This window comes from Perca flavescens, chromosome 21, assembly GCF_004354835.1.
Source record: "Perca flavescens isolate YP-PL-M2 chromosome 21, PFLA_1.0, whole genome shotgun sequence".
Classification (NCBI taxonomy): Eukaryota; Metazoa; Chordata; class Actinopteri; order Perciformes; family Percidae; genus Perca; species Perca flavescens.
Window position 1 is genome coordinate 11,817,115 of NC_041351.1, and position 72,089 is coordinate 11,889,203.

Genomic DNA, 72,089 nt, shown 5'->3' on the forward strand with positions numbered 1-72,089 from the left:
ACTATGTTTTGCAAATTGGATTTTCTAAATTAGCTCTGCAATAAATGGGCTAGTGAAATATGATAGTGACACCTGTAATTGGTCCTTCACGCGCTGGGGAGATAGGTCTGGCAATGCAAGAGAGACGCACGCACGCACACACACACACACACACACACACACACACACACACACACACACAGACAGAGAGCTGCAGCTGCAGCAGCGTAGTTCAGCTGGTGGATGGAGGAGGCAGCGTACCATTTGGACGGACTTGTGGGTTAAAGAGAAGCTTTCAGCTCCGAACTGTTCAAGATTTTTTATTCTGCCTGAAAGCAAGTGGTCTCGGGTTTGAGGACGCGTGTCAGGATGGCAGCAGTTTCTACAGATTATTCAGGGCAAGGGTCCACCAAGATAACTCCTGAAGTGTTCCAGGAGATGCTCCAGTACTACAACCTGAGCCGCCAGGACTTCATCAACACTTACAAAATCCGGCCGCTCGTTTACATCCCTGAGTTACCGTACAGCGCCAAGACCACCTTCGTAATCATGTACATTCTTATTTTCGTCCTGGCTCTGGCTGGAAATAGTTTGGTCATCTACATAGTTGTGAAGAAGCGGGCGACACAGACGGCGACAGATATTTTTATTTGCTATTTGGCGGTCAGCGACCTGCTCATCACTTTCTTCTGCATACCTTTCACTTTGCTGCAGAACATCTCGTCTGAATGGTTCGGCGGTGAGTTTTTAAACGTAGGCTCTAGACTTATTTAGAAGACTTTTCTAGACCGTGTCACGAATAAGAAGCACTATCTCTAATTTGATTATTATTATTATTTATTTATTTTTTTAAATGAAGGCAATTAAGGCTAATTCAAACCTTTATCTTTTTATTTGCTCTTGGAAATCCGACTTCAACTTCATTAAAAGTGGAAAATAGAACATGAAATAGGATTTAAAAATGTAGAAGCCTTGTTGCATTACACAATATTAAAAATGCATTAACTGCCAAATGCATCAGGATTTTCAAGCTATACATACCAATAATGCACGCTATAAAACAGAAAGAAGTCCGTCATTTACTCAAACTAAGCTATGAAGCACACTATATCGTGTAACTGCGACTTAAAGTCGCTAAATATTGAAAGGAACCAAACACAGCAGCGGACTCGCTCTAACAAAGGTTGTCAGATCAGCTGATTAGGTTAGCCAGCAAACACACAAAACATTGATCCCTTCAAGGAATGAAGCTGCAGCAGGAGGCTATCTCGAAGTTACAGGTTGAGCCTTGTGTATCTTTTTAGGATTTTGTAGGCTATATCTAAAAACAGACAATGTATGTGTTTGAGTCACACAACTGTGCTATTACTAGAAGAGTTTGAGGTGATGTGAGGAAGTGATGTGGGAGATATATTCCAAGAAATGGCACATAATAGAGGACTTCTACACAGATTAATACATGCATTGATGAGTGCAACATGTAACTTTTAGGCATTGGAATATTAAAGGCTGTTTAGTTTAGTTTTTGCAAGATCCACTTTCCAGCTTTGCATCAAGCCAAGAGAAACTTTGCAACACATGAATGAAGAAGTGTTGCCGTCGCTGAGTTTGTGATGCTCATACTTTGCAGAAGGTGGACACTCATACATTCATAAAATAAACACTTCATTCAAGGCTATGCAATACTCCTGCAAAACACACACACACACACACACACACACACACACACACACACACACACACACACACACACACAGAGGTGTTGATTCAACTTTCTGATGCTCTAAGTTGTTGTCACATTACAGTCAAATGCATCGTAAATTACTGCATTGCATGACATTTAGAGGCTTTTATTACTATATACACAACAACTCTTCTTCAGCCTCTAAAAGAGCTATATAGAAACATATTTTGCCTCAGTGGCAGTAGAAACTTAGCAGTATCAGCTTTACAGATAGAATATTATTGCAAGTAGATTTTCATCATATCTAACAGCATTATGACCAAGATGCCGACAAGTAGACTTTATTGAAATGTGTATCATAGCAATAGAAGGCAAGCTCAAAGCATGTGCTCCTATTAAAATGTGGTCACAATTAGTTCACGGTGAATCCGTTACAGTGCTAATTTACTCCTGGGTTTCAGCTCTGTGCTTTATTAGCTGTGAAATATGTGTTCAAGAGTAATCAGAGGTGGACGTTTTGTAATTGAAATGAGAAAAAAAACAAGATGAAAGATGTAGCAAGATGAAAAGGGTGAGGGCTATTGCCTCCGTTTAATAGAAATGCATGTTTTCTGCTGTTTCTCAGTACCTCATTGTTTCACCCCTCTGTTCTTCTTGCAGGGGTTCTGGTTTGCAAAACAGTTCCCTTTGTGCAGACCACAGCCATAGTGACAGGCATCCTCACAATGACCTGCATTGCCATCGAGAGATACCAGGGCATTGTCTTCCCCCTGAAAATGAGGAGGCAGTACTCGTCCAAGAGAGCACATAAAATGCTAGGTATTTTGTTTGCAAGAGTGGCTCATTATTCTTTTTAGTGGATGTGTTTGTGTGTCAAAGGAAACATATATTCTGTAGTCAACAACAGCACTGATATATAAAAATTAAATAACCATTGGGTAAAGCCTCTGGTATAATTGCTTTGAGCAAGTTGTGCATGATAGCTGCCTCACGTAGCGTTATGCAGATCAAATTAATGGTTTGTTTCTGTGAAATCTAACTAAAGCAATAATTATACTTGTGTGTAGATTCACACAATCATATTTTCGGACCTACACAAAGAAGGGTAGTAGTTGTATTTATTTATTTCGGTTTCTCCAGGCTCCATGTAGATGAACACGAATTGGAGGTTTATTTTCTACTTGTATGGATTTTTTTCTTCTTTTTGGTTTCAAAATTTGCATACCAAATAGAGTGGAATTAACCAATCAACTTGCACAACACATTTTTGAGATTTGGGGCACGTTCAGCCCCAACAAAACGTTGCAACACGTTTATTTAAACTAAAACAGGAGTGCATTGAACACTCTGTATCGTGTGCAAGTGCTCTGCCTTTTTATTACCATGAGTTTACATACACGTCTCTGCTGATTGGATATAATGTGTGACAGAGCCACTAAGTGAGAGACACACCCACCAAACAATAGAAAACATACCTCAAAGCATGTTGCACACCGTTTGACACCGTTCCGAGGTAACATGTTGATTAACCCGGAAACCGCAGCAAAACATTGCACACTGTTTTGAAATTGAACGTACGTAGATGATTGGTTAATCCAATTTCCTGTTCCAGTCTTAATCTCTTGTACATTTTTACAGAACAAATCTTGTAAAAATGTGTTCAGCTTAAAAATAAGGAATACCTAATGACTGCACTGGTGGAGCTGTCTATGTGTCTGTCCTTTGAGAAAAAGCAAATATATCACGAGCCTTAAAGGTAGAGCCCGACTAATATATCAGCAAATTAATATTAATAGCTGATATTGGCTTATCATACAGAAGCTATATCATGTACTTTGACAAATATGCAAAGAGAAATATAGGTTTCACTTTATTATCATTTTGGATAGTAAAGAAAGAAGTGCAAATTTGTCACAACTCAATAATGTGTCTCGGATATGTGTCAGGCTCAAGTTAAAAGAACAATATCAAATTGTCCTTATGAAACTCCACAACACTCAGTGTTTCTTCATCTGAAATAGTGAGTCAAAACCTCTTTATGTATGATTATTCAGTAAGCAACAAGGTTAGTAAGTGCTGATATTTCAGGTAAATAATGACCAAAAGAACTGAAATTAAGTCCAATCATGTGAATACATTCTAAGTCAGTAGCATGCTGTGCGTTCTCATGCTGTTTGAGTTGAAAACAAAGAAATGCGAAGGAACCTTGCAGACACTCAACATGATTGGCAGCTTGTGAAATATGAAGATCAATTTAATCGTGCAGCTGCTGTGACTACAGTTTGGCATTAGTCACACAGTTTTCTCACCTTGAATATCAGCGGCAGCTACCAAACCGTATTTAAACCAAGTCTTATCTGCAGATTGTATCTGTAAATAATTTACTTATTTAACTTGTATTCTGCAGGGCTGGTTTGGATTGCCTCTGTGATAGTGGGTTCACCAATGCTGTTTGTGCAGCAGCTAGAGGTAAGTGGTGCCACTTAAAGCAACAAAAGTCCTTCCATCAAGTTAAAAAAAACTGATTCAGAACAGAAGAGTATATCATTTTTGTAAATATCAAGATTCAGAAAGACACATTATCTTGTTAACCTTCCATCCTCCAAACGTGTCCTAAGAGTCTTGCAATGAGTGTCTCAGACAAGCTAGGTAGCTATTTATCTTGCTATTTTATATACAATATAATCCTGCAAAATTCTGTCACCTCTTAAAATCCACTCCTGTGTATTTACATCCTGTCAGAAATCAGTTTTTACTGATTTGAAACACTCACTAACCTCTCAGGCAGAAAACATATACTGTAATTAGAAAATCCGAACTGTCACGGTTGAGGGTTTCTGTTGTAGCTTTTTCCCGTTTTATTTGATTTAGTCTCTGTTTCCTTGTTGTTTTACGTTTCATGTTTCTGTCTTCTGTGTTTTACCTTGTGTCTATGTTTCATGCTTATTTTCCTATTTTATTTTGTAGTCTCCGTTTCTCCCATGTTATGTCTTGTTTTACTTCTGTTGACCTGTACCTTTCTATTGTGGTGGCATTATGGTGTTCCTACAGTGTTGTCTCTCTGTCCTTGAAGAGGCCCCTTGACCTTTGTTTTTCTATGCAGTTTCAGTGGACTTGGTAATTAAAGGTCCCATGACATGGTGCTCTTTGGATGCTTTTATATAGACCTTAGTGGTCCCTTAATACTGTATCTGAACTCTCACAAAATTCAGCCTTGGTGCAGAATTACAGCCACTAGAGCCAGTCTCACAATGAGCTTTCCTTAGGATGTGCCATTTCTGTGTCTGTAGCTATTGAGGAGGAGAGTGGGAGGGGCAAGGTGGAGGGTGGGGGTGTGGCCTTGACCAACTGCCACTTTTCTCGTTTGAAAGCCATGATGTCTCTCTCTCATGGGTTGGCCAAATTCTCTGGGCGGGCAAAGCAGAGAAAGGGGAGGTAACCTTGCTTGTTATGACCTCACAACAAGCAGATTCCAAAACGGCTCATCTGAGCTTTCCTTTTCTCAAAGGCAAAGCAGGATACCCAGGGCTCGGTTTACACCTATCACCATTTCTAGCCAATGGGGGACCATAGACAGGCTGGGGGAACTCATATTAATGTTAAAAAAAAACATAAAGTGAAATTGTCATGCCATGGGACCTTTAAGTCTTTTAAATTTTTTTTTTCTAAACCCAGAGTGAAAAGTTTTTTTTTAAATGATTAATTTTACAATACACTTAGTTTGACATAAATGAGTCAGTTGTATAAAGTGCAGAATGCAGAATATAAAGAACACTATATGTTGTGGGTGTTTTATGAATATTCAGTTCACCTTTGGCTGCTACAGCAGTATCTCTGACTGGCAGACGAATTACTTCCCCGTTATCTGAGGAGACTCTGGACAGGAGGCACAGACTGACAGCCAATATAATGTTATACTGATATCATATAAGAAAAATATCACAAACTCACTGTTGAGGAGCTACAGAAGAACGTATGTTATGAAATGGTATAACAAATTAATACAAATATAATGTTGGGTATGCCGCAAGGTGTAAATACAACAGTGCACAATCATTGTTCCTATATATGATTCCTATGTTCAAAGTGATATTAAAAAGTATATGCTAAAATGTGGTATTTTAAGTATTAATTACAACATTTTCAGCGCATTTTAAGTTACTAAATGTTGCAACATATGTCCCAACATAAATATGATTTTATAGTAATATTAGACAGGGCTTAAAATGATTAACTGTGAACTAGTGTGTCAATACTATAAGCACACATAAGTACATAAGTGTATATATATATATATTCTATATTATCAGTGGCGGGCCGTATATTTTACACCTGGGCCTTCAGTACTATCTTACAGCAATGAAACAACTTTCAAATGACATCACTATGACACTAATAAGACACCATATATATATATATATATATATATATATATATATATATATATATATATATATATACAGTACAGGCCAAAAGTTTGGACACACCTTCTCATTCAATGCGTTTTTTTATTTATTTTTATGACTATTTACATTGTAGATTCTCACTGAAGGCATCAAAACTATGAAGGAACACATATGGAATTATGTACTTAACAAAAAAGTGTGAAATAACTGAAAACATGTCTTATATTTTTGATTCTTCAAAGTAGCCACCCTTTGCTTTTTTATTAATAAGGGAAAAAATTCCACTAATTAACCCTGACAAAGCACACCTGTGAAGTGAAAACCATTTCAGGTGACTACCTCATGAAGCTCATTGAGAGAACACCAAGGTTTTGCAGAGTTACTTTTCCTGCTTTTCGACCGTGGTCAGAAAGCACAGGGGAGACACTTTGTTTCTCTTACTATAATTCTAGAGTTGCTACTCGCTTTGAAGCTAATCGCCGTCAATCTCTCAATCGCTCTACCACACACTCCCAAAACACACACATACCGACCGTGCTATTCTCTTAAAGAGATCGAAGCACACACCAACACATAATGATACACTTCAGGCCAAAGCTCTGCTATCTAACTATCAATCCCGCTTAATAGTTTTTTTCCCCTCTCTCTCAAAGGTGAAGTACGACTTCTTGTACAATCACTACCACATCTGCTGTCAGGAGAGTTGGCGCTCTCTGACTCACAGGCAGGTGTACACCACCTTCATCATGGTGGCTCTTTTCCTGCTCCCATTGGCAGCCATGCTTTTCCTCTACACACGTATTGGCATTGAGTTGTGGATCCGCAAAAGGGTGGGCGACTCCTCAGTCCTCAACACCATGAACCACAGGGAGATCAATAAGATCTCAAGGTAGGCATCTTGTCTCCTGTTAGTATGGATACAACTCCTCCAAGTGGCCTTTTTGGCTTTGTTTTGTATTTCAAAGAACACAATTGGCTGTAGTTGTAGTTGTGGGAAGCCGATGAGGGATCATGTCCTTATAGTTGCACTAGTGACTCCTACTGGTTGGACAGGGCACCTGAACAAAGGGAATAGATAAGCTGCATTTGATGTTTAGCATCTTTAAGTGATGGTTCGGAGTAATTTCACCCTAGGGTCCTTTGCACCATGACCTCGAGCCAAAAAAAAAAACAGAAGCTTTTTTCACCTGGGTGGAACATTGTGAGAGTTAGTGTTATCAGCTGAATAGCTTAGTGCAGGCGCTAATGGATCCAAGTTTGTATCTCGTAAATGACTAATAATGCCCGAAATGATACCAAACTGTGGATCTGTGTACAAAGGATCTTGTTACCTAGCAAAAGTTAAAGTTGGTCCCTTAAACTTTTCAGGTTAAGACCACCTAAAGTAGGGACAGATCATCATGATGCCCAATAAATGATGGTAATGTTTAAAGAAGAAGAAATTCAAACATAGACCTTTTGTACACCCATCCATCCAGCCTGACAGAAAAAAATTCCAATGGTCGTTTGGTGTCAATTGAAGCATGTCCAATGATACCACTCTCCCACCACCACTGTTTTTTGCTTAAGTCAGCTTCAAACTCAAACATTTATTTTGCTTATTTTAACCTCAATCAAAATGTTTACCTTCACTGTGCAGTTTTACCCTCGAAGGCTGGGTTCATATTCACCTTCTGCATGTTTTTTTTATGCTCTCCTTTAATATTTAATATACAATGTATATCCGTGTGGTGGAACCTTAACACCACCAGTACAAAAACACTGAGAATCTTTCAGTGAAATAGGAGCTATCTGAATTTAAAAGTATTTGCATATGTATTGCTTCTGGATTTTTCAATGAGGAGAATGGGTGTAATCTTGAAAATTGCTGCAGTCCATTCAGGTGCATGACTGCCAGGGTCCTAATATTTTCCTGGCTGACTCACTGCTCAAGGGCACATTTTAATGAAAGAGTGCAATGATTGGTGTTCTTAGTTGTACCTGTTCATTTCCTGCTGTAACAAGTCAACATGTCTACTGTGACCTTGTACAGGAAAAAGAAAAGAGCCGTTAAAATGATGATCACTATCGTTCTGCTATTCACCATTTGCTGGGCACCATTCCACACAGTCCACATGCTGTTTGAGTACTGTAAGTATGAATTTAAATGGGAACTATTTCTTGGCATAGCTTGGGTGCAAATTGCCATTTATTTAAAGTCTGTGCAGCTCATAAGTTTGAGGTTGAAAGTCTGTCTGTGTGCATTATTGTCCAGATGACCTGGAGAACAAATATGACGGAGTCACACTAAACATGATCATCGCCATTGTTCAGGCCATCGGGTTCTTTAACAGCTTCAACAATCCCATCGTCTACGCGTTCATGAACGAGAACTTCAAGAAGAGCTGCGTCTCCACCCTCTCTCACTGCATTCCAAAGCCTTACCAGCAGGGCGGCGCCGTGGTGGCGTCCAAACTCAGCGTGCAGTTCATCAAACCCAAAAGCAGAGAAGCCTTCCTGGAATCAGAAGAAGGCGATAGCTCGAAGCGGGACTCGGCAGAGAAAGGACCTTCACGTTCATCCCATGGAGAGAGCTCGTTGGAAATAATAGGAGAAAAAATCTTCACCATCCAAACAGAGCTCCATGCAAACAACTCCTCTCAAGTCAAATGAGAAACGAATCCAAGTTGAGCTGTTTAGCCGATGAATTCAACCCTCAATCAGCCAGCTACAGGTGCCTCATATGGGATTTCAGTTCTCACAGCTGCAGGTACCTCATATGGGATTTCAATTCTCACAGCTGCAGGTACCTCATATGGGATTTTAATTCTCACATTTGTGGCTCAAAGACCCACAAAGTCTTGGAAACAAATCTCTGCAGTGCCAGAGGCAAGAGCGTTTTTTATTTCTGGTCTGGAGAACAGCTGAAAGAAATAGGAAGGAATACTTAAAAGAGGCAGTTTAGCTATAAAGAAGATTGTTGGAAACAGACAGGAACAGCAGTCAGACACTGAAACACCAATTTGTTGTCTGAATGGAGAAATCATTTCTGTTGAGAATGTCTCTGAAACCTGCAGGCCACTCAGCCACTTAGTGAGCCTTTCATGATGTGTCGGGTGGAACCACGTTCAGTGCCATGCCAAATAATCACTAACTGTTACCACTGTGGTGTTGTGCTACACTGAGAACAGTTTGAAGACACCATAGAGGACACTGAACTTTAGAGAGCCGTATGCCTTTTAGCAGCAAAGGATGGCGCCTCGGCTTTCATTGCACTGCTAAATGTGTTTAAGTCAGCATGAAACTCAGTTTGTTTCAGGTTCAATTGCAAAATGTTATTTTAATAGGTTGCTCTTAGACATTTTTATTGATTTCAAAATCTTCTGGAGCTCAGAGGTCGCCTCATCATAACATTCAAGGGATGATAATGTCAGATGATACTAAACTGAGCTGCTAGATCAACATTTTTCTTTAATGTGTTCCTTCATCACCATAAAGGACTTAGACTTTTTTTTTTTTTAGATCAAACCTGATGACATACAAAACATGACATTTTATAGTTAATTAGAAAAATGAAATGTGATTAATTCCTACATGCACGAACATAGCGCATCCTTTAGATGACACATTTAATTTAATAATGCAAGACGAATCACAGCAGCTTTCTTCTATCACTGTAGTAAAATATACAGCCATCTTACACAGGAAAAACATGAATACGATTCGCACTGAAGGGAATTGTGGCATTACACACACGCGTTAAAGTTAGTATGATGTTCTGTGATGATGATCTGTTTTGTAACAATATGTTACGAGCTTTGCTTTTGAACAGTTCTGTGCAGATTGTTGTTTGTATAGATGTTGCTTGAAAATTACATTATACCTTGAAAATCCCTTTCTTTTTTTCCATTGTTTTTTTATGCAGATCACTGTATATGCCAGTGTGCTTTGTTCTCGGCTTGTGTCATACAACTATTGTCGATGGATAACTGTCAGTGGCATTAGATTGTGCTCTTTCTCATAGCAAGAATGGGATTTGGCGAGAATGAGGTCATAATCCCGTTGGTATATTACATTTTACATTGAGTAAAAGAACTTATTATAATATGTTTATTTTGTCTTCAGCATAAATTTAAATGGGACCTTTTAATTTAGGGACTGTATGAAAATGATTTGAGTGGGGAGGGGGGCCTGCACCTTTTAATACCTTTTAATAAAGCAAGGCTCTCCCCAGGGTAATTCATATTTTCTTTGGATCATCCCTATGACCTAGAAAGAAAACTGCATCCCCCTCCCCCCAGATATCTAAAAAATATAACTGAATTGGTACGTTTCATTAACAGAGACAAAGCATAAAGAAATGGAACATAATGTACCTCAATTTAAACCATAGTAATGTTGGAATAATAATATTCACTACAGCCACCAATGGGAACATTAGAATTATGAAATGAAGCATTTTTGACAAAATGTTGCTCATTACGGCTATTACCATCACTGAATGAATAAACTGATGTTAGCCCTGTGGCTGCTGATGGACTTGCAAATGTTGTTTGTACATTTATGAATTGATGTCCTTTAGGCCTAATTTAAAAATTCTCAAAACAATTGATCAAGCATCACAATGCTATTGTAAAACTATTTTAAACTAAATCATTAGATGTGATAATTATTTTCACCTGATTGCAAAAAAACTGTCCTAGAGAATCTTTTATAGTCTACTAAGAAAATGTTTCATGGCTAAAAAAGTAATCAAAAAGGACATTTGGTTGTGGGACATGATGCGTGTTTAGCAACAGATAAGTGTAGGGTGGCAAAACTGATCCTCACTATTCTAATCACTGAGCAGAGAATTAACCAAAAACGGCTACATAAAGTTTAAATGCATCTGTGAGATTATTGAAAAAAAAAAAAAAAAACAGATGCTCTCAGACGATCTAATGTGAGTTGTAATCAGCTATTAAACACTCAACAATAAGCAAATATGTATACAGTATACTGCAGTATTGTAAATGTGAGATTTTGAAAGGAATACTCCACCTTTTTTTGTTTTTTTAATAAAAAATACTCACCCCCTGTGGACTTAAAGTTTGTAACTTCCTCCTTTGTGGAACAGCAGTTATCTAGTCAATGCTACAATACAGATGTTTACACTTCAGCCTGTAAACATCTAAAGTTCATAACTGGACTTAAAAATAATCAGGAAATCTGACCCACAGCCTGACACAGACACAAAAAATTTCAGTAAAGTCAAACAATTTGTCCATGTTCAAATTTTGAATGCTGTTGTGTTTTTTTTTTTGGCAAACGTTGACATTGGCGATTACACCAGAAAAGTAAAAAACAAAACAAAATAAACCTCAAGTAGATAGCAGCATGCTTACATTTTCTAAGTAGCCCTTAACACAAAGTACAGCTAAAGCTGATGTGGGAGTGTGCTTAAGTTGTGCAGTTATCATAAACCAATGTATTGGATTAATAGAATTTTTAAAGATGGCAATAGATGGTTGGGGTATTTTCTAGACATAGTTATGCTTGAGCTCTCTACAGCAAGGATTAACAAAGCCAAATCATCGACTATAGACCTATGGAAAAACACAGCAGCACATCACAAGAACTAGAGGAGAGTGACTGGGCAAGGTGTGAATTTTTTATTTTTTCCTCGAGACCGCAGAGGGTGGGGGGTGGAAGAAGGTTTTTGTTCTTGTTCAATTGTATTTGTCTGTTCAAAAATATAAAAACAATAAAAACTTGATCGAAAAAAAAGATGGCAATAGATGAAAAGTCAAATGGACCACCAAAAATGTTACATTTCATCTTGAAGGGAGCATGAATGTTCACCTAGCTAAAACATTATATCAATCCCTCCAATAGTTTTGAGACATTTCATATTTAAAATCACAAATATCAATCTCATGATGGCACTAGAGGAAAAGTCAGGCGATCACAAAGTCATTGTGATTCATCCTGTGGGGATCGTGAATGTGTGTTCAAAATGTCATGATCATCCATATTATAATTTTTGAGATATTCAATTCTGGACCAAAGTGGAAGTTCGACCAACCAACGGTGATCACTAGAGCCTTGCTGCTAGCATGGCCAACGATGTCAAGAAGTCAAGCAATGATCGGATATGTTCAATTTTCAAATTGTGAAAATTGAATTTTTGTGATGGTAATCGGACACGGGGTCGCTCAATTAAAATTTTTGGAAACTTGATGTCACCGCCTCTAGAAGTTGATTGGGTGCGCTAATCACTGGATGTACATAGAAATACTCGCTCATGATTTCCTGCTTCATTTATTTTATTACATTATATACATTATAATATGAATAGGCTTCACACACAATGAAAACATTTTACCTCAATGAACCCCTGCTGATTTGAATCTTGTATGAAAACAAATACTTTTTTTAGAAAAGACAACCTGAAGTGGGTTTTGCAGTGTTAATGAAAAGTCTCGAAGCTGCAATGCTAAAAACAAGCAGTTCATACTATAATGCAAAACTAAGTGCCAAACCAGAAGAGATCAAGTCTGCTTCATGATTGAGAGGTAATCTATCTTTCTGTCTGCTGCACACTTGTTTAGCTCCATTACGTTGAGGGAACATAGGATTATAAAAGATCTTAATAACAGAGGAAACACGTAAAGTAAAAAGCCCAACAAAAAAAAAAAGAGAGCATGAAAGCATCAAGTTTTCTGTATTCTCCTCAGTTTATCCAAGCTGAACTGAAATAATAAGCAAATACCACGTCTTACATGCAAACAAACTGTAAAATAAAACGCAGCATCTCACAGACTGTGGCATCAACAACATCCCGCCCCCCCAAAAAAAATCCCATTATCTATTCTATGACATTAGCTTGAAACTTTGGCAGGCACTTCTGTATTTGCTGAAGATAATCTCAAGATGTCTGTAGACAGCAGGCTCTGAGGGGAAAAAAAACTTCAAAAGTGCTGCTCCTTTTCTCGCTACTATGTGATTAGAGGTATATGGAAGTCGGCACTATCAAAGAGGAGAGGCCTTTTGACTGGAGAGGGCTGCCTGTCAGCCTTGTGTAGGAGTTTAAACAGTCCTGTTCCAATATTCATAGGGATCCCCATAATGATGCACTCAGACACACCTGAAACAGGAGCACAGGACACATTAAGACCCAATTAGGACAAGGAGTGACGCTCAATTTCACTATAGAGATGAAGTGTCAGTTTACCACAGACGGAGTCCTTTTGTCCGAAGTAGGCAGCATCGAAGAGATGATCTGCTGTTTTCTCGAAGGAGGCCAGCATGAGGACACTCTCCTTCATTTTGGCTAAACCAAACCTGGTGATTCCCAGTATCTCCCCCTTTATGGACAGAACACACACAAATGAAATGACTTCTAAATACACACAAAGACATACATATATATATATACATATACAAATACATACATACATACATACATACATACATACATACATACATACAGTTCAGGCCAAAAGTTTGGACACACCTTCTCATTCAATGTGTTTCCTTTTTATTTTCATGACTATTTACATTGTAGATTCTCACTGAAGGCATCAAAACTATGAATGAACACATATGGAATTATGTACTTAACAAAAAAGTGTGAAATAACTGAAAACATGTCTTATATTTTAGATTCTTCAAAGTAGCCACCCTTTGCTTTTTTATTGATAAGGGAAAAGATTCCACTAATTAACCCTGACAAAGCACACCTGTGAAGGTAAAACCATTTCAGGTGACTACCTCATGAAGCTCATTGAGAGAACACCAAGGGTTTTCAGAGTTATCAAAAAAAAGCAAAGGGTGGCTACTTTGAGGAATCTAAAATATAAGACATGTTTTCAGTTATTTCACACTTTTTTGTTAAGTACATAATTCCATATGTGTTCATTCATATTTTTGATGCCTTCAGTGATAATCTACAATGTAAATAGTCATGAAAATAAAGAAACACATTGAATGAGGTGTGTCCGAACTTTTGGCCTGTACTGTACACACACACACACACACACACACACACACACACACACACACACACACACACACACACACACACACACACACACACACACACACACACACACACACACACACACACACACACACACACACACACACACACACACACACACACACACACACACACACACACACACACACACAATATAGCTCAAGACTTCAACTGGTCCTACCTTGTAGGACATGAGATCTGCTAGAAGCATTACATGACGCCGGTCAATGCTCATCCCATGGTTCACCATGGTGTACTGGATCTCATTGATGATGGTGGATCTAGCTGCCTCAATACCCAACGTCTTCTCAACCTAGAAAAAAACAACACAGAAAAGCTTTTAACAGACTCCCTGCAGTCAATAGATGAATCAAATCATCAGCTCAGGAATGGTACACACATATTCTAATATAAAGATTGACTTAATTATGTATAGTAGAGATGTGGGAGCATTTTAAAATGTATCTTTTTTTTCTCACGCATACCAAGAACAAGCTTCCCACCCACAAAAATCCAGATCATTTTTTAATAACACTCAGGAGTGGATGTATTTTAAAATGTGAGTTAAGTAAGCCACTGCTTGAACTGAATCTCACTCAAATTGACTTGACCTACATGCATTATAATTATTGGTTTAAAGGTGCTATAAGCGATGTTGGGTGATGGCACTTCTTGTGGACATTTATAGTATTTTCAAATCCGTCCCCTCCCCTTTGCGCACCAACCCCCCAACCCCCACCCCCAAATCCTTCTTGTCAGTTATTGGCAGGAACGAGGACCACAATGGAAATAAGTTTGTAACTTTCTTGTGTTATCCTCGACAGTTCTGATAAATGTACAATGTCACTGTGATGGCATCTTGTTATGCATTTATTTCTGTTACTGTCTAATAAATCAAATAAAAAAAAACTCTGTTATGTTTTGTGGTGCAGGTTGGCGCAGGTTGTTTTTGTTGCCGTTTGTGGAGCCTGGGCTGTCTACAGAGACCGCGTTTTTTTTTAGTGTGTTCAGGGGACAGGCAGCTAGAAGATAGTGATGAGATGTTTGCCGTATGTGACAAAAAATGTTGTAGCCTAAAAAATGCGTGACATCGCTTAGAGCACCTTTAAATGTCAGAGCAGGTGAGTGTGCAGAACGCAAATTTACGAATCCCACTATGGCTACGCCAAGACCCGCACTACGAAGCAGCTCGATTGGTTGGGGTTAGGCATTTCACCTTGAGTGGTTAAGGTTAGGATAGCTGATTGGTCAGTGGATAAGACCTGTACAAATGGGGTTACGTTACCTTGCATAAGCATGGACGCCTGGCCAATAAATGCTATTGAAGGGCGGGTCTTGGCGTGGCCATAGTGGGATTCGTAATATCGTGTGCAGAACACAATCTGTCATGGGTATTATTTATTAGGTTCAGTCTCAAAATTCTTGGTACAGTTAGGGCCAAAATAAGGAAGCATGCAGGGCTCTAATCCAAGCTTCAGCGCCACTGGCTTTAAATCTCCCTTTTCAGATACCTCATAGGTGTTGTTTGACGTGGTCCTGCTCCCATTCACTCCGTGCGTTGCCATGACAGATCTCAGGTTGTCCCCCTCCACCAGGAGTTTGTACATGGTCTTGCTGCTCTGTTCGTCAATGTGAATGACAGCTCGGGAGACTTCAGGTATTCCTTGAACCACCACCTTTCCGAGTGAGAAATGAGAACAGTTTAAAAGAAATTAACACAGGGTGCCACGTTTCCTTTTTAACTTCGGGCACAACTTTACGAGTACCTCTTGAATTAACATCCAGCACAACACATTCATACTCTTCCATTTTACGAGTGTTACCGATCAGTGCTTTGGAAACAAACAGTTTACTCTAATTATCAAATAACAAGCAACCAGATTTTCACCTTAGGAAGTTCCTCTTTTAATGACTGCAGCACGTAGTACATGGAGCTTTTGCTGTTCTCTCGTGGAGACACACACACCACCGCCTCGCCGTGCACGGCAATGTCCCCTGGTTTCACTCGTAGTTTAGACATGCAAATGGAGTAACGCACCGTCTCTGCATTTACCTAGAAGACAAAAACAAAACTCAGAGGCAAAGCTACCCTTTGTATTCACAACACAAAAGCTTCAATATACAGTATATTGCCAATAAACTGTGACAGCACTCTGCTGTAGGATGAGAAAGTAGGAAGAAAGACTTTGGATCTCTCTCTCTCTCTCTCTCTCTCTCTCTCTCTCTCTCTCTCTCTCTCTCTCTCTCTCTCTCTCTCTCTCTCTCTCTCTCTCTCTCTCTCTCTCTCTCTCTCTCTCTCTCTCTCTCTCTCTCTCTCTCTCTCTCTCTCTCTCTCTCTCTCTCATACAGTATAATCAATGTGTAGGTGTGGAAGGTGGGGATACAGAGATATTCTGACACTGTGTCAGTAATAATAACATGTCTGTAGTACCTCCAGTCGCAGCAGCCTTATTCTCTCCAGTGACAATTTCACCAGGATGAAACAGTCGTCTGGTAGAAAAACCTCTTCTATGTACTCAGAAATCTGTAGAGGACAACAAGAGACCTTGGCCTTACTGCAGCACTTCAACTGTCACACTAGGGCTGGATGATTAATCGAAAAATAATCAAAACCGAAATTCAGAGCCTATAACCGACGTAATTTTACCAAGTCGATTATTTTGGTCTTTTAATCCTATTAATATTTCCGCAGCCGCCCACTGTGTGTTAATGTACTTTCCCCTTAAAACATATTACGGCCGCCGCGTGTGTAGTCACGTGACTCCGCCCCGTTTACATTAAAACTTAAATTACTTTTTTATTTTTATTTCATTGCAAAATCTACAGTTGTAGATTTAAGTTCAGTTAGAAATATTTAATAAATAAGCATTAATTGCTATCTGTGTGTTGTTTCCTTATTTTAGAATCACATAGATAGGATTATGCACTCTTTCATTAGGAAAAATAACCGTGAACATATTTACAGTATAAAAAAAGATTTTTTTTTTTTTAAATAATCGTTCAATAATCGTAATCAAGGTAAGTTCTTCGATTAATCATGATTATTATTTTAGCCAAAATCGTCCAGCCCTATGTCACACAAAGACTTTTCAGGAACTACTGTCCTTCAGTCGATTCCATGGATATAATGTTAAGCCCAGTACAGAACAAAGATTTGCAACAAGACGTCTGCAGCGTTCTAAAACCTGCCAGTTTACACCAATGCGACGAGACGGTGTATCATCTCCATATCAACGCCTCTTTGTACTACTAACTTTTGACTTTTAGGCTTTTTTTGAAGCTGGATATATCATTTGTTTCATCTAAGTATGAATATATGACATATGAATGTGGATAACGTTAGTGATATTAAGATGCTTGCTACAGTTGCATTTTTAGTGATGAATCGGCAAAAGCACATTTTATTTCTCTGATTCACGGCTTTGTTCTAACGCCGCTGGGTGCTCCCTCTCTTCAGTCACTCTCTAGGTCGCTTGAACATATAACATCACCGTGCTTTCGGGCGAGCATTAGTCGTGTTTCCATCAACGTATTTTATGTGCATTTTGAAGTATAACATTAGAAAATGTTGATAGAAATGGCAAAAATCCCAAAAAAACGTCCTCAAATTCGCAAAAACATTTTTTTACGCTTGCTTGAGGGGGTTTTGGCCTTTTCCAAAAAAAGAGTTAATGCGCAAAATGGGAGATGGAAACAGCTTTGCCGTATTAGTTGTGACTAATTAGCATGTAACTCACATGACTATAGTCCCGGTATCCATCGGATGAATTGGTTCAACAGCTTATCGTATCGTATGGCCCTGCACACCGCATATACACAGCGGTCAACGGTTGTCTTGCTGACACCAAATGTCTCTGCCACAACCCTGTATACTGCACAGGTGACCAACTTGTAATATGCTACCTCTCTCCATTTAGCCAAAGAACTTAGCTTCGGAGTTGCAGCGAAAGCTGGAACGGGCCGGTTCAGACCGCTGCAACTTTTCCCTGCGACGTTCTAAAACGGTCTCGTCGCGCATCTTCGGTCTGAACTGGGCTTTAGTGGTTTATTGATAAAAGAGGGGCAGAAATATTCTGCAGATTGGAATACCTCTCCCAGAAGCGTTTTCTCAATCCTTCCCTTCACCAGCCTGGCAAAGTCAGCGTCGTCTTCCACATCCAAATGAGCAGTGATTATAGGGGTGCTGGGAAGAGAGGAGAGGGCTTTCAATGGATTATTCAAAACAAATTAGGGATGTATTCATTAAGAGACTATTTCTGTGGCCCGGCAGTGCTCATTCTGCTAAATGCCCTAATTCGGTGTCTAAACCGTGTGGCTTAGGCCAAAAAGAGAGAAAATTTGAATTGCTTCCATACACAATTGCTTCTACACAAAGATAACATTTCTGTAATTATATAATCCTACCTGATGTTCTTGGAGGCATTGATGATCTCTTTGATGCGAGGCACCCCCAGAGTGATGTTCATGGACGCTACACCAGCAAAGTGGAAGGTTTTCAGGGTCATCTGAGTACCGGGCTCTCCAATGCTCTGGGCACACAGGGCCCCTACTGCTGAGCCTGGCTCCATCTGAGCTCTTAGCGAGTAAACACATGATAACATAACAGAGGGTTGCTCAGCAGAATCAACTAACCATGGCAGTTAGCATACAAACATTAACTTCATCATTAGCTCAATAACCCTCAGGTGACGTCGATGAGTGTGCATGACAGTGTGATTAAAAACAAGCCAATAACTTGATAAAAACACTACTCTTACAATAGAATAGCAAAGTATGTAACTAAAAGCCGTTTTATGGTCCTGCGCAGGCTCCACGCAGAGCTTTCGCCGTAGCCTACGCAAGTGGCCGGATTTTCTTTATACTTGTGCGTTGAGCCGGCATGTGTGTGTGTGTGAGTGAGTGCGAGGTAGAGCGAGGGAAAAGTGAGAGAGTGACGGTGATTAGCTTTGGAGCAACTACCGACTCAAAGTGTCTCCCCTGTGTTTTCTGACCAAGGTGGGAAATGCGGGGGTACGCCGTCGATTCAACGCACAACTATGAAAAGGCCTTTAGGCTCACTATCTTTGTTTGTGAAAATCTGTTTTTTGTAAACTATGTTTAATATAACAAAACTGTTTAACAGATTGGTTTTGGTGGGCATATAAAATCAATCTATTCCTTTTAAAACACTACTGTTTTGTTGAAAACGGGTATCAAACTAAGTTCATGCACTTAGGAGTCTTGTACCTCATGTACTTGTCTCTGCAGGTTTCAAGGAACTTCTCCAGCTGGGTGGGGGTTATGCGGTCCAGCTGATAAAGAACTTTTGGCTGCAATAGAAAAGTAGAGAGAGAGACAAGCAATTAGGTTTTAGATATAGCGGAGCTTTTGTTAAATTCAGCACATTAATCGACAGCAGGGGGGGGGTTGGGGGTGGAGCCTACCTCGCTGGTGCCATTGTCGTTGATGCCGTACTTGTCTCTGGTCTTCTTGATCCTTTCTGAAATGCTCTTAATGAAGGTCTTTATCTCCTACAGTTGAGGGATGTGAATACAACCGTTTCAAAGATCAAGTCAAAAGGCTCATTAACACCTTTCAGAACAGATAATGCAGTCTGTGACCAAACACGTATGCTGACACAGAATACACTGTCATGCAGTTGTTAGATAGTACGGCAAATCACATTCTCTTTCACAATCTCGTTAAAAACCAGCAGTGCTTTAAAGACAGCAGTCAGATGTCGATGACCACATGAATCTAAGCACAATGACGAGGGCTTTTCAAAAGAGCGTCAATGGGGTTATTAAATAAATGATCACTCTGTTCCAGGCAGCTCTCGTGGACACACCATTCTCGATTCAGTTAAACCACAACTCAGCATGCTCGGTCACTATACCTCCAGGTACGTCCCTGAGCCTGTGTCAGTTAACTCCTTCACAAAAAGGGGGGAAAGGTTCACATCAATTACTGCCAGCATACCACTTAATTGCTTGTAACTGGCTTTGACTTCATGTAATTAATCTAATAACTACATCCTTTTTTACGAAAGAAAACCTTATCATATGCCATTGCCATGTTATTCCTCATTATAGCATAATGTCAAAAGCATGTTTTTTTGTGGAATTATGTATGTGGTCGCGTTGCATCACAACCACAGGAGGTTAATGATTTTCTCTCTGCACCATTTACCAGACTGTTACTGCACCTTCAGTCCAGTCCTTCAAATAAACTAAAAAGTAACCTTGTACAAAAAAAAACAATTTATTCTGAAATACAGGTGGGAATGTGAGTGTTTTGAGAGTTTTTTATATTCATTTTTTGTGTTTCCATATCCATTCAGCAGTTGAACTATGATTGTGGTTTCCTGCAGCAGGGTGAGGCACTTCTGCATGACATGGACAATAAGTTGTTTTATCTAGAGAGAGAATCAACAATCCTTTTTTTTTTTTTTTTTTTTTTATATTGAATCATACGTTAATGGGTGTAATTAATCTCAAACCCTTTGTGCATTCTGCAAAAGTGAACAAAAATCTGAAGTAAGTTCCAAGCACTTCTATATATTAAATAAAGAAGAAACTATAACGGCACTGTACTAGTGGTGCAACGGATCGTCATTGATCCGTGATCCGTTCGGATCAATATCTTCGGTTCGGTACACACCTGATCCGCGGATTGATTTCTGAATAAAAAAAAAAGTTGTGCGCATGTTCAGTCCACACACAGCGTGGTCATGGCGAGCGGAGGAACGGAGGAGGTTGAACGCCCCCCGTCATTTAAATCCCCACATCAAGCACGGCCACGCATTTGAAGAGACATCACCCCGGTGTTTCACTGACAGGAGTGAAAACGAAAGCTGCTCAAGAACCGCTTATCACCGCGGCATTTAAGCAGCCCCTTGTTGCACAATCAGACCGGGCTAAAGCCATCACAAACGCTATCGGTGTGTTTATAGGTGCAGACATGAGGTCATATTTGGTTGTGCAAAATGAGGGCTTTAAACACATGCTGAAAAGTGCTTGAGCCACGTTACGACATCCCGTCGCGCACCCACTTCAGCGAAAAAATTGTGCCAGGTCTTTATGAGCAGGAGAAGAAAAAAAGTTGTGGATGAACTATCCCGAGCATAGTCTGTTACGCTCACGACAGACGGGTGGACGTCCAGGGGAACGGAGAGCTATGTGACGATAACCGCTCACTTCATCACAGCAGACTGGGAGATGAGAAGTCCGGTGCTGCAGACACGCCCCCTCTACGAGAGTCACACAAGCACTCATCTTGCGCAGGTACTGACACAAGCAGTGGAGGAATGGAAGATAAAGAGGCCCAGTAGGATACTAGTAATATCCCAGTCACAACTGATAATGCCAAAAATCAAATAAATGCAGTGAATGAGGCAGGACTGGGCCCACAGATTGGGTTATTTGCACATGTAGTGAATTTGGCATCACAGAAGGGAATCTCGGTCAATAGCATGGACAAAAAGAACAAACTTATTTTTTATTTGTCTTGTCTTTTTTTTTTTTTTGCTGATCCGAAAAATTATCCGATCCGTGACTCTGATCCGAGAAACGATCCGAACCGTGAGTTTTTTGATCCGTTGCACCCCTACACTGTACTGTGATGAGGTTACCTCCAAGAAGGTCTCTCTGCAGCACAAGAAGTCAGCTCTCTTCATGATGACATCAGCAGTGAGGACCAGCTCGTTCTGACTGAGAGCCGGTTCGTCTGGACACACATAGACTGCCTGGGGGGGGGAGAAGGAGATCACTGGGAGCCAACACAACAGAAGCACATCACAGTTCCTGATAGCTCCCTCACTAAGAGTTAACAGCTCTTGATAGCCAATTCTCAACTCAAAAACATAACTGAGGAGGTTGTCTTGACAACTGACTTATTCCCTAATTAACTCCATTGGAAATAGTGTCATTCTACAGTCAATATCCAATCGATGAGCGATACAGATTCTCAGCTGAGGGAAGATGTTATAAATGCATTACGTTACAGTATATACGCTACTGAACGCAGCCAGGCACTTAAAGTAGCGCTTGCTGCATGCATCGCGTTGCAGGGTTTCTTGCCACAGGAACATACATCAGTTATGCAGAAAAATCTAAGTAAGAACGTGGTTTGATTTTATATGCAAGGTTGTTGTTGTTCCCACTTAACTACTGAATGTGTGGTGTGTTCTATGGTCATTTGCCCACGCTGGCTCTAAAATTAGCTTCTATAAAATCACAGCTAGCATACATTAATAGTTTACTATATTAATCAGAACAACGTTAGGTTGGTATAGGAATAATGTTATTATTGTTGGTCCTGATTTGCTGAAGTCCGTTTTACACTGCTGGTATATTGAAGTTAATAAAACAACAATTACAAATTTTAACAGCCTATTGTTAGGCCTATTTATCACAGATAATATTCAAAATTATTTCACTTTGATTTGTCGAAAAAATGAAGTGATTTCCATGTCTCCTTCATCGTGGAACAGTGTCAGACCCAAATGCAGTTCTTGAGTATAACATCAAGTTTGTTGTGTCAGAGCTGTAGAATGAGCAGCTGATTAGAAATTTGCATTGAGAGTGCATTGAATGGTGAAATAAATATATTCACTTATGAATTTACACAATAAAAATGTTGTGCCAGAATTACTCTATTGTCTTATTTGCAGCAACAGTGTTGCTTTTTGCATTTTTTTCATTCATTCTTCATAGGTGGAGGTAGGCAGCACGCAATCTGTCCATTTTGTGTGGTAGAACAGTCAGCCCGCAGGGTTTCTCGCAGCACTTTCCAGTTTAGGCGGCCCGCCTTAACAACACGCGCCTGCCGCCTTAATTAAGTCTCCAAAAAAAATGTAAATATCCGCCGTGTTACTCTGTCCTGTTTGAGTGGCTGTAATGTACAAGTCACATCAACACAGTCACAGGGAAACAAGGTAACGGGGAGTTTTCAAGATATCACCAATCACAACGGAAAGAGCATTTTCTGCAGGTGAGTGTAACTGTCGTTCAGTCACATTTAAAAAGGGATAAATCGCCATTTCACCGTCGCGTGCGCGTCAGTTTGTCAACAAATGTGCGGGCAGCTGGGGCATGCCTGGGCAGAGACGGGGTGGTGGATTTACTGGAGCGTTGGCATATGGCAGGCAGAGAGCATTTCTATATGTATCTCTGTCCTGTTCTTCACATCAGTGAGGCTTTCTTCTCTTGTTTCAACGAAGTGAATACATGACGAAGTGACTGGAACTATCCATCACTTCTCGCGCGTGGATTCTCAACATCCCAGCTGTTGCCCGGTCTTTGAGACACAGCTGTTGTCTGTTTTTTTTGTTTTTTTTATCACTACACGCTGTTCACAACACACGGTTAGTTAGTGTAGTTAACGCTACACACAGTGAAATTATGTGTCCTGTTTTTATTTCACGCATACTATCTGCTTTGAGTTAGTGAATCTATGGGCTGAGCTATTATCACAGAGCGGTTTGTTTTGGAGAAGAGTTGTTAGGCGAAGTGGAAGAGTGTGTGTCACGGAGGATAATGGGAGCCATGCGAGTAAGACTGTTATAGCACTTCTTTTTTTAAATAGTTTAATCAGCTTAAAATTGCAAATTTTTTAAAAGCTTTGAAAAGCTGGTTATTTATATTAATTATAAATTATTACTGAAATGTAATACTTAGTGTATTAGTGTAGTGTGTAGTAAACCCCCCCCCACCTGCCAACCCTACCACCTTAACTAACACATTTTCTGCGGGAAACCCTGGGCCCTTTTATGTGGACGTGCACAGAGCCTGAAATAGAAAGCCTAGGTTAAAAGAGCAAGTTGATAACCACCATCATGGTACCCGTTATCTCTGGTTAGGTTGTCAGGCTTTGTCGAGCCAGCTAAGGCAAAGAAACCCTGCCTCTGTCGAACCTGTTTGGTGGTACACCCCTCTGGAAGTTAATCTCCTGTTGACCAGAAAATCAAATTCTAAACTACTGATCAAATAACTCGGCCAACTACAGCACTTTCCCGCAAAAAAACAAAAACAATTTAATCTTCATGCAATTTTATTCACGCCGGGGGTCGTTAATGCACAAAGGTTTTTCAGTAAAAAATGAATTTGCTTTGTTTATCAAAGCTGAGATACGGATATGTGAGACCAAACAAAACAAAAATGAAAGACAATTATTAGAGTTGAATGTGACTGCACTAACAAGACAGGTTATGTGACACAAATTAACTATTCTGTTGTTAGTGTGTTGGTGTATGACTGTGCAGGGAGGCAGGGATGCATCTGTGTGGATGCGTTTTAAAGATTATTTTTTGGGGCATTTTTAGGCCTTCATTTATAGAGGACAGCTGAAGACATGAAGCGGAGAGAGAGGGGGAATGACATGCAGAAAAGGGCCGCAGGTCAGAGTCGAACCCACGGCCACTGAGTAAACCTCTATATATGGGCGCCTGCTCTACCAGGTGAGCTACCCATGCGCCCTATGTGGATGTGTTCAAAGAGCACTAAGCACTAAGGAGAACACTAAAAAAAGAAAAAGAGGGCCAAAAAAGCCATGCCGGTGCAAAAACTGTCCGCTCACCCGCATGTTGTCTAGGACTCTCTTAAACTCCAGCGGCTCATCCTTTCCCTCCATGGCAGCTGGATCCAGACCATCGCCGCCATAAATGAACTGGATGACGTCGCCAGTGGAGCTGCGTACTGTCAGGTCGTACTGTGAGCACAAATCCTCCAGGGACTTAACCAAACGCCTCTGTCCAAGCACAAGCAGAACACAAAAAATATCATATGTAAACGACGCATGGAAAAAAGCACCCTCTGTCTGCACTGACCTGAAAGTATACTTACAGTTCAGACATACACTATATCTGAAAATACATCTGAGATGCAACCTAATAAACTCATAAGATAAAAATGTTCAGACTTTTACATATACTGTACATATCATTTGCATACGTGAAGACATACTTTAATTAACTGAATGACAAAAAGGTTTTCATTTTTTATAATCGATAAATCATGTAGGTAATTTGTCATGCAAAATGCCAAACATTCACCAATTTCAGCTTCAAAATGTAACGATTTGCTGCTTTTCAGTGCTTGTATCATTTTAAATTGAATGTAGTTGGGTTTTGGACCTTTGGTTAGACAATTAGCAACATAAGGAATTCATTATGGGCTTTGGGAATCTGTGCTTGGCATTTTTGTTTTTATCCCAGTTTTAGTAAGATGGAAAAGCATAAGATATGGTGAGAGTAACCAAAACAGTAAAGTTACATTTAGCTGTAAATCCCTATAAAGCTCTGTAAAGTGATTTAGTAGATCTTACTAGTACCAGTTTGTGCTACAAAATAGTGACTACTACTTAAAAAAGCTGCATAAATGCACACCAAAGTCTACTGGACAAACAATAAACACCTTAACTGACAATGCAGCTAAGCACACACTGTTATTCATGTGCACTATTCATCAGCATGGCAACAAGAGTAAACTGAGGGGAAAATAATCATCTGGCATTACCTGCATATATCCAGTCTCTGCCGTTTTCACAGCAGTGTCCACCAGACCCTCCCGGCCAGCCATGGTGTGAAAGAAAAACTCTGTGGGTGTCAGGCCAGAATAGAAGCTGTCGGCCACAAAGCCTTTAGCAGCAGGCAGCTGTAGAAAAAAAAAGAAAGTCAAACCATTAACAGGCCTGAGTGTTCCAGTGTGAAATGTGCTTATTTTTCTACAGGTTTCCCTGTTATTATACGATCAGAGAAACAGAGATATAAATCGAGACAGTAAATCGAGTAATTAACTGCACTGATGCTTTTTGATTTAGCCAATCAAAGGCTGGGGAAACTTCAGAGTACATGAGCCAGTGTGAGAACTGGATGCGTGTATTTGAAAGATCTCAAAACTAAGTAATTAATAAAAAAATAATAATAACATTGTATATCTCAATAAACAAATTTAGAATAGGCCATGTATGATGCCTTTGAGAAAAAGATAGCACAATAAGTAAAATGAATAAATTTAATCTTACTTTCGAGTGCTTTTCAAAGTGAGGCAGGGAGCGGTTCTCAAAACCATCAGGTACTCGAGAGCCACTTATGGCCTGCTGGCCCACACAGGCAATCATCTGAGAGATATTAATGAAAGATCCTGTATGTGTAGAGAGGAGGTACACAAACAAAAATGAATAACAATGAAAAACGCATGCAAAGATACACAATTTAGCATCCATTTGAGCAGAAGAGCAAAGTCGATTTCATTTGTTGTTTAAGATGCAGACAAGCATGTATTTGGAAGTTATTGTTGGAGTTAGTAACAAAGTCTCAACAGGTGAATAGAAGTATAATCAGTTTAAAAATGACAATTGTTAGAGCTTCAGCTGTGGTTTTCCCAGTTTCCTCAACTGCGTCAGCATTCACAAATAAATCTTAAAATTAAAAAATATATGGAGCCAAAGTGAGATTTCATTATTGGTTAAGTTTCCTTTCTAGCGAGCTTACCTTTGGAGCCGCAAAGAGCCATGATCAGAGGGCTGTTGCTCTTGTCAAGCTCCCTGAGGCAGGCACTGCCAGCTCGGTCTCTGATGACAGACAGCTCTCTCAAAATGAGAGCCTATTGAGAAAGACACAAAATAAAACCTTGGTGGCTGACATACAAACATTTAGTAAGCAAACATCAAAAAACACACAGTCAAAAACTGCGTTGTTAACCATTTTCAGAGCCTTTTCAAACAGATTCTACAAATGTTTCAATCCACACCGAATGAGTGGTGTGTGTTGATACGGGACCCTTTCTGCAAAGTCGGCAATGTAAATGTGCGATGTAAATGTAACTCACTCTCAAAAACAGTAGCCTAAAATTGGTTACGACACGGGAGAATTAAGGTACCACATTTGTCATTAATTAGTAAACTAGCAATCTGTGATTTCTTGCATTGTGAGCAAAATCACAGCATTCAACAAATATCTGAAATATATAAACATATTATGGTGAAATTATTTTCGCTTTTTGGCCAAGAAACATACCAATGCATTCAAAGGAAAATGAAGCAGAGGCTTGTGAATTTTGTTTTCCATTTTTCTTTCCAAACATCAGCCCAGTAAAGGTTTTGGTGATTTGCAGCCGAAAAGACATCTTGGCATGTATTAAAACTGGGTTTTATGTTTTTTAGACATCTAGATTACATAAAGGCTTCTTTTTAACATTTCAGTGACTATCTTTCAACAGGTATAGTTCAACATTATTACGCAGGTTTATTTATGAGACGTTACCACAGCATTAATGACACGTCTTTATACTTCCGAGATGTAGCCTGCTATTGGTCTACTGACAATAAAAGCTTGACCCATGCTGGATTTTTGAGGCTATTGCCAGTGCCGATACAGATATGTGAGAGTTTAAAAACTCCAAAAACAAACTATCGGCTGACATTTTTTATATAAACACATACCATACACAACACTTTTGGTAAGGATCACTTAAGGTGGATTATGAAAGAAATTCACTGAGCACGCAACATTTTTGGTTAAAAAATTGGCTCTTTAGTTCTTTTTATTGAACTATGTAACATTCTGTCGTGGTGCTATTTCTATTATCAGCCAGCCTGTTCTTTCAGCAGCTTCTGTTGAATGGAAATTAGAAAGCTCACCAACTTCAGTTCCTATCCAATTCACTTTCAAGATCATTAACCAGTTCTTCCTCTACAGGAAGTCTGTCCACTGATGAGTCACTCGTGGTGTAATAGTTAAGTGCCATGGGGTGAGAGGATATGAGCTGCAATCAAATGTATTGAATGAAATATTTTAAATGTGATGTGGTGTGCACATGGCTCATTAAATGGCCGCAGCAGTGAGGATCCAGATGACGTATTTAAATTCACATGGGTGTTTTTGTTTTTCCCTGTATGAATATATATATATATATATATGTACCTCCAGAGTCTCCTCTGCTGTGCAGCCTGGCTGCTGCTGCAGCTTTCCCGTGGATAGAGCTTCGATGTATTCGTCACACTTTTTGTAACCGTCATCCAGCAAGTCCTGCTTGGCCTTCAGCAGACCCTGGCCAGGTGTCACATCACCAATGCCAATAGAAAAGCCACGGTTCGCTGAAAGTTGGGAGTAAAAAAAACCCAATACATATAAAAACAATATCTCTATACATTATCTAGTATGCAGAATTCTTTTTGTGATTGACAAACTATTTAAAATGGTCTAATATGTACCAAACTACAACAGAGATGAACTCATTCTATAATCATTTGAGGTATATTTCTACAGAGATTGACCGTTAAATCTAAATTTTCAGAACAATGTAAGATATACATTGTGATAAGCCTGGCGACCACCTACAGAGAAACACCGGAGCGAGTCTTGCGAGGCGGGACATGGCGTTAGCAGCCTCCAGCTGTCCCCAGTCTCTTAGCAGGATGTAGAAGATGTTATTCTTGGAGCCGGACCCCAAAGTGCCCTTGTCCATGCTACCACACATCAGCTCACTGTTGTGAATCACCACGTCTGAAAATGTGACAAAAGAATGCAACAAGAATTGACGTCATTGGATCCCAGAATAGAAACACGACACAAAGGTGAATAAAACACAGCGTTGGAGAGGGTCAGAGGGTTCGTGAAGGCTGAAAGACATTCAGCTTTGGGGGAGGGGGGGAAATCATTACCAATCACCAATTTCCTTGAATTCAATTGTTGAGCTAATAGAAAAGTAGGTTGACCCTCTTAGGCAAGGGGAAAATTACATATTATCATTTTTATTACAGTCTCCTAGGGGTGGGCATGAATTTAATACGGTCATTTATCGACTTCCACTGGAACCATTGTGATAATAGGAACACATTATGTTGTCCAAATTGACAACTCAGTTTTTATTTCACACACGTGACAATGAACAGACACAACCATGATTCTGCTATGTTTTTTTTACTTTCTCTCTTTTGTTTTTGCTGCTGTACTTGGGTCTTTCTAGTGTCTCGCTCAATCAATCAATCAATCAATCAATCAATCAATCAAATTAGATTACCTGATTGAATAAAGGTTATAATAAACTTTATGACTTGGTAAAAGAAAACCTTTTCATTTGGTGTGTTTCGTGGACATTTTTACTGAAGAAACTCACATGAGTCGTTGTGACAGAGATCCTCTCCCTTGCCACAGTACTGTTTGCCCTTGGTCCGCAGGTTCGCCTTCACGGGACATTCCTTACTCGGCTTCAGAATGAGGCTGAAGATCTGTTTGCCCGTCCACAGAGCAATGGGCTGATGGACACACAGCTAAATATTAGTGCCAGGCCACAAACACTGAGTTATGTAACAATCACACTACAGTTCAGTACCTTCATGATAGCCGGGCGGGGGAGACAGATGCTAATTTTTTCATCTTTGCCCACAAGGATTGATGCCACTATTTGACAGGTTTTTGATCGGTCAAAGAAAGTGTCCTTCAGCGTCAAGAGGTAGGCACCTAAGAGGTAGAAATAAGCTATAAAGTTAATGGAAATTAAATACAGTGGATTTTCTAATTTTTGAAGTGCTCCCCCATCAGGTAATAAAAATGATTATTCAATACCAGGATGATTCAAATATTTAAAGAAAACTAAATGAACATTTTCTTTAACCATCAGTGACCAGTTTTCCCTTAAAGGTCCCATGACATGCTGCTTTTTGGATGCTTTTATATAGGCCTCAGTGGTCCCTTAATACTGTATCTGAAGTCTCTTTCCCGAAATTCAGCCTTGGTGCAGAATTACAGCCACTAGAGCCAGTCCCACAATGAGCTTTCCTTAGGATGTGCCATTTCTGTGTCTGTAGCTTTAAATGATATTGAGGAGGGAGAAAGGTGGGGCAAGATGGAGGGTGGGCCTTGACCAACTGCCATGCTTCGCTCGTTTGCAAGCCATGATGTCTCTCTTGCTCATGGGCGAGCCAAAATCTCTGGGCGGGCAAAGCAGAGAAAGGGGAGGTAACCTTTCCCCTTATGACGTCATAAAGGGACGATTCCAGATCGGCCCATCCGAGCTTTCATTTTTCTCAAAGGCGGAGCAGGATACCCAGGGCTCGGTTTACACCTATCACCATTTCTAGTCACTGGGGGACCATAGGCAGGCTGCGGGAACAATTCTCCGCCTAAAAGCACCAGAAGCATCACATCACATAAAAACACTGCCCTGTGACTATCTGCCACGTATGACTGCACTGACCTGTCAGAAAGTCCTGAATAGCAGCAATCAGAGGTTCGCCATTTCTTGGAGTGACAAGATTCGCTTTTGTCTGAAGAAAGAAAAAAAAAAGTAATTTGTGTTAAAGTGCAGTCAATTTCCTACGGACAATACAGTTCTCAGAGACATCTTTTCATTGCTGAATGTCAACACTGATAGGTGTGTATTCTGAATGGACCACATGTTGTTATAATTATACCCCCATCAGAACGAGGGCCTCAGCTTTGGCTTCTTCAGTCTGAGGTAGATGAAGGTTCATTTCATCACCGTCAAAGTCGGCATTGTAAGGGGTGCACACACACTCGTTGAACCGAAACGTCCTGTGAGGTTTGACTCTGGCCTGTCAGATTGGGAACAGTAAAAACAAAACTAAGACTTACTACATGAGTAATCCCTCAAATTTTGTACTAAGGTTTGTGTAGGCGTAAAGGAATGAATTATAGTCCAAAACTGAGCTTACGATGTGGGCCATGATGCTGAGTTTGTGCAGGGAGGGCTGTCGATTGAAGAGGACGATGTCTCCGTCCATCAAGTGCCTCTCCACCACATCACCAAACCTAAGCTCCTGAGCGATCTTCTCACGGTTTCCATATTTTAAAAACCTGACAGATTAAAATGATGTATTTTCGGTTGGTGAACCACACCAGGAAAGCACTGGTTTTTAATTTGCAATGGAAGCAGCCAGCCTCACCTTTTTATCTGAGTGTGACGATTCTGGATAAAGTTGGCTCCGGGATGAACCTCAGGACCATTGCGGACCCGTTTCCTCAGTAACTCCAGATTAGCTTTGTTCACCTATTACATAGTATCAAATTTAGATTACTTAGGTTCTGGCATGAAAGTGGTTGTTTAGTGTTGTGAGGCTTACCCTCTCCGGGTATGTCAGGATTTTGGCCACATGCACGGGGACGGCCACCTCATCGATCCTCAGGTTTGGGTCGGGAGAAATGACAGTTCTGCCAGAGAAGTCCACTCTTTTTCCTGAGAGGTTTCCTCTGAATCGACCTGAATTTTTACAGTAAATAAATCTTAGCCTGTAATTCAAAATGTGCAATTTGTTTTCGTCACTGAGCTGAACAAGCAGAGTACAAATTACATACCTGCCATGTGCCCAATTACTGTAAAATGTGTCTTAGGCGGTTATATCGATTGATAGCAAAACTCACAAAAGCCATTACCATTTGAGACAGTAAGATTTAAATGCCAACATAAAAATAACTCTCACCTCTCTTTCTCTCATACTGTGTACGGGTTAGTAAGCTTGAAATTAGTACCCACATTTGCTTTGTTGAATGTTTTACACTGTACCTGATACCTTACCTTTAACTATTTAAAATAAAAGGCTGGTTAAGAGATTTTAAAGAAAATGTTTTTTTTTGTCAGTTTGTCAGATAGATAGTTAGACGTTTTTTTTTTTCTTCTTTTATTTACTTGCTGTTGGCATTTACTGCACAGAGTTAATTATGTACACTGTGTCCAAATGACAGAAAAATAAAATAACACATTTGAATATACACTATACCTTGTTTCCCCTTAAGTCTCTGCACAAAGCCTCTGGTCCATTTCTTAGGTGCCATGTTGAGGGGGATGCCAGAAAGCTCACTGTTGATGTAAAGAGCACACTGCAGCTGAAGGAAGTCCCAGTCCTCCATGATCATCTGGGTCTTCGCCCCTGTCATACGATGCTAAATGATAAAAGAGTTTGTGAATCTGGGCCGTCACCATGAAAATTAAGACGTCTGAAAACTGCATTCAAGACCATTTTTTGCTGTAATGCAGGTCAAGATTAGATCAAGGCCTCTGCAATCATCGTATAACAACACTGAGCAATGTTTGGTTTGTTACAATTTGTTGAGCAGGTCCATTTAGAAACAAAGAACTGTATAATAAATAGGCAGGATTGAAGGTGTAGGGAAGGGATTTGATAATTTAGGACAGTATTAGACACAGATTTTGCCCTCTGTCTTTATTGTTCAGAAGCTGTATGCTCAAGAAAATGTGATTTATTGTAGCAGGAGGCTGCTGGAACCTGAAATAACGGTGTTTTCCTTTGCTAAAGGCTGATATCATTAGCTTACATTTGCCCGCCACAGCTCTTAAAAAAATAAATAAATTATATTGTAGTCGTAGTAGTTGAAATTTACAGTCATCAAACTAGAGGCCCAAGTCTTATACAGTAAGTCCCTGCAGATACCCTGTGCTGGTCAGTAGCCGCCATCGATGATAAGATACAGCACCAACCTTTTTGATGACATCGTTGAGGAAGATTATCTCTGTGAGCTTCATGGTGAGGTCGTCCTCGTTGGTACCTGACTTTAGGTCGCTGACTACAGATGGTCGTATGCAGAGAGGAGGCACCAGGAGGCGGGTGAGAATAAGGTCCGCAGGTTTCCCCGCCTCAGGGTTCATCAGCAGCAGGGGAATGTCTTCTTGGGGAATCCTCTTGAACATGTTTAGCACCACCAGAGGGTTCAGGTTTTCCTGGAGAGGAAATGATAATAAGGGCAAAATGCAGGGTTGCACAGGGCTTCCACCTAGGGTTAAGTCTCACTTGAACATTTTTGATAAGGATACTTATACATTACTAATTTTCATACCTTTTTTGGGGTAAATATACCCATGAAATTCTACAAAACCATTTTTTTTTTCATTCAGTAAAATATGCCAAACTTTATCAATGAATCAGCTTTTGGTGTTTCCTGATTTACATGAGTAAATATGTTGTTGAGCAATAAATGAATAAGACTAAGAATCTGACCCATTGTTTAAAGCCAACTTGTAACACTTATTTCATCAGTAGGCAAAACATATTAAAGATACCTTGATACCTTGCCCTACTTCTGTTGTACCTTTTTATCCTACACAGGCTCATCAATTGGCATACCACAGCATGGTAACACTAAATGGCACTAACTGCATAGTGTGAAAAAGTATACAAAGTTCACCTGTGCTCTGGACAGCAGAGGTTCCACCACTTTGTTGTGCTCAATGGCAGTATCAAAGGACTGCAGGAAATCTGACACAAAAACATCCACCACCTTCTTGTTTGTTTTATACTTCTCATGGATGATCTTAAGCAGGCCACACTTTTTCACTGGTCCTGAAGAGCAAAAGAGACACATGACTCAGCTTTTTTCCAATACGACATCAGGATGGATTGCACAAATAGTCAGTGTCAAAAAGCAAATTGTAAATTGTCTCTTTTCACCATTAAAAGCAGAACAATTCAAACAGATTGTCTTTTTGCGGCATTTATCAGAGATCTTCTTCTTCAACCCTCGTTTCTGGAGATAGGCCAGGTTGGGCCTTTTTAATAAATCCATGAACTGCAGTTTGTCCTCTTTCGTCAGCATTATGCTCGAGCATGTCTTGCAAATCATCTGGAGACATGACAAAATACCACAGCACAATGAGAGAGGTGAAACAAAACAACTTAAATTATTAAGCATTCGTGACATTATGGCTGGATTGTTCACTGCTATGAAAATATAAAAAAACAATAACTTCAAGAATTTACAATAATAAAAAAAACTAATACAACAACACATACTTACTTGTGTTAGTGATAAGCATACACACACCTGAGAAAAGCGATATATTCTAACTGGTCTAATTTTGATACTCTAGTGACACCTAGGGGTGGGGACAAAAAATCGATACAGCATAGTATCGCGATATTTTTCGTGGCAATACTGTATCGATACACAGATGCCAAGTATCAATCTTTTATGACATGTGTTGGTCAGTCTGTCTGCTTGACAATCACATTTTGCAGCAATAAAATTTAAGTGAGATGACCAAACAGAGAAATTTATCTTTTTAGATAAAACAGATGTTGACAAAATTGTCCTTTTCGGGACATCATTTGAAATTGGGGAAAATCTGAAGTTGGAAAAAAGGTAATCCATTGCAATATATCGCAGAATATTGCAATATGTTTAAAATCGCAATAATATCATATCGTGACATAAGTATCGGGATGATATCGTATCGTGAGGCCTCTGGTGATTCCCACCCCTAGTGACACCTAGAGAAAATATTATATTTCTGCATTCCAGATGGAGGTATCTTGTTCAATTCAACTTTAGTAAGACCACTGCTTCTTCTTGCATGGTGTGGAACATGGGCCATTTGACAGAATGTTGGTCTCCCTATTGATTATGCTAAGCGTCGATATTGTTTTACACAATGTGCGTCCCCAAATGACCATTTAAAAAAAAAAAAAAGATATATATATATATATATATACACACACACCATCTAATTTTTCAGTTTTATTGCATTAGACTGTAAACTTGCCTGTAAGATTCCTATTGTGGCTTTGAAATAACCGACGTGAAAACATGGCAGCTCCAGATCCAAGTAGCCGTAATGTCCCAAGCAATCTGCCAGATTCTTCCCACATGTCAAACATGGTCTGTCTTTCTCACTGGTGCCCTGCAGGAAACATGAGAACAGAGGGATAAGCCTGTAGTATGAGGGTAAATTGCAGAAGTTACATCTGAAATGGCTGACAAAATTTTTGAATGTTCACATATTGTGGTTCCTTGCCAAGTGTTTTCATGTATCACTGCGAACAAGAGTAAAATGAGTTTGTGTCCCTGTCATACCATACGGTGGTCCAACACTCCATAGGATAGTGGAGTGTGTTTGGTGTCTTGGCTGTACAGATTCTTACTGACCACCTGAATGTGGGCCTGCTGACGCATCTGTTCAGCAGATTTGATCCCGAAGCAGATGTGGCTTCTGTAACGTTAAACAAGAAAATCACAGGGTTAATATCTCTAACAGGCTAACGTCTGCCTTACTGCTTTGTCAGCAGCACTGGTTGACCTAACCAGATAAACAAGTATTCATGTTGTGACACATTTTTCAGCAAGCAATGAGTAAGCAGTGCCGAGACGAACTTGTCAATATTATATATTAATATAATACTGAGCCACATTGCAAACTGACTAACACTGGCTAACCGGCATGCTAACTAGTTAGCTACAGGAGCGTAGTGTTCATCAGTCTAACGTTATTATAACGTTACTCACATTTTTTGGGCTACATCTGTCTCTCTGAACTGCTCCTTCACCATTTTGGCAGCTTCTCCCAAACAAATAACAAAACGACTGCTATTTTTTCATCATTCCAGCGAGCCAGGCTCCAGCACGCTGTCACTTCACTTTCCAATGTTGTGGAAATGCTAGCAGCCAGCAACATGCAATGTGTTGAGCATGCGAGCTACAGTAAGCGCTGCCTACCGGGATAATCGGTAAAGTAACGTTATCGACTTGACACCTGAATGGTAAAAAAAAATTTAGTTGACATTCTTTTTTTATATATATGCTGACTTAAGCTTTATGGTATCGTCTATATTGTAATTGTATTTATTTGTGTACAATCCAGAGTATGCTAAATATGCTGGTAAACCCACGAAAACCTGTATTTGTGACTGATTTGTGTAAAACCCGAGTTTACAAGAAGTACCTGAATGCAACACAAGCCTATGCACAACAACAGCAAGTAAGAGAAACCACGGGAGCACGAGCACTATCAGTCTCAACTGAGTGCTGCCACCTAACGGCTAAAATATGTAACATTTTCAAAGGGTTTGAATAGTTGAATAACTTTCATCTACATCACAAAATCCCTGAAATAATCCTAACTAAAATATGCTATGGGGAGTTATTTATGTATTTAGGAATCAAATGTGAATTTATTGTCAGCCTTATCTTGCTTCAAGCTTACAATTCTGATGGTTGCCAATTTGCATTGCTTAAAAAATGTATTATCCCTACTCACATTCAAACAGTGTATTTACGATTAACAGTGGTTCAGTGTTGCTTCAATCTATTTGCATTGTATGGTATTTTTTAAGGTCAGATGTCAGGATACAGCTGGATGTTTGACTTTGAGTTAGTTAAAGTTTATTGTGAGGTTTATGTTTATGCTTGAGGTAAGGATCAGGGGAAAAATGCACTCTAGTAGGCCAAGATATTCTCAAATATAACGACAAAGGTCAATAACAACATGTATATGTGTTACAATACATTTTGTTCTGTCCCTTTTTTTGCTTATACTATTTGCATTTATTCAGTGATGAAGTGGCATGAATAGGATAATGATGTTTGCTTCCTAAGGAATTTCGACTCATTCAAAAGACATCACTGTTGTCCTGCCTCTAGATGGCACCACATTCCAACAGCTGGAAATGTTGAGACAGGAGGTGCAGAGACTAAGAGAGATAACCTACCTGTGTTGTTTGATGCATTGACGTGGAAGCGCAGATGGCGACTGATGACTTCCTGATGAGGATTTCCTTTCACAATGTGCTTGTGCTGATTAATTGTTCTGTCAACTGATAACCACCGACAGTGAAAATTGCATGGCGGAATCTGATTTTCCATTTTCTAATTCTGCTGCCACTTGCATCGTGAAGGGCCTCTAATCAAACCTCTAATATAGTGTTCAACATAGTCTGGGCTTTCTAAATTTGCCTCTCGAATGTATCCCTGAAGAGCTTGGTCTCTTTAAATCTTTACATCTGGGGGTCATCTTGGGATATACAGATGTATCACTCTGTGCAAATATAAGAGCATAATAAATCATCTTCATAATCACTTGAGGGACTGCTGCTAACAATGTTTTTCAGCTTGAGAGGCATCTCAGTGTTCCTCCCTCAAAGTGCCTCTGTATCAAATACAGTGGGCCAATGATCCAATCCCAATCAAAAACACACACACACACACACACACACACACACACACACACACACACACACACACACACACACACACACACACACACACACACACACACACACACACACACACACACACACACACTGTACTCCCTGTGGAGGAATTGAATATCAGACTGCTCGGAGGTAGTTTTCCTCTAGTCTCACTCTAGTCTCACTCACAATCACTGACTGGGGAGCCAGTGATTTGGTCACTCTCCCTGCTCAATACTAAATAATAACTAAATAAGATTAAAATTCTGAGAAATGTTCTCAGATTATATGCACAATTCACCTTTGCTCAGTTGTATGTACTGAAGCCCTCAGGGTATGTGATGACCAGATAATTGCCAATGTCTACCAAATCTGGAGATTAATCAGTAGTTGTAGCTATGATTATTTAAATTAATTGACTCATTTAGTCTATTAAGCCAGAAAATAGTAGGAAATGTCTATCGCAAGTTCCCAGAGCCCAATTTGATGTCTTCAAATGGCTTGTTTTGTTTCAAATCTAAAAGAATTCAATTTACAGTGAAAAAGGCTAATCCTCACATTTGGGAAGCTGGAATGATACATTATTAATCAATAATCAAAATTATTTTTCTTTTAACTGGCTAATCAATTAACGAATGGTTTCAGCACAACACTACAGAGTAAGTAAATGATTAGAATTCCCTCAGAGCCGAGAGAAGTGCTCCTCTCTCCTTCTTTCATCTGATCAGTGTGGGGCGTCAGTTTCAATACTCAAGTGCAACCCAGTGTTTACTCATCATACCATTTACATTATGCAAAACGTATTTGTAGATCAATGTGACCACCATCTTTGTGTAATTAACATGAGTAATTGCTGTGCTTAATTTACAGAGCCACCCAAGGTTCATAATGGGGCTGCAAAACATTGACCCATGACAATTGATTGATCCCTCCCTCCTTTAATACCTTGCCCCTGCTAATGACTAAGTAATGAGCAGATAGTGTGTAGCTAGGGTGGCTAATACAGCTTTTGCTCCATATCCATATTGGCTGATCCCCTTTCCTAACCCCTCCTTCTCCTTCTCCTCCTCTTACCATGTTTTCTGCAATGGTGTCAGCTCCTCGCTTAGAGGCCCCTCTCCCTCTTGCTCTGTGTGTGTGTTTGTCTGCAGTGCATGTTGTGTGCACTGCTCAGTAATCAGCCACACAGACTCGCCTTTGGTGGCTGGAGACTGATTCAATATTCCACGGGGTAATTTATGCAGAACTAATTCTCTACAGGAATGGAAGGGCTTGGAGGAAGGCAGAAAGAGAGAGGGAGAGAGCAATGCGTAGAGGAAGAAATCTGTGGTGAAATAATTATCCCCGGTGTCACTGTGGCAACATTCTGTGAAGTTGATGTCAATAAAATATTGAGCTACACAATCCATTTCAATTTCACCTCAAAAAGATGCTGCAGAGGGTCGGCTGGCTGCAGAAATAGGGAGGACTGTGCACGTGGAAAAAGCATGCACGTCCACAAACACAAGCACACAGCGAGGCGGTGGCTGGCTACGTGTGCTGCTTACAGACTGGCAACTGGGAAGCACATCATTGCCTTTAGTCATTTAACTTGTCAAAACAGCACGGCTCCGTGTCTAGCTCATATTTGGATTTAGTGGGTTTGAATTACTGGAAATAAAGTGAAAGAGGATGAGATGAAAAATGAAATGAGGGGAGCTTCCCAGGAGAGCCATTGGGAGCACAGTATAGATTATGGTCATTTGTGACGGACGGGTCTGTAATAACAGCCCTGTGTCAGAGTGCATTTGTGTGTATGGGTATGTATGTTGTGAGGGCGGGGATGGAGATGGGCTTCATTGTATTCTTCTCACAACTTGTATTGATTAGCACAATGCATATGGAGTTGTATGCCGTTGGTCTCACAAGAGCAGTAATGTTTGATCTATGAGATGTGGTTGGTCATCAATCAGCACATCCTGCTTGTGGTGTTAGTCAATAATCTTTTTTTAATGGATGCAACTGTACAGACAATAAGAGAAGACAGATTCTGGATTATTTCAAAATAGAGATAGCAGTGCTACTCTATAGTACTCAACAGTGTATATTTTGACATTTTTGCTTAATAAATTACTTTTTTTTTAGTCTTTTTATATTTTAAAACAATACTTACATGCCCATATGTATACATTAAAAAGTTGATTGTTGCAATTGTTCCTCTCCTCCATACTGGCCATGAAAAGATCCCTTTGACAGTTTTACTGGAAGAGATGGAGGTCAAACTGCGTCCTCGTTCTGAGCAAAAATGCATTCTTAAGTTCAGCCAAAGCTAATATGAGGCTTCAGCAGTCTAAGTTAGACAAATTAACCTTCCAAAGTAACCGTCTTTTTGGCACAAAACTCCCTATGCATGTACCAACCACAATGTGGAAACACAAACAAAGAGGGAATTTTGTATTTAAAGACCATAACAATGGAGCGGGTGACCACAAGTGACACCCAATGCGAGAGGCTCAAGATCAAGTGTAAACAAAAGTGGACAAAAGGGTACAACCAACAAGAACAACTTCAGCTTTATGGTCATACTGGAGTATATGGCTCCAAACCCAAACTCTGCAGCCCCAAGAATACCAACTCAACCTAGAACAACAGAAAAATAACTGTGTTTGTTCAATATGTGACTGACTTATGATCTGACTTTCAATACCCATGTTAGTAAGGCCATCGGTTGTCACACATTGCAGTTTCTGAAGTGAAATAATACTCTGGCAGAAGTCCAAGACTGTTTTAAAATGATCATGACTTTTATTGATCCCTGAGTGCATGTTGGGCTGCTGTAGAAATAAAATAGTGATTCATATTAAACATATAATATTTTGTCATGTCAGCACACTGTCCCTATTGGCCACTCAGGTTGACTATGAACAAATTTAAAGATTGACACAGTTATAGTTTTACAAATCCTTAACACATATAGGAGTTGCAAATTTGCATCACTGGGTATTCATAAAGGCATACAAATGTGGCACATAAGTCCACATGCTGAAGAATAATGTTATCATTTCTCTCTGTTTCTCCGCAGACACCCCTGCGCTCTTCTCCCAGACATCTCATTATTTTGCATCTTCGTCACTCTTATTAAAGCCATATATCTTAACTTGAGGCCAGTGCCCATCGATGCAGTGGAATACATACATGTCAAAACATTAGCAATGTGTGTCAAACTGCGCTCTGTCCTGCACTCAGGAGAGCCATGTGCAAAATGAATAATTTATCCAAATGAATTATAATACCAGCATCTCCCCAACAAGGCTTTTGTCTGAGTGAGATTCCTGTTCACATTTCAGTTCATACAGTTGGCCTTGCATAAACTAGATACCTCTCTGGACAGATTTGCATAGAAACACCCTGCAATATGGTGAAAAGGGAGCAATTAGGATTCATGACGGCACCTCCCCTCCGGATGCTCTGCTGCCATGTGAGACGGCAGCAGCTGATTGAAATGGAGGAGCGTGGCCTTGTTCATTTGCCTCTGTCTTCCTTCTATCTCTCTGTCCTCCTGGGGGGAAGCAGGGTCGACTCCAGCCTCCAGGTGCAGTCAGGTCCTCCTTTTCTCTTCCTCCAACCTTTTCATTGTTGTCCTCTTTCAAAATACAGATTAGCAGTAGTTTAGGGCTGGTTGGAACTTTTGTAAGGATCCTGAGGGAAGGAACCTCTCAACCAGCGGGTTAACAACATCATCAAACACAGTGTGATTAGTAGTTAACGGATGCAGCGGGTCACATTGTGCAGTTGTTTGAAACAGGTGATGAAGTCCTTGCTGTTGGTGTCTGGCTGCTTGGAGCATGTGGGAGGTGTTTGACACAAACAAGGCTTCCAGCTCGCAGAACCAAGAACAGATGGTGCTGGAAAATGAGGCACCTCTCCGAAGCATTGAAACCCCCTCCAACAACCCTCCCCACACTTCTTTCTCTCCTCCACACACACTGTTTTTCCCTCCTCTCTCTCTTTCCTCCATAAATGAAGCTTTTTTATGACAAGATTATTTAAGAGCACTTGTTATTGGTCATACAAGTGTCATGTTTTTAAAATCATAACCTGGAGGAAATAAAGAACAAAAGAGCAAAGGTGCTGGACGATGAATATGTCTCATGTCTTTTTCTCACAGTGGGAATGCAGGGTGCTTTAGGTCATCTGCCGGTATGAGTTTTTGTTCACCTGGATGGAGCCAGCAGATGGCAGGGTTGGGTCTGGGCCTCTTCAGGGAAAAGACAGCAGAAAGCCAAGAAAACTGCCACATTTCTTGAAGCACTCACTGCCTGTGCCAGGCACGGCGTTATGGGTGGGCCTGACGGGCCTAGGCCCACCCACTTTTCAACAGGCCCACCCAAAACATTTCCTCAAAAAACATTAATTAATTAATATATTATAATTTGGTGAAGAATTATTAAAAATCGGCAAATAATCTCATAATTTGTGCTAAAATTGTCTAAATGTTTAGTTTTCAAAAACAATTTAAAAAAACTGGTCGTGTCTATTTTTATGTTTCTGCGCAAGTTCAGCAGACAGTGAGGTTCGGATCGGATGTAGCTTGTAGGTATGCTAGGCTAGCTCCCAGTGATCTGAGAGTGTGAAAATCATTTCCAGTAAAGGACAAGGTTGCAACAGTCGCTGTTTAGGTACCGTAAACGTGCACGAACGGTCTCAGAGTCATCGCTGCAACCAGGAGATGAAGGAGAGCTGAGATCCACAACGCCGAGCACATCTTTGTCTCGGCCACCGCAGGATGCTAGCGCGGCCAGCGCGGTTAGCGCGACCAGCGCGGTTAGCGCGACCAGCGCCGGTGCTATAGCCTTTGTCTCTGCTTCGCGAGTGGATGATATAGGCCCTATGGATATAGCCCTGTGGATCGGTCTTACGTGGATGAGCCCGCAACTCAACCAGTGCTAAAGTATCCGGTCACTTCTTCTGCTGAGTTTAATTGTGTAGGACCGCCAGAGGATAACAAGTAAGGTATGTGGCTACTCTGCCTGTATTGTATTATGTCGTTATATGAGATATATGGATTAAAATAATCAATTCATAACCCGCTACAGAAGCTGCAGGCGCAGTTCTATTTCTATAATAGCTTGTTACTGTTGTCAAGTTGTTTTTTCCCTCATGGTTTTCTCTTGTTATGGCCAATAATGCTTTAGGGCTATTAATGGGATTTATTTATTTTTGTTAAACATGTTTTTAACATGAATCATCACACTAAAGTAAGGAAATAACTTGAGTCTTGTTTTACATGACAGATGACGTTGTCAATGAACATGTTCTGTGGCCGAGTATTGATTGAAACTGTCGGGCAGTGTTGTTGATCTGTATATTGTTGAAAACTTAAAACTGTTACGGTTAGGACAGAACGGACCCAAATGCAGAACTCAGCACAAATCACTTTATTAGGAAAAGTGGGAAAGTGAATGGGGAAGTGGGGAGGTGGATGCCAGAGAGGGGAGCACAGGCACGGGGGCTGGAACCGGGAACAGAGGCACGGGGAGACCGGGTCTGAGAACTCGACAGGGAAGTACTGGAGCGCGGAGAGGCGAGGGCTGAGGCAGGCTGGTGCAGGAAACCGTGAGGGGGAACTGGATGGAGGAGCCAGCTGACTGGAGGCAGAGTGACGAGGAAGGCAATGGCTGAAACAAAAAGACAGAAAACGGATTACAAAGATACAAGCAGAAGAACACTCAGGGAATTTGCAGAAGCTTGAGACGCTGCGTGTCACCAAGTAGGCAGGAGCAACGATCAAGCGAAGGTGGTGAGTCAATCCGGGTTTATATACTGGGCTTGATTGGAGTTGATGGCGGCAGGTGTGTATGGTGGGAAGAGCGGTAGTGAGGAGGCGAGCAGGTGTGCGCAATCAGCTGGCTGGCACAGACAGGAAGGGAGGGGGGGAACACAGAGAGAAACAGAGGCAACACAAACTGACAGCAAAACATGAGGAAAAGAAAACAGGAACTCACAGCCAGCCGGACTCCAACCACCACAGTACCCCCTCCTCAACGGACGCCCCAGGCGGACCGCCAGGCTTGTCCGGGTGGGCCCTGTAGAAGTCGTCCAGCAGGGTCCTGTCAAGTATCTGGCTAGTGGGAATCCACGACCGCTCCCTCGGGACCATATCCGCCCAGTCCACCAGGTACCGATAACCCCGACCTCTACGTCGTACATCCAGGAGGCGTCGCACTGTGTAGGCCGGGTGGCCGTCGATGATGCGTGGAGGAGGAGGTGCTGCCACTGGGACGGAGAGAGGACTTGTGGAGACCGGTTTGATATGGGAGACATGGAAAACTGGGTGGATTTTCATGTGCGATGGGAGTGTTAGCCTGACCGTGGTGGGGTTCACAACCGACTCAATGGTATAGGGACCCACGAACCGGGGGCGAGTTTCTTGAGGTGGACGGAAGGGGAAGATCCCGGGAGGAGAGCCACACCTCTGGCCCGGCCGGTAGGAGGGAGCGGGATGCGATGGCGGTCTGCCAGGCGTTTGTTCCGGGCAGCTGTTCGTTGGAGAGCAGCCCTAGCCTCCCTCCACACTCGGACGACAACGCCGGAGATGGGTCTGGACCGACGGAACTGTTACTTCCTCCTCCAAGGACGGGAACAGCGGGGCTGGAACCCCATGGCGCACATAAACGGAGACATCCCAGTGGCAGCGCTGATGAGAGAGTTGTGGGCGTACTCGACCCAGGGAGATAGGAACTCCACGAGGTGGGATTGCGGTAGGCCACACACTGGAGGGCCGCCCCCAGGTCCTGGTTGGCCCGCCGGTTTGCCCGTTGGTCTGGGGTGATAGCCGGATGACAGGCTGGCGGTGGCACCGAGGGCTTGGCAGAAGGCTTTCCACACTTGGGAAGAAAACTGGGGCCCCGGTCGGAGACAATGTCCTGAGGAATGCCATGGAGTCTGAAGACATGGTGGACAAGGAGACGAGCCGTTTCCAGGAAGTAGGTAACTTGGACAGGGGGATGAAGTGGACTGATTTTGAGAACCGATCCACGATGGTGAGGATGACCGTGTTGCCGTTGGAGTTGGGCAGTCCGGTGACAAAGTCCAGGGCGATGTGGGACCAGGGCCGACCGGGGACCGGGGGGGGGGAGCAGACCGGCGGGCGGCTGATGGGATGCCTTGGCACGGGCGCACACCTCACAGGCTGCCACAAAGTCCCGCAGTCCCTTTCCATGGGGGCCACCAAAATCTCTGTCGGAGCAGGAACAGGGTCCGGGCCATTCCTGGGTGGCAGCTGAACTTTGAGGCATGCGCCCATTGGAGGACCTGGGAGCGGACGCTGGGGGGACGAGGGGCGGTTAGGGGACCGGTACCAGGGTCAGGGTCCGTGGACTGGGCCCGGCGGACGGCGGACTCCACGCCCCAAACCAGGGACGCCACCCAGGCAGGAACGGGGCAAGATGGTATCAGGTTGGTTAACCGGTCGTCAGTAGAATGGAGACGGGACAGGGCGTCTGGCTTGGTGTTGCGGGATCCGGGACGATAAGACAGGGTAAAGTTGAACCGGTTGAAGAACAGGGCCCACCTAGCCTGGCGGGAGTTGAGTCTTTGGGCGCTCTGGATGTATGACAGGTTTTTGTGGTCCGTCCAAACCAGGAAGGGGTGTTCAGAGCCCTCAAGCCAATGTCTCCATTCCTCCAGGGCCAGTTTCACTGCCAATAGTTCCCGGTCTCCCACGCAGTAGTTGCGCTTGAGTGGGGGTCAGGCGGCGGGAGAAGAAGGCGCAAGGGTGGAGCTTGTGGTCAGCGGGGGAGCGCTGGGACAGGGTAGCGCCGACGCCCACATCTGAGGCATCCACCTCCACCACGAATTGAAGGGAGGGGTCAGGGTTAGTGAGGATGGGGGCGGAGGTGAACTTTGTTTTCAGGAGGGAGAAAGCTGCAGCGGCTTCTGGGGACCAGACGAAGGGGCACAGAGGGGAGGTGAGACGAGTGAGGGGAGCGACCAGGAACTGTAATTACGAATAAAGCGCCGATAGAAGTTGGCAAAGCCCAAAAAGCGCTGCAGCTGTTTGATAGAAGTGGGAGGGGCCACTCCACAACAGCCCGGATTTTGGCCGGTCAGCGCCAAGCTGCCCACGCCAATGATGAAACCGAGGAACTGTAATGGATGGGACGTGGAATTCACACTTTTCAGCTTTTACAAAAAGACGGTTTTCCAGAAGCCGCTGCAGAACCAGGCGGACATGCTCAATGTGTTGGACTGGGTCGGGGGAGAAGATCAGGATATCGTCTAAGTAAACAAACACAAACCGGTGCAAAAAGTCACGAAGGACGTCGTTAATGAGGGCTTGGAAAACGGCGGGGGCATTGGTGAGGCCAAATGGCATTACCAGATACTCGTAGTGCCCTAGTGGGGTGTTAAATGCCGTTTTCCATTCGTCCCCCTCCCGGATCCGCACTAGATGATAAGCGTTGCGAAGGTCTAACTTCTTAAAAACGGCAGACCGGGAGAGGGACTCAAAAACAGAGTCCATAAGGGGAAGAGGGTATTTGTTTTTGACCGTGATGGAGTTGAGCCCCCGGTAGTCGATACAAGGACGGAGGGATTTGTCTTTCTTGGAGACAAAGAAAAAGCCAGCGCCTAGAGGGGACGATGAGGGGCGAATGATGCCTGCAGCCAGGGAATCTTTAATATACTGCTCCATAGCTTCTCTCTCCGGACGGGACAGATTAAACAGATGGCTAGACGGGAGCGGGGCGTCCGGGAGGAGGGAGATGGAGCAGTCATAAGGGGCGGTGGGGGGTAAAGACAGGGCCTGCTCTTTACTGAACACGGTGGCAAGGTCATGGTACTCTGAGGGAACAAGGGTTAAATCAGGAGGAACGGGAGGAGGGTGAATTTGGGTGGGCTTACCGGGGGCTCGAGCGGACAATAGGCAAGATGCATGGCAATGAGCGCCCAATTCCTGATCTTCCCCGCGCCCAGTCTACGTTGGGGTTGTGCAGAATGAGCCAGGGGAGACCCAGAACGATAGGGGTTGACGGGGAGGTGACGAGGTGAAACGAGATTGACTCATGGTGATTACCCGAGGTGAGGAGGCGGAGCTGGGGAGTGCAGTGAGTAACTGTGGTGAGGGGCTGACCACTGAGGCCGGTGGCATGGAGGGGAGTATCTAGGGTATTTGGGGATGGCGAGCTGCCGAGCGATCTCAACGCCTAAAAGATTTTCGCCGGCACCGAATCAACCAACGCCCCCAGAGGAAGCGATCCCTCCTGCCATGATAGGGAAACATCCAGCAGGAAGCGGAATTGGGAGAATGTCGGCTCGCCAGAGCTCCCAAGGCTACTGGCGAGCCGACTTTTTGGGCGAACCGGCAGGTGGACAGATAATGACCGGGCTGACCACAGTAAATACACACCCGGCGAGACGACGGGCGCCCCGCCTCCGGGGTGAGGCGTGCGCGGCCCAATTGCATGGGTTCGGGTGGAGGAGGAGAGGGAGGAGCCGGGGGTGGGTTAGGGTTAGGGTTAGGGGTTAGGGGTTAGGGTTAGGGTTAGGGGGTTAGGGTTAGGGTTAGGGGTTAGGGTTAGATTGTCTAAATCGATGGCCGCTTCAATGAGCCCATCGAGGCTCCGCGGCTCGTCCCTGGCAGCCAAGTGGTCCTTAATCCGCTCACTAAGGCCGTCCAGGAACGCGCAACGGAGAGCCAGGCTGTTCCAACCCGATCTAGCGGCCAGAATGCGGAAGTCAACGGAGTACTCCGCGACGCTGCGAACCCCCTGCCGGAGCGTCATGAGCCGGGAAGCCTTAGCCCTCCCTTGCACAGGGTGATCAAACACCCTCCTCATTTCCCCAACAAAGGAGGAGTATGAGGAGAGGAGGTGAGGCTGCCCCTTGCTCACAGAGGTGTACCACTCCAGGGCGCGGTCGCTGAGCAACCCGCGACGCAACACACCTTGGCCTCGCCTGAGCTGTAGGTTAGTGACTGCCTCCGAAACACCAGGTCGCACTGCACGAGAAACCCCTCGCAGGTTCCCAGTATGCCGGAGAATTTCGGGAGGGAAACTGGGGACTCGAGAGGCGGAGAAGCGACGGAGGATGCGACCGGATCGTGAGAGTGGGAGTGCGAGACGAGAAGCGGGCTGAGAGACATTAATGGGAGGGTTGGACATGTCGGAGTAAGGAGACTGGGCACTCAGACGCCGGATCTCTTCGGTCAGGGTGCGAATGGACTCGGCCATGGCCTGAATAGCCGAGGAATGCTGACCGAGCAACGCACCCTGAGCGGACACGGCGAACAGCAAGTCCTGGGGCGGGGTTGGGAGAGTCAGAGGGGATTGTGAGCCTGCTGGGTCCATGATGGCTTGATCGTTCTGTTACGGTTAGGACAGAACGGACCCAAATGCAGAACTCAGCACAAATCACTTTATTAGGAAAAGTGGGAAAGTGAATGGGGAAGTGGGAGGTGGATGCCAGAGAGGGGAGCACAGGCACGGGGGCTGGAACCGGGAACAGAGGCACGGGGAGACCGGGTCTGAGAACTCGACAGGGAAGTACTGGAGCGCGGAGAGGCGAGGGCTGAGGCAGGCTGGTGCAGGAAACCGTGAGGGGAACTGGATGGAGGAGCCAGCTGACTGGAGGCAGAGTGACGAGGAAGGCAATGGCTGAAACAAAAAGACAGAAAACGGATTACAAAGATACAAGCAGAAGAACACTCAGGGGAATTTGCAGAAGCTTGAGACGCGTGTCACCAAGTAGGCAGGAGCAACGATCAAGCGAAGGTGGTGAGTCAATCCGGGGTTTATATACTGGGCTTGATTGGAGTTGATGGCCGGCAGGTGTGTATGGTGGGAAGAGCGGTAGTGAGGAGGCGAGCAGGTGTGCGCAATCAGCTGGCTGGCACAGACAGGAAGGGAGGGGGGGAACACAGAGAGAAACAGAGGCAACACAAACTGACAGCAAAACATGAGGAAAAGAAAAACAGGAACTCACAGCCAGCCGGACTCCAACCACCACAAAAACAGTTGAAAAGAATTGTGAAATATTCGGCCTCATGTTATACGAGCAGAACTAAACTATGTTTTGGGGAAATATTAGATTCCTGACCACTTTTACAGTCTATAGGCCTTAGGTCAGGAGAGATGCGCTATAGCACAGCCAGGTATGGTGCGTAATGGAGATTCCAAAGCGCTCTTCTTTTGGGCAGAACCAAGGACCGAAAACTTTTTACAATGCAACAACATATAAATAGCATCAAGCTATTACAATTTTTATTATGTAATCACATATAATATATATATATTATAACAGTATATTAGCCAGTCATTTTTATTAGGTTAAACAGGGATTTGATAACGTTTTTAATTTAAGGCCCACCCACAATTGGTCTGGCCCATCCAAAACTGGAATCCTGGCGCCGTGCCTGTCCTGTGCTCCTTTAATCCACCACAGATAAATGCCAGCATTATATAAGAGGATGGATATACAAGTATTTCAATGTATATGATCTGTGTGACATGCCATAGCACTAATGTTATGGTAATTTGACCAGTTCTTAATTATGCTGAAGGTTTTTGGAGTCATGATGAATGTGTGAAGGTATTTAGTAACAAGCGCGGTATTTCTTGGGACAGTTTGTACTGTGCAATTGGTTAATTGATAAGGATGATAATAGAATAGCCTAAATAATATTACTATGAAATGGGATAAACATCAAAATTTCCCATTTTCTAAGCCGCAAACCCCTTGGTTACTGTTGCAACGCCTGTCAAGCTTTGAGGTAGGCCTATATAGTTATACCATGGGTCCTTGATTTGATGCAAAAGTACACAAAAGCAGACTTCTTGTTTTAAGTTGAAATACAGTAACTCTCACTAGTGGAGTTTGTCAGCTTTAGTTAGCTAGCGTAAGCTAATGCTAAAATTTTGGGAGTCAGTCAGTTTTTAACATTTTCTAGTTGTTAACATTTAAAACAAAAAGGCTGTGAAAAGGTCTTAAATATGCACATGCTGGTTTTCCCCCGATGGCCCAAATTTGCTTTATTTGTTGCCAGTCATTTTTATAGACAAAGCACTATAAGAGGGTCTGAAAAGTCGCAAAATCTAGCGAGAAAGTCACCACGTTGGTGACGCTGTAGTAAGCGAAGGTGACAAGAAGCAAATGAAGAGCAAAGAATGTTTCCTATTTTATTTCTGTTTCCCCCCCATACCAGATGTGGGCGGGACTTAATTGTGCCCACACCCGAGCAGCGACCAATCGATAAATCACAAATCCAACCACTGTGTTGCTAATCTAGTTATGTTTTCCAATAGTAAAAAGTTGAAAGTTGTAAGTCTTCTGGTAGCTGTGCCAAGAGAAATCTGAATCATTCCCAATCTTGCCACATACCGAAGTATTTCCAATCCATCAAAACGTTGCTGAAATATTTGGTTCCGATGCTTTCATGGACTCTATGGGCTTCTCCCTGCCTCCACGTCCCCCCCCTCCCCCTCTCCTGGGAGCTTCTCCTGACTATACGGTAATTTGTCTACTGTGCAACAGAAAGTTGCATGGTTATGACACAATTGTTAGCCAATTTTTACAAAAACGCCTATTACGGGGCCATAATGTGAGATACAAGGTAATGGAGCCTTTTGTACATTGACGTGTTTCTTTAGAAATAAACAATGGACAAATAGAGTCTTTAAACGCTGCAGATGTAAAGTTATTCGCTGTCAAAGTGACGCCAAAATGAATGGCAGTCAATGGAATGCTAGAGGCAGTTGATGGCTTGTTAGCCTTACTTTACAGATCCATTTGACCGTGCAACGCTTCTGTTGCACCACGCTCCACTCTATTCCTATGGGTGACGTCAAGCGACTTCAACGTGCACGCAAAGCATTCCGGGAAGGCGACGCTGCATTTGACAAAATTCTGCACGTCAAAAAGCTGGCCGATGCCCATCTTTATGCAAATTAATCCGTTGAACACGACTATCCAGTAGAAGTAGACGAAAATCTTTTAAAGTGACCTTTGTCGATTTGAAATGAAGACAGATTCAGCAACTGTATGGCCTATTTCTCGCTTAAAATGTTTTCAGAAACAAGTTTCGGTGAACAGTTTTCTTAAAATACTAGATCGTATTCTCAACGAGCCATCATGACACTCTGTTGAGACCCACGTCACACGTTCGTCCAATCAGCTGCAGGTCAAGGGCGTGGAGCATCAACCATGGATGTATGACGTCGCGACACCACGCTTCAGTCGTGTCGGACAAATAGATCTGTACCGTTAGAATCTCCCCATAGGAGGTACACTTTCCGGATGCTCGCTTACCCCTTTGATGTACAACGGCCGACACAGGTGTAGAGCTTTATGTAAATAATACACAATGATGTCACCAATATGCAAATAAGCATTTGACGTCATTTGGCAACTTTTGGAGCTAGTGCTAGCTACTTTCATTGGAGATTAAAAGAAGTTGGCGACACTGGTCTGCTAGCAAACAACAGAATCATGTCTTAAAGTTGCTTTGTGATAGCATGCACTACCAACAGAAAACGAACCCAGAAGGTTTTATAAGCTATCAAACTGGAAAAACTGAGCAAAAGTGGATACAGGCAATAAGATCTGAGACCCCTGGCAGGAAGAATGGGAAAACTGGGATCCTGACACTTATGTGTGTAGCAAGCATTTTGTCACTGGTAAGTCAAATAACCTCATGTAAGTTTTTAGGCTACATTAAGTTAAGTTAAAGCATTTTGACAGTATGCAACTTGAATAGATAAATCAGAAAGCTATGCAGTACGTTTGCAAGTGCCTTAGCTTGCTAACGCATAGCTAGCATTAGCCTGCTAACTGCTAACTTGTCCCATCATCTTTTTAGTTATCAACTGCATCCATACTTCCCTCTTTATCTGGTTTTAACTAGTTACAGGCATTTAGTGTTTCCGTCCTTTGCATATTGTGGCGCCGATTGTTTTCCTTTTCGGTGGCCGTGGTTTTCAGGGTATGACACGTTGAGCTCTGGCTCTATGGATAATGGATATGTGTAATATGTGCTGTAAATGATGATTTATTACATTAAATATGACTGAGCAAATGAGATCCCGAGTCTGAATGGCTTATTAGCATGCAATGCTTCCTACCATAGTTTACCCGGAGTCATTGTCATAAATGTTCAAATCCTACACATAGGGGCTTTAAAAATGATCCTTTTACAAAAAAATTCAGTTCTTTATAATTTGTTGAAGAAAAAAAGTAGGTCTCTTTGAAATTAGATTACAGTTGCACTGCTTCATTGATTCCTTGCACGCCCCACCTCCATATAGCAGTTATATGCAGGTGGACGCCACCAGGTCTGTTCCTGTTTATTTTATCCAGCCAATCAAACATGTATAAATAAAGGTTTGAACAGTTGCCACGTTATAGTGAAACAGGGAAGTCACTGTTTTAAATGAAGGAAGTAATATTTGTCTTTTACTATCCTATTTTAATTATTAATGATGATATGTAAGACTTGGAAATTGGCAGATTATATAGAGAAGAAGAAAGCGTTGTACACTATCATTTAAGTGTGTGCGATTTGTTTTGTTTATGTATTTATCAATTTAGATGTGTGAGCTGCACAGCTTGAAGGGTAAACCTTTTCTGCACGGAGAAACATTTTGCACTGTGAATATTAACACATGTTTTGTAAAGGTGTCTGTTACTGTTCAATCCCATGTGGGATAGCAGCATGACACTGTAATAGTTTTAAAATACGGTAACAGATTAAGGAGTCAAAGATGCATGGTGATTCACAGTTTATTGTATAATTGGTTGAATAATGTACCCAATAAATGAACATGTAGGCCTATTACATTGTTTATTTGTGTGAATAAGCAGTCGCATCATGAAACAGCCAAATCAGTCATGCTTATGAGAAGAAAAAAAAGTTTAAATGTTTCTGTCATTACATGTTATCCAAACGTAGCTTTATGTGAAGACGTCAAAGATTTATTGAACACGTTATTTTGGCTTTGCAAAAATATGAGATGAATGCAGCTTTCTTTACAGCCAGCATTGCGGTTGGCTTCATTCAGCAGATTATGGCTTGTGTTTCATTCTAGTCGTGTTTGCTTCCCTCCTGAGCTCCTGTCTCCTGCAGCAATCTGTCTGAAAAATGCATACATAACGTCCTGTAAAAATAGCTTTCTGCAGGGACTCCACTAAAAAGCCACGCTGCATCAAATGTTTCTGTCATTCTCCACTAGGCTGTGTTGATGGCAAAACATTAGCATACTGCACAATCTGAGAGATCAGAGCTGTGTGAAAGTGTCGAGTATATCTGTGTGTATTAATGCACATCGCCTATAATCCAGTTTTTTATGTAAAGGGTCAGTTAACCTAAATTACAAAAAGATTTGTGGTTTTTAAGCTTTTATAAAACAGTGTAACCAAGACATTGTTTATGAAAAGTCACATTGAGTTTTAAAAGCCCTTCAGCTCTATTGTATTGGGGCGGTGGCAGAATATTCAGAGGCAGATATCTCAATATCTCTGCACAGAAAACCAAAACTATTTGCATGCCTACGGTGGATACCACAAGTAAGGGAGACAATATGTGGGAATATAATTTCAACATATCGCTGGAAAAGCCATCTCATACTGTTGACAATATCAAGCCTGCACATTTTTGGCTTAATTTATCAGAAGCTTGATAATACACGCCCTAATTAAATAATAAATTTAACAACAACCCAACTCCTGAATCTGTATGCCATTGGCCAAAAAGACAATTAAGGCAGAGATGAGGGTTATTTTATTACAGACTCCTCTCCCTGGTGGAACAGGAGTGTGGTAGTTTCGATTCGCAGGCTGTGATTACCCAGCCCTCGGCTATGAGATAGATGACTATGAATCAATTGTTTTCAAGGGGACTCTCACTGGGGCGCTGTAGCAGTTAAAGACGAGAGGGAGTCTACTGAAAAAGCAGCCGACCTTGGTTAAACAGACCATCAGGTAGTCTCATCGACTGCATGCAACACCTTAAATATTCATGCATACTTAAGGGAGAAATGAAACCAGCCGCGGTGCTGAAACAAACGCCCCCCTTTGCCTCAGTATCTGCCATAGTTAAATGAGCAGTCGACATGACTGGATGGGAAATGTTTATTCTTGCTTTGTCATCCTATGAGGATTTAATATGTGCCCAAGACAATACTAGGCCTAATCACACCAGGCTGCTTCTCGTTATGGGTTTAGGTAATGCCTGTGAGAGAACGCCTGGCCATGTTTAAGACTAGAGAACAACAAAAAATAAATCTTGTCTACAAGAGCGTATGTGCAAAGGACTGCTGCAAGGTTAATCTATGCTTTTATAAGCCGACCTACAAGTAGCATTACACAGTGTGTTTGTACTTTCCTCTACAGTAAGATGACTCTAGATCTAATAATACCACTTGACCTATCTATACTCTTGACAAATTCTTACTCTGTCCTGCCAAGCTGGTACCGGCCTTGTTTTTTGTTTTGTTTTTCTCTGCAGTCTTGGAATGGATCCGCCCAAATGGAAGATACCTGGATGCTGTCTCCCCCCCCCACGCACACACACACACCACCAACCCACCTCCTCGAAGTTCTTTTCTCTGACACATTCAGTACCACCCAACACTATTGACCAGACATATTGATGTGAAGGGGCCTGGCTGCTAAGAGGCATCTGGCCACAGCATATTGAGCATGCAGTCTGCAAGAGGAGAGGACTTGCACCGCAGTCCAGGAGATCAATTGTACGACAAATCAAAAGCAGCGTGATAGATTTCATTTCAGAATCCAACAATACAAAATATATATTAACAACAGGTGGCGCTAGCTCACCAGTCATCATGTTCAAATCAGGCCTCAAAGCTGACACACTCAGTAGCATCAGAGTGTTATGATGACACATAGTGAATAAAAGCATGGGCTGCTACACTGGGTGCAGTGAGAAACGACATATTTCCCCCCTTGCTGACGTACAGAGGCTGACACTGAGCCATACCACCCCCAACACTCTCACACACACACACATGCGCACACACACTACCACCAATCCCATCATGCTTTCTCCCTCCCCCATCCCCTTGAGGAATAAGAGGGGATTATGTCAATGCAATTCAATTTTATGAGTGGAGGTAATGAACTCTTCCTTTTATCTGTTCATTTGCGTATTAAAGTATTTATTTGTGCCTGTTATCTCTGGATATAAATCAGGAATTTGAGGATGTAAGGATAATACACTTTTGATGACACACAAATTGGTAGAAATTTCAAATAGAGAGGCATTTTCTTTGGCTGGTTTTGGATTGATGTAATTGTTGCCTCTTTTCTCACATTTCTATGAAAAATGCTGTCTTGGAGGTGGAGACACACTTACAGTAAAGTATTTTAATTGTCCATACACATAGCACACATATTTTCCACTCCAACGATAAGACAGCCATTCCATGTTTAGAGTTGGCCCTTTCTTATTTAGGTCAGTGGTCTTCAGTCTATTTCATGTTCTGTTGCCTCTACAGTGTCTAAATTGCCCAGCAGGCAGGTGCCATTAGAGCAGTTTGTTTGCAAGGTAAGCAGCTATGAGAAGTGACAGCAGTAGAATTACTAATGCACTTTGGCTGTCATTTCTCTCTGAAAGCCCCTGCAGGGAGGGCCTGATTAAATTGATATTCAACCTCCTGCATGTTGTGTGCCCAGGCCTCATTAGCATAGGGTTTAGATGACACATAAAGAGGGATGGCATTAGTGTTGTAGGAAGCAGTTAGACACTGTGCTGTAACTAATTTTCCAATTATAATGGGTGCCTACAAAGTAGCGTATTAATGATTCAAATCACATTATTAACAGAGCATGTATGTTTAAGAATCAAGAGAGAATGTTTGAGAAAAGAGGAGGCATTTCACACAGTGGTGGTTCACAGGATGTGTCGGTACACATTAAAAGAGATCAAAACAAAAGAAAGCTTTGTGCAAGCCATGTGACATGTAGACAAAAATTGCATCCTGTCAATGTCGACTTGACAACTAATCAACGGCAAAATGTTACAAGCGGATACACTGTCGCACCTATTAATTTTGAAAAAGCAAATGCCAATGGAGAAACTCCAACACTTAACCAACCAATGGTGTAACTCAGCAACTTCTCACACAGGGACAGAATTTTGTGTTGGTAGGGCTGGTGTCCAGCCAAGAATTGGCCAAAGATTTTTATTACGTTACATTTAGCTGGCGCTTTTACCAAAGCAACTTACAATTGCTATATAAACTAAGGAAATTTGTGTTTGGAAGATTATTTTCTCTGTGGTAACAATGCTTTTTGGCAATAAATCTTATACTGTTGGAAAGCCTGTTTAGTTCCCTTTCAAATGGTGCCCCATTTGTAAGGAATATGCATTTGTGGGATGAGCAGCAGCGCTGAGTATGTGGGTTGCACCCATGAAAAATTAGCCAAATCTTCTCTGCCAATGCCAAACAGCTTATTCTGCCATTGACTCGTTTGGTGTTTGGTGGATTGGATAATTGAAGTTTGAAGAAACAAGACATATTGGCCACTGCGCCATCACCACCCAGATTTCATGATCCTGGTACTCTGTGCTGACACTCCCTCTTCATACCAGAGAAGGTGAGGTGTAGGGCTGGGTATTGGTACTCAATACCTTTAAGGTATCGACAGAAATAACCTAGCACCAAGTAGTACTGAAACTTCTTCAGTCAAACGATACCTGCATTCAATCCTTTTTGTACCTAGATTTGTATGGTTTTGCTTTTTTTTCAGTTTTTGCACATTTTAGGCCTAAAGGAAGGATAAATCATATATTTTGTACATTGTGTGAGAATATTGAACAATGTGAACCATGCATTGTGTATTGAACTTGACTGTATTGCTTCCCCAAGTCAATGTGCACATAAGTCTTTTAATCTTGTCATATACAGCAATGCAGTACAGTAATGCAATGGGAAACCCATTGCTCACTGACCTCTCTTTAACCTGAGTGGCTGTTTCACTGGCCACACACTGGGACAAGCTGTCCATCAAGTGTGCACTCAGTGAAGACAAATGCAGCCTGACCCTAGCTGCTTTCATGGGCCGACAAAGTACAGGTAAGACTGATGTTGTTTACAGAAGATTTAGTGTACTGTTTATCCACTTTCTTGTCAGCACGGACGTACAGATTAGAAGATTAAGAAATGGAGGCAAAAAAATGCACACTTATTCACATTTGCATTGTGATTTGATATTTCATGTAAATGGGCTTAAATTACATTTGTTTTTTTGATGTTTGTTATGTTGCGTAGCATGTAAATAATCTTGACAGCATCCTTATTTACACATCCAGTTGAACCTTGAAAAATCCTCAGTGCTCCCTGCAGCATTAGCTGCGAGTTAACATCACACAACTGTGGTGAAAGCTGTGGTTAGCACTGAGCAAATATTTAAAGTCACTGCTAAAGACATCATCACCACTGCAAATAAATGAATTGAATTTTGCTTATAGCCTCCCCCCTCCTCTTACCTAAATGGATATTTGATCCCTGGGGAACACCTAGTGCTTTGCAATCTGCACCAGCTTCCTGTTGGCGCTTCCCCATCTCTCTGAGAAGCAAGCACTGACTTTGAAGTCTGTGAAGCTGATGATAAATATGCTAATGTGTCTGGAGGTGACTCGACGTAGCAGATAGCGCTTTGAGGGAAAAGTGCCACCCATCGTTTAATATATGGAGAGAAGGAAGGAGAGAGAGAGAAGCAGAGAGGGTGGAGGAGGAAGCATCACTCTGCTGATAAGGCGTAACAAGGATAAACAATGGGATTAAAGAGCACTTGAATTGTTGTTTTGTCTGATCTGCGGCAATGATCTGTAGATATATGACTGCAGAGTGAAGTCATAAGCAGAAATAGTCATAATGTGATACGTGTCTTTTGTGTCATATAATCATGTGTGGTTATCAACCTTTTTGGCTTGTGAAACCTTAATACAAATCAATGTCTAGTGATTTATCCATTACTTATTTTCATAGTTTTGGCCATCATTTTTTTTATCAGTTATGATAACATTGTACTCACATAAGTAATTGTTTGGATCTAAGAAATGAGGACATTGCTAAACGGGGCAAGAAATGAGCAGTAAGATGATCTGACAAATCGTAAACAAGCCAACAGTTTAGCCAGATGTTCCAGAACAAGAGAAATTTAAGGTGAGGTCATTGAACAGGAAAACCAACCCTATCATCAGACACAAACTTCAATATGTGACAATTTCGCAAAACCCAGTATTGCTGTCAGTATCAAGATTTTTTTTACATCCAAAGTCAACGTTTTTAAAATACTTGCTGTAATATCTGTGCGTGACAACTATGGCATGGTTGAGGCTATAGGGAAATATTGTGGTAATGGCAAATAAAATATGATTAAAGCTTTAGTGCGTAACTGTTTTATATTAATGAACGTCCGTTACATTCAAGCCATTGCCAAATGAGTTGATACAAAGCTAATTAACTATCAGCTCCACACAACTCTCTCTGTATTTCTCAGCATGGCTATATTTAGAACATGGTGTCGTCCGGCGACTTTCGCGCGCAGAAAATCGAGTGAAGATAATTACCTCTTCTTAAGGGTCAATTTTTATTTTTTTTATTCTCCGTGTCCTCCTTGGCTACTAGCAACTGTGCCATTACTTAGAATTCCTCATGAGGGAGATAGAAACTACGCACTATAGCTTTAAAGAAGAAGTGCGTCGATTTGTACCAATCAAAGTTAGTTCACAGGTCCTGAGGGAAACAACTGCATATGTGAAAAGAGCTGCGTAAAATCTGATAGATTGCCATGTCAGCAATGGTTAGGGCTGAAGATGGAAAAGAAAATGGAAAAGAAATCTGGATGTGTGGAGTTAGAAAGAGGTGATGTTACCAGACCTCTGTAGCCCGCTCCTCCTCTCTATTTGAGGGTAGCGGCTCAAGGCTCCATTAGCCGCTATTAGCATAACACACTCTGCCCAAACTGTTAGTGGTTGAGTTGGATTGTAGGTAAAGTAGGCACCATGGTTTGACAGAGAAGAAGACATCATGGGGTAAAAAAGACAATATCTCTAGTTCTGCTACATTCATTTTTAGACTGTCCATCATTAGTCTGACAGTGTCATAAGAGTGCAATGTTAAATTAGCAAAGTACTCTTTTAATCATCTCAGAACCCCTCGGGATTATTATTGAAAGGCTCCGACCCCCATGTTGGAAACTGAAAAATGAATCTTTTTTTTAACCATAGAATGCAAAGAAGAAGAAAAAAGATCATCACTAAAGTCATGTAAGCGTGACATCAGCTCTCAGAATACCATGAATTATTTAAGAGTGTGAGTGAACCTGATTGAATGAGTTGTATATTTTGAAATAGAAAACCTTCACATCAACCTGAGGCATAAAGAAGTACATGTGCCAGTTAATGGAATTCCACAATTCATACATTTAAATCCTCTGTTTTTTTTTTGTTGCAATTCTGTGTGCTCCTACCTCTGTTTACTTGGCATGCCTAACCCAATATAATTTAAACAAAGTCCAATTAGTCCAGAATGCTGCTGCAAGATTCCTCACCGGCACCAAAAAGTATGACCACATAACTCCCGTTTTAGCTGAGCTTCACTGGTTACCAGTGAAATTCAGATTACATTTTAAAGTTTTACTTTTTGTTTTTAAAGCACTCCATGGTCAAGCCCCTCCGTATATTTCTGATCCCCTGTCCACTTACTCTGCCGCCAGGTCACTCAGGTCCACAACCCAACAACTCCTTGTCATTCCCCAGACATGCCTAAAAACCAGAGGAGACCGAGCCTTCTCTGGAAGAAGTAGCCCACAAACTCTGGAATTCCCTCCCACCCCATATCAAATCCTGTAACACAATTACCAGTTTTAAGTCAAACCTGAAGACGCACTTTTACTCTCTTGCTTTTAATTCCCTTTAATTCTTTTTTCTCTATTGTTGTTTTATTCTATGTTATATTATTTGACTTTACCTGTGCCTTATTTTATTCATGGAGTCTTGTACACTTGATTATGTATTTTCAAGGCATACTGTTTATATACAGTACCTTTCCTGCTCTACCTGTAAAGCACTTTGTTGTTTGTTTAAATGTGCTATATAAATTAAATGACTTGACTACTTCTCTAAGTGAGACCTTCTTCTTGGCCTTCTCCTTATGTCCTTATGTCTGTTCACCTTATGTCTGTATAGTGCAGAGCGCGCCAAGCGCACAGTCTCTCAGACTGAACACATACTTGATACCCTCAAGGTGACAGCAGCAGATCTGTTGCAGGTGTCGGAGGCAACATCAGGGTTGTCAGAAAGCATCTCGCCAATTGACTCAGATCTCTGAGCAGCTCAGACATATTTAGGATAAAAAAAAAAAACAGGTAAACACTCTTCTCAGCACATGTTTGAGTGTTTGGTATGAAGATTAAAAAGTAATGCTTTTTGGTGTAGAATCTACTTGCTGTCTGGAGAGAGATCTCATCCCTAATCTGCTTGTGAATCTCAAGGCAGTCTTTGATATTAGTGCCTCATGAGTAGCCTTCCACTTCAAGTGTGTGCGGACAAGCTGTAGGTGTCACTGTCGACGTGGCTTTGAGCTCCACCAGCCGTGGCTGTTGAAGTCCAGAGCGCCACCCAGCCCCCTTTTGTAGGAGACGTCGTAAGTCAGATGTTCAGAATGCATGGGGCATTGTCTGCCTGGATGTTCGATGGGCTGGCAGCAAAAGGTGACATCTGGTGACTAATGTGCTCAGATGTGAATGCTGCTCCCTCAGTTCTCTGGGCAGCAGCTGCTCTGCAAAGGCATAAATGAGACAGGGGGAGCGAGAGAGAGAGAGAGAGAGAAAGAGAGAGAGACAGCCAGGGAGAGATAGAGGAAGAGGGGGTGGTCGCCGGGCCGAGGTGGGGGGTAGGGCTTCGGGTTTGAGGAGCGTGTTTGTATGTGAGATGGTGCGCATGTTCACCACGCCAGCCGTCTGACTCTGAAGGGGTGTGTTTTAGGGGGTTGGGTATGTCATGGGAAAATCAATGACTTTCTGTCTGATTTTCGAGGAGGTGAAACACAGCGGCCCCCCCCTTCGCTCCCTGCTGCCTCTCCACGTCCGCCGCGCCACAAAGAGACCACACAGATCTACCAGAGCTCGTTTTGATCTGCTTTGTGTTTCCTGCAGCCATGTGCCTTCTAGTGAGTGTGTCAGTGGCCAGTTGAGTCACAGCATCTCCTCGAATACTGACTGCGTGTATGGTTGAGTCATAAGCCTTGTCATGAAGAGGTAAAGGATGTGATGTGGCTGTTGCAAAGGTGAAAGGGCTTAAATGGCCTCTTCACCCAAATTACAAAAAGACAGATTTTTCTACTTACCTGTGGTTGTATCCCGCCATGAGGATAGTTTTATGTCCAGGTTTTAAGATATCTATTTGTCAGATTGCGGTTGTCAGCAAAAACTAGTGGAGGTGAGTAGGATTTTATTTGTGTGGCTTAAAGGAATAGTTCAACATTTTAGGAAAAGTTAAAGTTAGATGAGAGGATTGACACCACTCTAATATCTCAAGATACAGCCAGCAGCCATTTAAATAAGCAATTAGATTTGGGGTTTCAAAAAAAAATCTACCACTAAAATGGCTTCATCCTTCTCCTGTCATTTAAGCATCCATGTTTCTTGAGCTGCATGTCACTACTCAAAACATCACAAGTGTTTGGATGACAGACAGCTGTATGAGACCCCTGTGTGTGTGTGTGTGTGTGTGTGTGTGTGTGTGTGTGTGTGTGTGTGTGTGTGTGTGTGTGTGTGTGTGTGTGTGTGTGTGTGTGTGTGTGTGTGTGTGTGGGCTCTGACCCCAGAGGTCACTTCAGTGTAGAGGTCCTCACAACCTCAGCGCTCCTTGGCGTTTTAAGCAAGGAAAGGGCCCCCTGGCTCTGCTCCAGCAATGAGAAGGGTTAAAACATGGAAGAAAGACCAAGATTTGACAGTGAGGGAACAACACCAAAAAAAAATAAAAAATACATGACAAAAATTACACCAGAGGTTCCGTTTGGAGACACAGTCAGTTAATCACTTCTACAGAGCTGATATGGCAGCACACGTTCACGTCGTTTCTGTCCCATAATCTTGCCAAAATGATTTGTATCCTTTCTTTCTAGCGAGAGGATCACACCCTCAAACATGTGGTCATTTGTGGCATTCATATGGACATGCTGCTTCTTTAGAAGACACTTGAGCCCCACTTAAAAGGCGTCATGGGCTGCTTTCGATTAGGGAGGCGGTGGACTGCTTTAGATTTGATGAACAAGAAGTGCATATGCATTCCACAAAGAATGTTAATGAAACACATTCTTCCCGGTTTCTCATGGAAACCAGCTTGGATTTAAGGATAAGGAGGTGGAGAGAAATGGGGTCCCCCTTGTACCCCTCCTTAGAAGAAAAAAAAAAGCTTACAAGATGCAGGAGGGAATTACTCATCTAAGGATAAAGGAAAGGAAAATTGTGGGGAATGAGTGTATTGGGAGATTGTCAATGTGTGACCTATTGGGGTCCCATAGGTCCACTTGTGTGTTGTATTTGTTGTGACAATAAAGAAAATATACAGAATAGTATAACAAACCCAAGTCTTTTCACTCAGATAATACAGCAACCTCCTTACAAAACAGCCTATAAAATAGAATAAAAGCAGTGTCCCTAAATTCTTATTAAATAGTTTTTTGTCATAAAGTGTATATCCATTTACCTGTTTTTAGGCGCATTTTCAATTTGTGCACTTTTTGCTTCCCGATACCGATTCCCGATACCTGAACTTGCGTATTGGTCGATACCGAGTACCGATCCGATACCAGTGTGTCATATATTTTATTATGTTTCAACAACTGTGTACTACTATCCCTGTATGGATGTGATATTATTTCTATCTTTGTTGTCAGTCTGGCTCAGGTTAAACTCTTTGTGAAACATGAACAAACACAAACAGTGAACGCCACAGAACTTTCTTTTATTATGCAGTTTGACAGTCAGTTATAACGGAAAAAGAACATAAATAAACTACTTTAACGTAGATTTTCTTGAGGGCTTTATTACCTGGTATCGAATCGGTGCATAAACTCCAGTACTTCCCGATACCGATACCAGCGTTTTAGACCATCTCTACTTAAAAGTAGGTGTATCGATAAAAAATAACATGCAACGGAAACAGACTTGCCATATAAATCAATAAATCAAGTGTTGGTGAAGACCAAAAACATTAGATCTGTGTGGAGCGATGAGGAGAGTATAACCTTACATGAAACAAATTAATGCCAAATTTCCATCACATTTTCTACGTCATTTTCTAGCGTTTGAGGTTTGACTGCTGCTCTCTTAATTAAGTCATCCTGTTGTGCCCTCTTCTTTTTCTGCAATCATTTAATGGCACCTAGCTGGAGAATTAGTGCCACAAAGTATTTATCTTGATGCGCCCAACTCCTAATATTCATATAACAATAGACAATGAATGCGTGCCATAATTTGCAATTTCTTTGGAAATTCTGTGTGGGTGTGGGTGTGTGTGTGTGTGTGTGTGTGTGTGTGTGTGTGTGTGTGTGTGTGCGTGCGCGCTAAACTAGAGCAGTGATGTGTTAGGCGCTTTGCCCAAGAGCACTTGAATCCTTATTCACTGCCCCTTGCACAGAAACTGTGACGAAATCTATCACAGACCTTTAACTCATCTCTGTGTACCCTAACCCACGAAATAACTAAAAGAAAGCTATAATAAGGTCAATAATTATTTTTTTTGTAAATAAGAACAAAAAGGCTGTTTAATTATTTGCTTGCCATGACTAAACGTACTATTTACAGAACATTAATGTATTAAACCCTGCAACTATCGTGGAAGCCTTGACCCTACATTATACTCCTTAATGGCCATGAGGAGTCGGCTGCTCTTGCCACTTTATTCCACTTACTCTTGGGCTTCAGTGCTTGTGTCATTGAGGTGTTTTTTTTTCTGTTATTGATGTGTTGGTCACCTTCTGTCCCTGTCACTTTGCGGTGTAGGGTCAGGTTTAGCTTTTAACTTCCACATGACGTGTGGAGTCTTGACTTGTGCCTTTCCTTCGAATTAACTGTAACCTCAGGAAGTGGTGCGAGGGTCTGCGCAAGCCTATTAATAAGTACAGTTTAATTGATCATTAGATACATTTGCTAGATAGACATAAAATATATATAGAAATCATGTTGGTGTACATCAGTGTACATCAGTGTTTTTTTAAACATCAGTGTCATTTAATTTGGCGGGCTTGTTGGGTGGCCACTTGACTCCTGAATACTTGTAAAATAATAATAATATGTAAAACAATTCAAATCAACCCATTGGAAGCACTGGCAGACTGCAGCGCGTCAAAGTGGCAGGCCGGCTATCTCGCTGCACAGCGTATTTTGCCGTTGGAGACATATTATGATGATAATAACAAATAATTTAGTATCTGGACAGCACAGATATTGTATGAGCGACTGCCTTCATGTATGTCACGTGTCAAACTCAAGGCCCGGGGGCCAAATCCGGCCCCTTGCAGATTTAGATCCGGCCCGTATATAAATTTGGGTTCACAATAAATGTTGGCCCACCTAGTTGTGCGCCAAACCACAAACACAGGAAAGTGTTTTTTAAAACAAAGCAATTATATGACATTCAAAGCAGAATATGGCAGATTTGCCGACTCTGAGACTCAGAAATCCCCCCAGAAGCAGAGAGAGTTTTCATATTCAGGCTGTGAAACAGGTTGTTGTTAAAAAAAAAATTGATTTGATTGATTTGCTAAATTCTACGATGGCTAAGGAACTCTTTTGATGACTTTTGTAGGGCTTCATGTCAACAACAATGCGACAAAAAGCATACAAAAATTTCGGGAAAAGCAACAAATTTACAAAAAGATGACAAACGTCTGAGAAAGCCACAAGAAAGTCAGAACAAAAACAACACAAAATGAGGAAAAAAGCTAACAAAATGTTTTTCAAAAAAGTGACACGCAGTAACAAAGTCATGTCAATAAACTCTACACGTCTGGCCCTTGGTGTGATTCTCTTTTTCCAGTGTGGCCCTTAGTGAAAATGAGTTTGACACCCCTGATGTATGTGAACTGCAGTATCTCTCCTAATAAGAACATAATTAATTCTTCTGAGTTTGCTTAAGAGAGAATCTTTTCAGTCATTAAATATTATTAGTCATGCAATTCAAGTTTTGCCTCCGAGCCAAAGTCAGATTTTTATGGAGAGACACACACACACACACACACACACACACACACACACACACACACACACACACACACACACACACACACACACACACACACACACATACAAGTGACGTGCATTACAGATACAGATATACAGTATTTATTCAAACAATTTAATAGAATATCTTAGCTAAAATGTGTTGATTAATTTGCACGGAGACATTTCTGTCAAGCAAAATGTAACAATATCCAGCCACACTGTATGTGCAGGTGTGGCTGCACTGTATGTCCTGTTGTGTATATGTAGGCATCATGTTTGAATAATACCAACGCTAAACAAACTGCTCTGCATTCATTTTGCTGATCGCAGAAGAAGTTTGTTTTAATTACAGCGGCTTCTATCCGATGCAAATGAGACACTTTGCCAATTAATGAATAATGCTAAAGCAGCCTCAGCATCGCCATTGATAAATACAATGTTACACCAGGATTATTGACCCAGTCTGATTATTTTCTTTCCATTTCACTGACCTTTTCCTTGTGCTGAATATACAGTCAGGCCATTATGTGCTGCTTTAATACTTTAACACATCAATCATGTGATCATTTATATAGTGTATCCGGATCATAATTCTATTTACCAGGGCCACTGTAATGCTGTATTGATTGCCAAACCATTAGCATTTATACATCCATCAATAGTAAAAGGTAGTTCTCCTTCTGCTCTCTGCTTCACTCTGCCATGTGGCAGCAGCTATAAATGGCCATGTTATTGAAAATTCCTTTTTCCTTTCAGTGCAGAGAGGGGAAGAGGCCGGCCAGATCTCTATTAGCAGACTGGGATTTTCTCCTATGTGTCACTGTGAGTGTAATTGCAATGTCACACTTCAAGGACTTCATGTGGGTGGACTGGTGGTCTACCACAAGAGAGAGGACTGTAGTCAAAATACCAATTAATGAAGGCCAGAGAAATATGACCTGAACTGCTTCAGGTCTGTACCTACCAATGACTGAGCCTGTCGATTGAAATTGTATGCCATCCGCCCTTGGTCGTGGGTCAGCGCTCAGTGTCAGTCCTGGCAGATTACGCTTCCCTCTCGCTGGATCCTGGCTCATGCCCTTGAGCACACAACCAGGAGTTCATCCCATACTTACTTCATGATGATGAATTCACAACTTTAGAGAGAAAATGAACTCCAATTCTTCAGAAACTCTCTGTATTATTATGCAAACCACCAAGTTAAGCTGTACCTCCAAATGTTTTACCGTTACTGAGGTCACCCAAGGAAATGCATTACTCTCCTGCTATTCTATTCAGCTCTACGCAGAGGTACAACCAAACCACTTATACTGAAGTTGCCGAATGAGCCTGTCTGTGGACTTTCCGCCACTTGTGATGGTCAGCATCATGTTGTTCCAGTAGCCCTGGGTTGCAGACTGCGGTGTAGTCTTGGAGTATCTGACCACACATGTGAGCCCTGAGGGATGGCACATCCCAACCTTGGTGAGCATACAACCCACCACTGCCAAAATGAATTACCACAGTGGGCTGTGACCTGCCTCGTCTGCTTTGGCCCCAGCACCATTTGGAGATTAGTCGTCATTTGCGTGTGGCGCCAAGTGAACCTCAGATATTGAGCATGCCTCATGTGAATGCCCTGTGGAGTGCACATGCAGGGAGGCCTGTTTCACTGCCATGCAACAGATCCCTGTAAATAAGCCAAGGAAGCATCCAGGAGTAAACTCCTCCCTGGTGTTTGCCCTTACAGCTCCACTAATTAAATATTTTTGGTTTTACAGCACATTTATTGTAGAGTCCAGTCTCACTGTTCTTATGAGCCTTGTTCCAGAAGCAATAAGCAGTTGTTTTCACTAGAAATCTCTGATAAACCTACTGCACGCTACTGGCCCAATGCCAAATGCCAGACAGACAAAGTTAGTGGCTAGCTGGTTAACAGTGGATCATCCGGTTAAAGAGACAGATATTTTCTCAGAAGTTGGTGAAGACCAGAGCAGACCTAAAAGGAGAACAAAAACTGGACATTAATAAGGTGGGCATGAACACGACTCAAAATGAATTATAATGCTGCTATGTGTCTTTTGGATGTGTCCTGTAAATAGGCAATTGCTTGCTAAAATGTGACGGTGGCCTGTGTGTTTGTTGTGTCTTCTTCTACGGTATTCTTGTAGTATTCTTGTTTCTTGTGTGCCAGACCATTTGTCCCAATAGTAAGTTTATAGTTTATTGACCATTCGTAAAGACAATTGTCAGAATGACTGAATTATTTGACTATTACATTGAAACATCAATAATAGACCACAACATTTAAAATTAACTAAGGATTACAAAAAGACTTACATTTAAAATGATCTAAGCTAAAACTAATATCTCTTAGCTAAAATCTGCTCTCATTTAAGAGTCTGCCCATAATGGATTGGTGATATCCTATATCTCTCAATTGGACATTTTGGGATGGTCAGTTTGTTTGAGTACCTTGTCTGAGCACTGGGGGGCTAGCCAGTTACTGAAGTTGGACTTAAGCAGCTTTCTGGCAAAGTCAGGACCCAGTTTAATGTCTCTCTCTGTAAGTACTGTATTTACAATCCGAGAGTGCAGAGAGTCTCTGGGTACCCTGAGTACCTCTGGCCAAGTATCACTTTACAAGCCCGATTCTGCAAGCTTCACAGCCTTTTAGCCCGGTCTACAGTCAAGTAACAGTGCCAGACAGGGACTGCATACTCAAGCACCGGATTCACAAAGCCTGTGAAGATGGAAACCAATTCAGGGTTTCGAACACCAAATTTCTACAGTGCCAAAATCTTCCAGGTCAGCATAAGGTCCACCTGACTGTCCCATCACAAGTTACCCTGTATGGAACCCCCAGGATTTTGTGTCACAGGCTTGCAGTACAGTATGTTCTGATCAAGAGAGTCTGCAAGGCTGGTATGTGTCTCGTGCTCTTGACATGAAAAACTTCCTTCCTTGGGTCCTAGTCGAATCTGCAAATGTAGAAAATATATAAACCTAAAAAAAAATCTATGGCTCAAATCTGTTGTGTTACATCAACTGATGATAAAAAAGCACCACATTGGTAATTTGAATCGTTTTTCCTGAAATGTCACTGATTATTACGCAACATTTGTTCTTGTGTGACCCAGGTAAAACCTACTTAAAATTAACTTTTCAAGCCAATTATCCAATGTATTTGCCATTAGACAAATTGTACATTTAGCACTCATGGGTGTGCCTTACTGTGAAACTAAAGTGAAAATACATTTCTCAACAAAGAGTCTGGTTTCTGTTTCTGACAGCTGGGTCCCATTATGACATGAAATCAGAGCCTCCTTAGGGTCCACTGTGAGGACTCTTGCACTGCCCAGTTATCAAAACACAGCACAGAATCCACTTAAGCCTGGTCACTGGCTACATTTCAAGTCACCGTGTGTAACATAAAGAGATAGAAAATACAGAAATAGTGAGAGGAGGTGGTAAAACCATTTCCAATGTAGCCTACGACAGTAATTATACAGTTTAGAAAGGAACTAGATGCTAAAAGGTGATGCATTTACACTTACAACAACAACTAAATGAACGTTTTGATTGTCATGCTGCATGCTTCCTTGACATTGCATGAGCTCCAACATTATTTATTTTATCATGATAATAATCATGTGCAAATACAAAAAATACATCAATGTATTATGTGAGGAACAAACAAGGTTACAAATTCTATAATGCTCCGGATTCCTCTACACAAATCCACACATCTAGGTCGTTGCTGCAACTCACAAGAATACACCATCCGATGATTATGTCTAATTAAATTAAATGTCACTTACAGGCAATGTGGAGTGCTTCCACCACACACACACACACACACACACACACACACACACACAGCAGCATCTGACAATACCAACCAGAAAGAGTCTTTAATGATGCTGTAACAAGGAGGATTTCACTTCATAATACCAAAAACTAAAGAAGCCTGTCTCTGCTTTGTGAGATGCTGAATATTTCATAACACCACGGGCTGACCTGGGGTCATCCTGTGTAGAGGCCAAGATACTCAGACATATAAATGATGCATTCACAACAGCGATGTGCACTGTGCACGACATTAAGGGGCCTCATGGAATTACTGGACTGACTGTTTGTGAGAAAGCTGCAGGGACTTTTCTTTGGAGGCTGGCGATGAATATGATCCATGATTGGATGATTCATTGAGGCCAGTGACAATCTGAGTGTGTGGGACGAGACCTGGTGCTATCTTTACCCTTCCCTCTACCTCTGCTCATCTCTCACTCTCTATTTATGGAGCACTGCAGTGTATATGGCGGTTCAGTACTGGACTGCAGCCCACGGGGGACCTTTCTCCATCTGAACAACCTGCACAAAGGCAGCATGAAACGACAAAGGGATATGGCTCTTTCACCCCCTCCCATTAGTGGCAATTGACTACAAATGCTCACATGTACAACATACATCCAAATGTGAACACAGAGTGTAAGATGCCGCCCAACTCCCAGAGTCTTGTTTTCTTCGCCTACCAGAAAGCTCTGCAGCCCTGAGACAAATTGCTGCGCGGCATTAGCACTACAGTGAAGGATGAAAGTGCACTGAGCAAGGCAAACAAGCATCCCATTACAACCGCCACTTAGCAACAAACACATCTATTACAGCGGCTGAGCAAGGCTGGAGGTGAGCCTGCACACACCTCCAACAAGCTGCAATCCAGGGCAATGAGATTCAGAATGCACTACGCTGGGAATTTCAACGAGAATGAGAAAAAAGGGAAAACAAATGGCCCTCCCACTTTCTCTCCCCACTGAGGAATCAAGGGCCACAGCCGCTGTTTACATACTTGAAGAAAGAGTCTCTTCATCAGATGATGTTTTATGATTTTTTTTGCAGCCCTGCTGAGAATAGGAGCTGCCCCTTTTCCACCATCATTTTTTACTACGGACATGAGCATGACATCACTTCCACAGAGACATGGCTGCTCTACTCATTGGTTCCCCTATATCATAGTGATTAATGGAGATCTTAATACACTGACCTGATAGAGCTTCTGCTTTTCTCTTTGTGTGCTACTGCAGCTCTGATATTTTTTTAAAATCTCCCCACAGGTTCATCCCCATGGCTGCACCTTACACTCTGATGTGTGTCATATCAATTCTCAGACAAAAACGCATAATTCCCTCCTTTTTTTTTAACCACACTAATTACTGTGGTGCAAATCCTGACTGCTGTTGTCATGGTAATTGCCTTTCGGGGGGTTATGGCGCCACTAAAGCTCAAGTGACTGAGAGTGAGAGAAAATGAGAGGAAGTGAGGGCTGGTTCACGAAGGAGACACACACTGCTCATTGTGTGCCAACATATTTCATGTTTCATCTTGTTTCATGGCGTGTACTATTGGCAGTTTACCTTGACTCAAAATGATCTGACCACGGTGCTGCTCCGCGTCAATGCCAGAAAATGAATTTGATGTGGGTGAGTGGGGATAAGTGTTCTTTCAGCACCGAGCCGAGTGCCAAGAGGTCCCAGAGCAGAGACCCGCTCCCCGCCATTTATCCACTGCATTAAATGGATGTGTTGAGTTCAAGGAGGGGTCAGTGAAATATAGGGGACAACATATGTCAAACAATACGTATAGTAAGAGAAAAGTAGGATCATAAAAAGCCTTTTATCATTTGGCAAACAGATCTCCCGGCAGAGGGAAAAAAGAGAAAAGCCTCGCGGATTGAAGCGCTTGATCATCATTATGGAACAACAAGAGGCACCTCTGACAGTTGGCACCGACATAACACTGAAATGAGGATGGTTTAGCTTCTCCAAGGTCTTAAGGGTTCGGAGCATCAGTGTGTGTGTGTGTGTGTGTGTGTGTGTGTGTGTGTGTGTGTGTGTGTGTGTGTGTGTGTGCATGCACGCGCACGTGCGCTTTGGTTGTCGCAGTGCCCTTAGGATGTCCTTGTGTAGTGTCAAGTGTCTTACTGGACCTCAAGCATGAGTGGCTTTCTGCTGTTGACACTTATTATTTAGACACTTCATCATAATGTTTCTGCTAATATCACTTTAATTAACTGCTGTTGTCTCCGTTTTTTATGCTTAGTAAGTTTTGTTTTATGCGTACAATTTTTATTTTATTTTGTCATAAAACACTTAGATAAAATACAAAAAACACACAGAAGATTAAATAGATTATGAGTTATGTATACAAAAACAAAATGTTATGTATAAATTGAGGCATGACAAAAAAGTAATTTACAAACTAACTTACCTCTAGTCGTATCTAGCCATATGGATATCTTTTGTTTATTTATTTGCACAGGTTTTAATATATTTCTGCCTTTTGTCAAATTAGTACATGTATTTCCGTATTACCTCCGCCAAAGAGGGGGTGTTTTTGGTACGGTTTGTCCAGGTTTTTTTCTGTGTGTGTGTGTGCGTTTTTTGTTGTTGTTGTTTTTTATGGAATTACGGAAAAAACAAAGGCCAGATTTTTGTGAAACTTGGTGGGTAAAACGCGTTACATTTTGGAGCTGATTTACTGGGCGGATACACTAATTATTTTTCACTTTCGATAACATTGCTAGAAAGGGTGTTTGTGCTGCATTCATGTGGTGTCAGAATAATGGTAGAAATGTGTTCCCAACTGGGAAAATTCACACTGCATTAACTTTGTGACATAGGGCATGCCTTGGCAGAGGTCTGAGCTCTCCGAGTGCCCTTATAGTTTACCTGTGTTTTATTTATTTGCAGCACTTTTTCTTCTAAACGTGTTGTCATAGTTGTAAAGATATTTAATGTATTTGCATGTGCATTGCATTTGCAGTGTGTTGAGCTCTTATTCACTGCAGATTTCCCAGTTTTTCAGGATTATTTCCTCTGTAGAAACTAGTTCCATTTTTTGGGCTGAGGTAGAAAGACATCTTAAAGCTTGGACAAATAAAACCCAAATGATCTGTGTGGCTATACCACTAAAGATAAGGAAGGAAATAAGGTTTACATTTTTAGTGAACTGGCCCTTTAACCTAAGTTAAAGCTATTTCCATATAGTATTGAGATGTATTTTTTAACTTCTTGACGAGGGACACTGTGGAGAAAAAAAAAGATCCCTTCCAGCTGAATTCTAACTTCTTCACATGACATTCTGCATTTTGTCACACACACACACACACACACACACACACACACACACACACACACACACACACACACACACACACACACACACAAACAGAGGCTAATTCAATGTTCCAGCCACTGTTTGTTTAGTCATGGACAAACAAAAGCCTGTGCCAGCAGCTTGTTGGTCTGAAAGGGATTTATTTCACTGAGTTTGAAAGGAATTGTCAAGAATTTATTTACAAATCAATTCTACACACAGAAGATCTACTCGATGATAACAGATACACACACACACACACACACACACACACACACACACACACACACACACACACACACACAGAGCTCTAATACAGTTTAATCCTTTATGACTGGTGCAACTTCCACAAAATCACTGCAATCCTTTCATGCACAGTGATGTAATGGTATGCTCTTTGAGATTGTGCATTGTGTTATCAATAACTTTGTGTGCTGAAGTGTTGAAATATTTACGTTAGTACATTGTATGTAATTTTGAATGTAATCATGAGATGTGGAGAATGATGTTTGAGGTGGAATTGTTACAGAGTACATATAATCCCTTATTAAGAGGAAATGATTAAGTTCTTAAACAGAAAACTATTATTTACTGCAGCACTCTCATATTATCCTTAACCCTGGGAAGGCAAATTGCTGCAAAACTTTCTGGGACTGACTGTACATTTAGTTACAGTGTAATTTCTTCATTGAAGGACAAGTTCTACATTTCAACAAACTTGATTACTTCCTTCAAGATGTGTTAA

At 41.7% G+C, this 72,089-nt stretch overlaps 2 protein-coding genes and 1 long non-coding RNA gene across 4 annotated transcripts; 1 reads left to right on the forward strand and 2 right to left on the reverse strand.

Moving 5' to 3' along the window:
• The first annotated feature begins 334 nt into the window (after positions 1–334).
• On the forward strand, positions 335–8,767 carry qrfprb (pyroglutamylated RFamide peptide receptor b). The gene is made up of 6 exons (XM_028568646.1): positions 335–718; positions 2,324–2,482; positions 4,071–4,132; positions 6,723–6,958; positions 8,102–8,199; positions 8,324–8,767. The coding sequence occupies exons 1-6, from the start codon at positions 349–351 to the stop codon at positions 8,719–8,721; spliced, it is 1,323 nt and encodes a 440-aa protein (XP_028424447.1). The 5' UTR covers positions 335–348; the 3' UTR covers positions 8,722–8,767.
• A 3,568-nt stretch (positions 8,768–12,335) lies between these two features.
• Positions 12,336–35,694, reverse strand: polr3a (polymerase (RNA) III (DNA directed) polypeptide A). 2 transcript variants are annotated; one of them, XM_028568362.1, is made up of 32 exons: positions 35,301–35,694; positions 34,872–35,007; positions 34,561–34,698; positions 33,470–33,641; positions 33,207–33,361; positions 32,503–32,742; positions 31,784–31,946; positions 31,130–31,266; positions 30,953–31,056; positions 30,722–30,863; positions 30,461–30,601; positions 30,244–30,313; positions 29,380–29,507; positions 29,164–29,302; positions 28,386–28,550; positions 27,969–28,141; positions 26,538–26,649; positions 26,069–26,187; positions 25,561–25,698; positions 24,623–24,793; positions 21,678–21,791; positions 19,944–19,979; positions 19,492–19,578; positions 19,295–19,377; positions 18,473–18,643; positions 18,158–18,251; positions 16,500–16,592; positions 15,957–16,121; positions 15,580–15,744; positions 14,250–14,381; positions 13,262–13,394; positions 12,336–13,174 (listed from the first exon to the last, which is right to left on the reverse strand). In XM_028568362.1, exons 1-32 carry the CDS (start codon positions 35,342–35,344, stop codon positions 13,026–13,028), a joined length of 4,209 nt encoding a protein of 1,402 aa, XP_028424163.1. In that variant the 5' UTR covers positions 35,345–35,694; the 3' UTR covers positions 12,336–13,025. The 2 variants fall into 2 exon arrangements, with proteins under 2 accessions (XP_028424163.1, XP_028424164.1); XM_028568363.1 differs by lacking the exon at positions 19,944–19,979.
• A 6,690-nt stretch (positions 35,695–42,384) lies between these two features.
• On the reverse strand, positions 42,385–42,766 carry LOC114548726 (uncharacterized). Its single transcript, XR_003691399.1, has 2 exons — positions 42,729–42,766; positions 42,385–42,639 (listed from the first exon to the last, which is right to left on the reverse strand). It is a non-coding gene; the product is annotated as an uncharacterized LOC114548726 (long non-coding RNA).
• Positions 42,767–72,089: the final 29,323 nt, after the last annotated feature.

Coding starts and splice junctions, on each gene's coding strand:
- qrfprb (XM_028568646.1), top strand. CDS start 349: ATGGCAGCAGTTTCTACAGATTATTCAGGGCAAGGGTCCACCAAGATA. Junction 6,959..8,101: donor GAGATCAATAAGATCTCAAG/GTAGGCATCTTG, acceptor GACCTTGTACAG/GAAAAAGAAAAGAGCCGTTA. Junction 8,200..8,323: donor CCACATGCTGTTTGAGTACT/GTAAGTATGAAT, acceptor ATTATTGTCCAG/ATGACCTGGAGAACAAATAT.
- polr3a (XM_028568362.1), bottom strand. CDS start 35,344: ATGGTGAAGGAGCAGTTCAGAGAGACAGATGTAGCCCAAAAAAT. Junction 35,008..35,300: donor ACAGATGTAGCCCAAAAAAT/GTGAGTAACGTT, acceptor TTAACGTTACAG/AAGCCACATCTGCTTCGGGA. Junction 19,980..21,677: donor GCAGAGAGACCTTCTTGGAG/GTAACCTCATCA, acceptor CTTTTTGTGAAG/GAGTTAACTGACACAGGCTC.